This window comes from Quercus lobata, chromosome 6 (assembly GCF_001633185.2).
Source record: "Quercus lobata isolate SW786 chromosome 6, ValleyOak3.0 Primary Assembly, whole genome shotgun sequence".
Taxonomy (NCBI): domain Eukaryota; kingdom Viridiplantae; phylum Streptophyta; class Magnoliopsida; order Fagales; family Fagaceae; genus Quercus; species Quercus lobata.
In genome coordinates, this window is record NC_044909.1 from 12,169,656 (window position 1) to 12,233,039 (window position 63,384).

Genomic DNA, 63,384 nt, shown 5'->3' on the forward strand with positions numbered 1-63,384 from the left:
AGAATCAGAAATCATATTATATGGAAAAGAGTTTTCAACAGACTCAATAGCAACTGACTTTATAGGAATACTATCACAAACAGACTTAACAGGAATAGAAATACTAACAGAAATAGACTTAATGGGGACAGAAACAATGTTCTTGGCAGGGGAGACTAGTTTGACGGTCTTGATCTTCTTGGAAAGAGTGACTGATATAACGGTCTTGATCTTTTTCACAGAGTCCTCCATGGGGTGGGCGGCTCCCTTCTATGCCAAATTCTTCAACTTAGTTGTGGCTTCAATGATGGCAGGCGTCTCCCAGCAAGTTCCTTCTTTCTTCAACATCAGTACTAGGGGGTCTTCATCCATATAATCTATGGCTTCATCATCAATCTTCATATTTGTGGGCTTGTCGGTCACAAAAGTATCTAGGCGCACTATGCTATCCATCCACTCATCAAACAAATTGTGCTTCCCTTTGTTGCTCAAGTGGGTGTGTTGAGGAAGGTGTTCTGACTCACCCCCTTCCATCTTCTCATTATCACCTTCAGCATTCTCAAGTGTTAGGATTCTGAGACTGTGGACCATCAATTTTTGGTCTAGAGTGGCCAATCTAGCATTTATGTCATCCTCTTCTTCAAAATGTGGGGCTAGGGATCTAGGTTTTGAATTGTAATATGACCCCAACTTTGGAATCTCTTTTCCATGCTTGTCATATCGACGACCAGACCTCGAGCTAACATCAGTGATACAGCTCCAATCTAAGGGGTGCCCATAGTGGTAATCATCATAGTCCACATTATTGGCTTGTTCAACCTCATCTCTTGCATCTTCTAAGACATTTATCAGCCTGTATTGGTCACTATTAGTGTTACTCCACCTGTTAGATTCGGTATCATCTTCAATATCTTTATCATAGTAGTCTACATCATCATCATATTCTTCATAGTAAAGCTCTATGTCTTCATCTTTTCTATCACTAGGGGGTTCACCCCAATCATTGCCACTATATTGGCTATCATAGTCTTCACTGTTGTCACTCTCACTATCGTTGTTGCTGTCATCATCACTATGTCCACTGTCACTACTACTATCACTCTTGGCATCACTTCCTTCATCATCATCACTAGGGGATGCTCTCTTTCCTTATCTTCATCATTGGTTCTTAGTTCATACGGGCTCTTCAATGCATGCTAGCAAGCCTCCCAATATTCTTCTTCTTTTATATTGCAGATGGCATCTCCAAGGAGTGTAGTCATGGCATCAGGGTCCATGTAATCAGCCTAATCAGTAGGAACCCAAGTTGTACCTTCCTTCTTCAATTCCCAAAGCTTGTTATTGTAATCAAGTATTATTTCGAACCCAAGCACCATTGTCTTCATCATAGGATCAAATCTTGGTTTAGGGAATCCCCAATAGCATTGTCTATCTCTAGCTTTGACAAACTTTCTGTTCAATGTAAGAGTATAGGGCTTTAGGGGTTTTGGGGGACAAGGAAGTCCCTTTGCTTTAGCTTTGGCTCAGGCCATCTTTCTCACCTCCATCTCTAACAAATTATAACTAGTGGGCTTATAGCCTAGGCCAAAGTGTGGTGTGGCAGTGGGAATCATTGGGACTTGAATAGTAGGCTTTTTCACAGTTCTCCCCAAGTCCATCCCCAGAAGGTAATTCATTCTTCTCATCATCGCTACCACATTGTTGTTGCTGTAGGGAGCAAAGTCCATCGGGATCTTCTCCACTTCTTCTTCTCTCATTTCAAAGCTAGGCTTCTTAATCTCAAAGCCATTCAAGGTCAATGACTCTTTCTCAGAATCAATACCAAAAATGGGCTTAGGCACAGTCAAAGTATCACCATATATGGTCACAATAGCTCTTTCATACGGAAACCGAACCTTTTGATATAGAGATGAAGGCATGGCCTTTGTGTCATGGATCCATGATCGCCCTAGGAGCATATTGAAGCATGAGGCTATGTTAAGGACTTGAAACTCCACCTTTTTGATCATCGGCTCTATAGTAAGCTCTAATATTACGGTTCCTAAGACCTTTCTTTTACTATTGTCGTATGCCCTCACATGTTGGTCAGTTGGCATTAAGTCTTCAATGCTTAGACCCAAGCAACTTGCAATATTTAAAGGATACATGTTTAAGGAACTTCCATCAACTATTAAAACCATCGGTATCCTCTTCCCCTTGGCATCTACAGTAATGTGTAACAGGTCGTTGTGGTGCTTCCCCTTCTTTGTCAGATCCTTGTCAGTGTAGGAAATAGTAAGTTCCCTACTTATGGACCCAATTAGGGCATTCAAATCTTGGGAAGTTGTGGTTGTAGAGACTTGAATTTGGTTGAGAAGGTCTACCAGGTTTTGATGGTGTTTGTATGAGGCCATGAGTAAACCTTATAAGCATATGTTGGCTTGTGTTTCTGTAGTTGCTTGAGGACCTCATCTTTTTCAGCGGGTTTTTGTTTGGTAGATTTATTCAAGGCTTCTACCGGGTTGTCTGTCTCCAAATGTGGGGGTTTGAAGTTTCTTTACCCCCCTTGTGATGTGGGCAATTTTTGTTGGGTCATTAGGATTGGTATCTTGGGGTTTGAAGTGTCTCCCCTCATTTGTGGATGTTGAGTTACCTAATTGGGGTTCGAAATGTCTCTCCCCGTTTGTAGGTGCTTGGTAGTTTGATTGGGGTTTGAAGTGTCTCCCCCCATTTGTAGGTATTGGGTTGTTTGATTGGGGTTTGAAGTGTCTCCCCCTATTTGTGGATGTTGAGTAATTTGATTGGGGTTCAAAGTGTCTCCCCCCGTTTGTGGGTGTAGGGTTGTTTGATTGGGGTTTGAAGTGTCTCCCCCCATTTGTGGATGTTGAGTAATTTTTGGTTTCTAGTAGTTCTTCATTCCATATATCATATCTTGTGGTGGTGGTGGATGTCCTATCCGTCAATTCTTCCCATGTCATCATAAAGCATTCGGGTAGGTCATAGATCAGGTTATGTAATACCCGATTCCAAAAATAATAATAAATAAATAAATAAAAGGAGATTTATTTTAGGGGTAATTTAGTAATTTCTGATATTGAAGTTAGCAATATTTATACCCTAATTGTATCATGTAAACCCTAGCCACCCTATGGATTTTGCTTTTTACGCCTAAAGATTTTCTAAGAGGAGTTGCCATCTACCCTCCCCCACCCGCCCCCCCCCACCCTCTCTCTCATCTTTTGTCCTATCTAAGAAGCCAACCAGTATATGTCCAATTAAGCAAAATTTCACCACTAAAGCATCTTTGCCTTGCTGTCTCTGTGGTGTTGGATGGCATTGAGATTTGAGGTCCAAGGATCTAAGTGACAAACTTGTTTGGAGTAAATTCTTTATTTAGTTTGCTAAAAGGTTTACATTGGATTGGTCTTGGGAAATTGCAAGGATTTTTTAATAGGCTTTGGATTAAGGTAAATAACCTTATCCTAATTGATTTTATTTTGCATAATTTTAATTACTGAAAATTGTTTATAGTTGTTACAATTTTATTTCTATTGTATTATTGATTTCAGTAAAGAATTATCACAAATATATCTGATTATTAAATATATGATGTATTTTATTTAATTGTTTTTTTTTAGCTATACTGATTCAAAATAAAGAATATAGAATTTCCACAAATATATATATGAGCATTGAATATAAGATTCATTTTAACTAATTGTTTTTTTAGCTATATTGATTTAAAGTAAAGAATATAGAAATATCACAAATATATTTGAATATTGAATATATGATTATATATATATATATATATATATATATATATAATCTGACTATGAATTGAATAAGAAATATATTTGTGAAATATGTTTGTTAGAAACTATGATGTTATATATATATATGATTATGGACAATCTGACTATGAATTGATTTTGATACCCAGCTAATGGGGGTTGTTCATTGGTACTCTGATACCCAAACCAATGGGGATTGTTTATTGGTACTCTGATACCCAAACCAATGGGGGTTGTTCATTGGTACTCTGATACCCAATTCAATGGGGGTTATTCATTGGTATTCTGATACCCAAATCAATGAGGGTTATTCATTGGTACTTTGATACCCAGCCAATGGGGGTTATTCATTGGTACTCTGATGCCCAATCACGGGGATATAACGTGACCATAGTCATAAGATTGTTAAGAATATGAATTACGTTTGAATATTTGAACTATTTTGAGTCCTTAAAACTACATATGTGATTTTGAAAATGTTTGAGTATTTGAACTATTTTGAGTCACTTAAACTGCTTATGTATTTTTGGAACCTATTGTAAGTTATAACTTTTGATATATGGAAAAGTGACTACTTTCTATACCGTCTATGATATATTTGTAAGATTAAAGTACGTGATCTATTTGCAACTTATTATTTTAAGACTATGAAACTTCTTTAGTTATTTTTGAAAACCCATAGTATATTATAACTTTTGAAAACTCACATTACATCTTATTACTTTACAGATCTATTGCTTGATAGAACTTATTAGGATTTTGGTTACTTATTGAGTTGTCAACTCACCCCCTTTTTCCCATCCAATTTCAGATTGTGAAGAATATATAGCGAGTCTTGAGAGTTTTGATGATGTGTTGTGAGCAGGAAAAGAAGCTTAGTGATTTTGGGATTGGATGGTCTTTTAATTGTTTTATATTTATTGGCCAATTAGCATTGTGTACATGAGGTTTGGATTTTGTTCCTATTAAATTATTGGAGATCTATTTCATAAAGAAATTGTTGAGGTATTTTGGATTTATTTGATTTAATTTTTGAGGATAAATTTTTAGTTGCTAAGAAGGCCTTGCACACTTGTAGGGTGTTTACTATATAAGCGTGCGGCGGTTGTCACGTGCCTATCTTTGTAGTTGGGTTCGGGGCGTGACAGGTTAGATGGGTCTTTTTTACTTTCCTATTCGGTCATCAGGCAATTAATCCTTGGTCCTCTCCCAAAATTGTGATTGGGCAAGGGATTATTAGTGATGCTAGGCCTTGTAGGCGGTGCAATCACCTTGTTGTCTATTAGGTTTTGAATTGCATGACGAAGGCCAAAAAAATTGTCAGTATCATGGCCAGGGCCTTGGTGGTAGGCACATCTCATATTCATATCAAACCTTGAGGGTAGCAGGTTTGGAATTGGTCTTGGTTCTATGGGTTTCAATAACCCTTTTGCTTTTAGCTTGTCAAACAATTGGCTTATAGGCATATATAACTCATGAAACTCCCTCCTCGGTCTAGGCCCCTGTGATACTTGTACAGGTGCAATGGGTACAATCAGTTGATAATGATCACTTTTATGGATATTAGAAACTTTTGCAGCCTTAGAATTAGATCCTAAATTCTTTTTAAACAATGGTGGGTCATCATTCTTTATAGTGCCATTATTTATTGCATCCTTAATTTGGGTTCTAGCAGCAATCAAAGCTTTAAAATTAGGAAAGTATTGGGCAAACAAGTACTTATGGTATACAGGTAATAAATTCTTTACAACCATAGTTAACTGTTCTTCTTCACTTGGCTTATTCATCATCTGTGCCGCTTTGAACCTCCATTTGGTAATGAAGGTAGAGAGAGACTCTTTTGGCTCTTGCTTCATAGTCTCAAGATCTCTCCTTGTTATATCCACTTCTATGTTGTATTTGTATTGCTTGTGAAATTCACGACAGATGTCCTCCCAACTCCTTGTTCTAGTGTCATCTAGGTTGAGGAACTATCTAAGAACGACTCTAGTCATAGTGTTTTGGAACATTTGAGCAAGTAGTTCTTCAGTCGCACTGAGGGGTTGCATGGCCCTCATATATATCTCCAAATGGGACTTTGGGCAACCGGTCCAGTCAAACTTGTCCAAGGTCGGCATCTTGAACTTGGGAGTCAGTCTCACATTAAGGAAATGTGAGAGGGATTCGTAGTCCATGAGGTCTTCCATCTTACGAGCTCTTCTAATCATCTCTTTCATTTTGTTCATTCTTTCGATGATCTTCTTCTCACTCTCCATGGTTGGTGGATTATGGTCAGCCTTGTTCTACTCTTGGTTACACTTCAGACTCTAAAACTGTTGCACCATAAGGTTTATGTCCTCCCTCAACTAGATCTGACTAACTACCATGGTGTTGAGTAGCTCTTGAGTGTTCATGGGTTCTTTGGTGTTTGGATTTTCTCCCTCTTCTACCATAGTGTTAGGAGCTTCAGACTTCTTGTAGCTTAAACCGTCTTGTAGGTTAAATATAGGATTGTGATGTTGCAGCAGTGGAGTATCTTCATGCTTACGGGCTTCAGTACTGTAATGGGAGTGATGGGCTTGGAACTGGAGCTACTAGCTTGAGTGTCAGCCTTAGGTTCTCTTTGCAGCCTTCCTAAATATTTTGACCAAATTCTCCCCTAATGATTGGCCTGGTCGGGTTAGTCAAAGCTAGGTCCCTATCCACATCAATCAATCAACCAAATAAACACACACAACATGCAATGCAATTTTAACATGAACCAGCCTAAGGGTAGGTTCTAAGTCATTACGTTGTAGGGTGGGTTTGTTATTTCATTATTTCCCATAGCTAGGACATTACACCTTCCAACTTGTAATGTAATGAACATTGTGTTAGCCCAAATGGCATGGTCTATCCTTTACAGTCAACAAGAAATGATCCAGTGACTTTAGGCTATGAGTTGGTAAGTTCGCCATTGGGTACCCGAATCTAATGAAGATTGGTGATCTATGGTTACTACCACCACAATGTTGTTGAGAGGGGTGCATACATATTTGTTGTTTGGATGGCACACACCATGATAATTAAGGAAAGCTTTTAACAGACAATACATACAACAAAATGTCATATAATATCTCAAAAAACATAAATAAACAAACAAACAAACAACAATATCATGCAAGACCATGCAAAAACAAGGGTACACATTTGGTCACTTAAGTCTAATACGAAACTTGGCCCTCGACATCCCCAGCGAAGTCGCCACTGTGAAAGACCGCCAAAATTAGGGGTGCTCTCAAAAAAGAGATTTTTTGAGTGCTTTTAAGGGCACCTCTCTTTTTAGGTAAGTGGTGTGGAGTGACCACTTATTTTTTATACAAAAAAAGAAAAAAGAAAAAATTACATACAACTTTACATGACTGAATTGCTCCATTCTTATTGATTGAGTAAAAAAGTACAAATTTGATAAATCGAATATTACATGGCTTTGGGTCCTACTTACAATCTACCAAAGATACATGCCTTTTTGTCCTAGTTACAATCCACCCAAAAAAAAAATAAAAATAAAAAATAAAGATAAAGCCTAGGTCTACCTATCCAAAGACACTAAATTTGGTCGCTAGGTTATGGAATGGGAAGGAGTTAGGCACTCATTCTGCCCAGACAGAGTCTAGTCTTCTAGACTCTCATGACTGATGTACCCCTTTTATGAATGACATGGATGATATGTTGCATACATGACAAACTTAATTCTAAACTAAGTCACATAAATCTATTTATGAATGTGTCCTCTTTTTTTAAGAAAAATTCAGATTTGTTTTTTGTGAATAAAAAATTTGATTTGGTTTAGAAAAATCAGATCTATTTTTGTACATGTAAAAAAAAAAGGTTTTTGGCATAGAGAAGTTAGATCTGTGTTTATTAAATAAAACAAAGTCTTTTGGTTTTAAAAAAAATATCAGATCTGTTTTTGAGAACTAGAAAAATTGGTTTTTGGTTTGTATTAAAAAAAAATCAGATCTATTTTATAACAAAAAAATTTAGATTTGTAGAGAGCTAGAAAAAATTAGATTTGTGTTTTTATGTAAAATAAAATAAGAAAAAGATTTTTTAGAGGATAACTATATTCATGAAATAAACCTATGCTACATGCATCAAACAAAACTATTCATGACCTTTTTATTTTTATTTTTTTATTTTATATTTCAAAATCTGCTATGTTAACAAAAATTCAGATCTATATCTCAAGAAGATGTAGATCAGTTTTTTGGATTAAAAAAATTCAGATTTGTATCTAAGGAAGATACAAATCATTTTTTTTGATTAAATGATAACAAATAGGTTATCAAAAATAGAAAAGAAAAAGAAAAAAAGAAAAAAAATGGTAACAAATATCATCTTCCAACAATAAGGAACTAAGTTTTGTTAAGACATTGTCACAATATTTAAATTTTCGCAATGAATAATACCATATGCAATTAAGGCTTTTCATCAAATACCTACAACCATTCACAACGATGATTTTTATTCATAGTTCATTCTTTATCATATTACATTTTATGCGTCTAGCTATAATGTTTTGCTTATTTAGCTTTTAATAAACACCCTTTTAAGCAAGAGAATATATATATATATATATATTTATATATATATACCAAAGGCATTTATGTCATCCAATTATATAAAATTATTAGTTTAGAAGATTAAAACCTGCTAAATCAGTGTTCTTTAGGTAACAAATAGAATATCCTATATTACTATTCCAACTTTCCAAGCATGACTATCACGTAAATAAATAAAATAAAAAACATGAAGGAAATTTTTGGGATATTATAATTTAGTGGGGGTAGTTTAGACATTGCACAATGGGTATCATAAGCTTCCGTTAGGGTTTAATTGAGATAGTAATAATAGAGGGGTATTCACTTGTTTCCAAAATATAAAGGGATCAAGAATTTGCTTGGTTAAAATTTAGGGGAGAAATCGTGAACTAACCCAAACATAAAGGAAGAAAGTGAATTTTTTTTATTAGTAAAACTACTTGTCAGTGCGTACGTAATAAATTTTTTTAAAAAAATTAGTTTAAGAAAATTGTGCATGAAATAGTGAATTTTGGCTCACCGAAATTGACTAAACCAAAAATGTTTAGGGACATAAATGTCACAATATTTTCACAATAACTTTATTTTTAGTTGTGGAGGGTCTTGATCTGATAGTTTATTATTTTATTTTTGACCTATAAAAAACTTATACATGAAAAATATTGTGACAACAACAAAATGTCACAATATTTTCACAATACGTTTATTTTTAGTTGTGATGAGTCCTAGTCTAATAATTTTTTTATTTTATTTATTTTGACCTATAAAGAACTTACTCCCAACAATTGTGGAATTATTGTGATAGCAACAAAATGCTCCATTTTCACAATACCTTTATTTTAAGTTGTGGTGGGTCATGGTATGATATTTTATTATTTTAATTTATTTTATTTTGTTCTATAAGGTATGCACACTTAGCAATTGTGAAAATATTGTGACAACAACAAAACCAGCGTTCACTCTCTTTCTTCATCCTCGACAAAATACAAAGAAATAATAAAAACTGAAATGCACAACAACAATGTTTGTGTATACTTGCATAAGAACTATAGCTAAAATGAATTTTGCACAATAGATGCATCAGCTAATGTAGGTGACTTTTGGGATTGGTAGGGCAAAATTTGGTCTTGTTCCATTTTGTATGAGCCAATGTGAATGCTTTAAGAAACTTATACCTCATTAGTTGCGAAAATATTATGATAACATTTTAACAATACATTTATTTTAAGTTGTGGTATGTCCTTATATGATAGTATTTCCTATCTTTATTGTATTTTATCTATATGCAACTGACATCTTAGAAATTGTAAGAATACCAAAAATGTTATAACATTTTTACAAGAGCTTTATTTTAATTTTTTTTTTTTGAGAAAGAGAACTGTAATTTTATTTAACGAAAGGTCGATTTGGCTTGAATTACAGCAGAGAGGTGTGGAGGAACATCCTCCATCCACACTGATAACTCGCTAACATGTCTCACATGTCTAACAATGTTTTGATCTGCACTATTACCCTCTCTTTTTACATGACTAAACTCCACGGATTTGCTAACCTCTTTGCATCGTCAACCAAATGTCCCTAGTCTGCCAGCAATGATACCTCACACATTAGGGCATCTATAGTTTTCTTGGAATTATCCTCGAGGACAATAGGTGAGAGACCGAAATCTAGAGCCAATCTGAGTGTTCTCTTAGTTGCAATCAGTTCCATAGTAGTAACTGCGTAGGGCAAAGTAATTTTCTCGTCCATGAAAGCTATGACCTGACCCTTATCATCTCGGATTACAACTCCTACACCCACAAAATTTTGTTCTCGAGAAATAACATCATCAGAGTTCACCTTTAGGATCAGCCATGGAGGTGGTTTCCAGATGGCATGGTGTGGAGGCTGATTGGACTGATTCGGCTCATTACCCTTAATTGCTGTTGTTGAGAGTTTTTCCTTGTCTAAAATATTGACCATATTAAACACTTGCAGTTGGGATTGCTGGGAATTAGAGTTAATAGGAGCAATAATTGGTGAGCTGTCATGTGTGGGTAATGCTGCTTCAATATTACTTATTTTTGCTACCAATGTATCACTCTTTACTTCCACAACCGAAATAAGAGGTGCATTCAACGGGTTGGACTTGTTAATGATTGGCTGGGATTTTGGACTTCCCATAGTAGTTGTAGAGCTTGAAACCACTGCTAGCTTTGAACGTAATGTCAGCATTAATGAGGAATCAATCCCACAAAACTCGGTTTCCATAACTGATGTAACGTTTGCTTGCACCATCGCAACATTTTCTTGCACCATTTCATTACCGCCTCCCTTAGTTGAAGCTGCAACGCCGGATTCACTATTGTCGGCAACATCCTTTTCACTCCATGTAGGTTGAGATAAGGTCCTCTCAAACATCCCAAGCACCATAATTACACCTTTACTTGCTGAACGATGTGGAGAAGCCTGAAGTGATGGACCAACTTGTTGTTCTGAAACCCGTAGGTTGCCTTTGCTTCGAGTCCCTAGTTCGCAACTCTTGTCATCATGACTCAGCTTGCCACGCCAATAGCAAAGATTCAAGATGAACTTATGAGATTGCTGATCATTTCGAAGGGTAAAACTTGAATCCTCCCTCTCTGAGAGAGACATATTTCGCCAAGTATTTGTGAGTTCCTCCATTAAGATAGGTTGGAAGAAAGAATGAAAAGGAATTGCATACAAAAGGAGACAAAAAAACTGCTTCCCTTACTCCCTCAAGAAAAACCCCACAAGCTCTAGAGATAAACTTGTTATCCCTAGAGAGACAAAAACAAAACACTCATTTGTAAGGAAGGGACGATGAACTTCTACTGCCTAAGAGAAGAGGGAGTACCCAACTTTCTCAGCGACAGAGAGACTATTGAGAAAACACTCCTTCGTAAGGAAGGGACAAGGAACTTCTACTCCCCTAATAATACCTTGTGTTTAATTTTAGATGTATTGTTGTCAACACTTTGTTTCAATTTGGAAATATTTAAATTGTGGTTGGTTTGGTCTTATTGTTTATTATTTTATTTTGTCTTATAAGGAAGTGATACCTCATTAATTATGAAAATATTATGACAATTTGTTGCGTAGGTAATCATGTATAACAACTCTAGAACAAAAACACTATATCTTTAAAAAATAAAATCAGAAATAAGCTCAAATCATGATTTAAACATAACTACATATAGATGTTGAAAAAAAAAAAAAAAAAAAAAAAAGGCCTAGCAGCCGACAGGCCCAGCACGTGAAACGCTATACATCAAGTTTTTTTTTTTTTTTTTTGTCTTATAATCAACTAGTCGTTAACCCGTGCGATGCACGGAACAACTAATGACTTTGAAAAAAGAAGAAGAAGAAATATTTAACTTCTATACTTTTCCATAGTTTATAAGTGTTGTCTAACATTAAACGTTATTGAGTTGCAAATGCATAGTTACTGAAACTTACAAAGTAATTTACAATTCTTAAATTAATAAAGCAAAGCTCCCAATAGTTATATATACACACACTCAAAACTAATATAAACTACAAATATATAAACAAAGACCATGATATGAGGAAGACACACCAAGTTTCAAATTTGAGTAACAATATAACTTTCTCGTAGTAATAACAATATAGACAATTCAAAACATGGAACAATATCAAAATTATAATACCTAATTCTATTATCTATTATGTTGAATCCAAACAAATAATTAATTGAAATTAATCCAAACAAATAATTAATCAACCAAAAAATCATAGCTTTTAATAAGAAAAAAAAAATCACATGAACCTAAATAAAAAGCATTTTAGGTGAAGAATTAAGATCAACTTACTGAGACGCAAATACCAAAACCCTAAGACTTAAAAACTTTCCCTACGCTGGAAGACATAGGTTGCAGTTTTGATTTTTCTCCAAAAAAATAGAGATGCTTTATTTGCCATGTACAATAAAAAAAAAATAATTAGTAGAAGTTTCAACCCAAAAACCAAACCCATGAAACAATGTCAATATAAATATGGAGAATAACCCAAATACTCAAAAGAAAATCAATTCCAAACATAACAAAAGAATAAGGTAGAAAAAAAATCTCAGGCATATATAAAAGCAAATAAAAAATTCAAAATAAAAGATAAAATTCATTAATAACAATATAAACAAATATCCACATATGTTGAATTGAAATTTTATTAATAATAACAATATAAACAAAAATAATTTTGTTTAAAAATAATAATAATAATGAGTTTGAGTTTAAGTTGGACTTGTTAGAGAGATAGAGTTTCATTTCTTGTTAAATTTGGACTAAACAAAAATAATTTTATTTAAATAAAATGATAATTTATTTAAATATTTTGCTGACGTAAAAAATTGTGAGAACTTTAAAAGTTTTGGTTATATATATATATATAGATGAGTGACTTTTGCCTTTTCGCTGTTTCTCAAGAAAAAGACTTTTGCTTTTTGGCAGCAACACACACCGTTTTGGCTTACTAAAAAGTCAAAAATTAACTAAACCAAGCCAGTTGTAGAAATAGCCATAGACACTTTTTATATAGATAGTAGATAGAAGTAGACGTAGGAAAAGTAGAAAAACCAGTGAAGGGTAGGTTAGAAGTCATTTGTCATCCATAATGAGATGGGTTTGATATTAATAATATAAAAAAAAGAAAAAAAAAAAAAGATGAAAATCATAAGAGTGGTACACTTTTGCTCACTAAAATGATTATATGTACTTACCATTTTTTTTTTTGTTGATAATTTATACTTACATAAATTAGTAAGTTGTGAAATTGAATATGAAAATCAGTCCGTCCATAGGAGGATTGATTATGATAAAATAATAAAATAATAATTTTTTTTTTGTTAATGATGCTTTTAGGACATTTGTTAATAGACAATTTTAAGAAAATTTTGATAATACTTTTATGAAAAATATAAAAACAATTGTTAAAAAAAAAAAAGGATATATTTTGAGAAATGTAAAGTGTCAAGTTAATATTGGTTGTTATTTTATTCTCTTATAAACAGTTTTTAGAAATATTTCTTAAACCAATGCTATTAAATGATAAGATATCTGTTAACTTTTCTTTATAAGAAGTAGAATATGCATAAAAATGATATTATACATTTACACACACTTGGGTAAGACAGAGCAAAAAGAGATAGCATAAGATGAGCAACATGTATTCTCTCTCCGCCGATGAGCACAGCACATTAGTGCGCATCTCCTTTTATGTTGTTTTGGGGAGTAGGGGTTGCCACTTTTCTTTTTTATGCATCTTTCTTAACCACAACACCCCCCCCCCCCCCCCCCCCCCCAAAAAAAAAAAAAAAAAATCATAATATCTATGGAAAAAAACTTGTGAGGAGCGGAACGGAAACATTCTTTGTCTTTCCTAGTTGCAAAGCCGTAACTGTGGACGGCAAAGAAATTTCAGAAGTCAGATATTGAAATGTAAGAGAAGAAAGGGAAAAGATACTTCAATTTGGCTTTGTACATAATTGTATTTTATGGAGTGTTATTAAACACAAAATGACATGTGCAATGAGGGCAATCCCACGTACGGGCCCGCTCCTTTCGTGAGAGTCCCCACTCCCCAACATTGCTTTCGAACTGCTTAAATTTTTTTCCCCACTAAAATAATAGTGATATATATATTTTTTAAGAAACTAAAATAATAGTGATATAATTCTGCTATTTCGGTAATGAAATTATATATTTGATGCAATATCAAATTGAAACTATCTAATATTTGTCCCCCCCCCCCCCCTCCACCAAAAAAAAAAAATTGTATAAAGAGGGAAAAAAGGACTTTAATACATCTAATTCGATGTTTCCTCATCCTTCTAGAAAACTAGAACAAATCTTGACATGTGTGCTGATCTCATATGCTTAACAACTTTGTTTTGCATAATACTCAGCAATAATAAGAGGAAGAGAGTGCTTATTATAATATCCAAAAAGCCTATGAGTAACAGAAAATTTAGCAAGGACACAACACAATTTCTGGGGACCAACTTAAATATTTTTGTTCTATGAGGACCAAGCTTGAATATTAAAATTAAAGGTCTAAAAAAAAAAAAAAAAAAAAAAGCGTGCGCACATATATAAAATACTCACATAAAATATGTTTGTAACATAGCTAACATATGTTGTTTTCTTACATATAACAAGGTATATATATATATATATATATATATATATATAACATTAATACAAAACCTACCCATGAAATCCAAATTTATCAGTTCTTCTTAAAGGAAAAAAAATTCCATATCTCTAATTTTCTAATATATATATATATATATATATATATCTAGAAGGTTTTTATTAAAAAATTTACTTATATATATTTATGGGAATCTCCTAAATATTCTTTGGTTCAATGTACTATTATGATATAAGAGAAATTAGAAGAGAAAAATAGTGCATTTATGAAATACATTAATTACACTTTGAATTAATGATTTGTGCATGATATAAGAATAATTAATTAGAATAAACAAAAAAGATGTATTAGTTATCTATATAGATAAATGCATTAAATGTTTTTAGTAATTTTTTTTTAGGAAGTAGTAAATAATTTGGGTGACTATTATTTCCTGTTCCACTTCATGCTCTACCAATAAATATTTTCCATATGTACACCTATTTAAGTCAAATTTAATTTTCAGATTTTTATTATTTAGTTTCCTAAAATAAATCAAAAAACCCAAACCCTCCCCACAACCACCATTACTATTCCTCCTCCACCACCACCACCACCAACAAGCTTCGTTGGTGCTACCATGAGGAGACCCGACATCGTCAACGGCCAGCCAGCCACCCACCACCACCGGTTGTCAGTTACCAAAAATGAATTAAAAAAAAAAAAACCAACACATCCCCCATCAATCACCACTGGTCCACCACTCTTATTCAACGCCTCTAGGAAGAGATGGTGACGCCATCAAAGCCACCATGTCTGGGTACTAGCCATGGATTTGAAGAAGAATGGAGATCATGGATACCCACCAACAAGATGTCATAAAACTAATATTAGACATGGATTTTGAAGACAAGGAGCGGTGGTGGATAGCTACTGATGTCACCAGCAAAGTTGGTGGTGGTGGCGGAGGAATGGTGGTGGTGGTGGCTGGTGGGGATTATTTGAGTTTTTGTTTTTTACTTTTTTGGTTTTTGATTTATATTAGGAAACTGAAACAATGAAAGGCTGAAAATTAGATTTGACTTAAATAGGTGTACATATGGCAAATATTTATTGGTAGAGCATGGGGTGGAGCAGGAAATATGAGACAGAAAATTTGGACTCATTTTAGAACAGTCAAGGGGCGTCATGGCCATCCCCAACCCCCCCCCCCCCCCCCCCCCCCCCCCCCCCCCCCCTTCCTTTGCCTGTGGATACAAGAGTCTTGGCTAGTCCTATTATTGAGATTAAATAAATAATTTCATAACTTTTAATAGTAGTAGTTTGGCTAAAATGCAAACTACATCTGCAAAGTTTGGAGATGATTAGATTTTACACTCAGAAATTTTAAATTTTGAATTTTACTATCTTATATATAAAAAAATTCTTGCTACTCTCTCTCTCTCTCTCATTGGCAAATTTTTTACAATTCATTTCATGGTTTTTCTCCTTGAATTATCTCATGAAATTCTCCGAAGTATGTAAAGAAAATACCCAAACATTTCTCGCTACGTTGGTTAAGTTTTCTAGTCAGCTTTGGAAACAAAATAACAAAATAATGTTGGCTTCCTTTCTAGATGTGATGTTTTTATTTATTTATTTATTATTTTTATTAAAATAAAAATTATATGTGATGGTTAAGACTTACGGGTCAATCCACATGTATTGGCAAAGTTTGTAGCTTCTACATTAATTGCAAACTCTCAAACCTTTCATTTTCATCTGACCAGCCACCCATTTATAACCGAACCTCATAACTCACTTTAAAAAAAGAAAAAAGAAAAAAATCGTCTGATTTACATGAAGTATTTCAGTTTATACTCTCCAACTATTTTATTTTATTTTATTTTTTTGAGAAGTATACTCTCCAACCATAGTAATTTTGTAAAGATGAAAAAAGGAATGTGGCATATTAGTATTGATGAAACAGAGAAGTGCATCCAAGCTGGGACACAGTATTTTTATTACACACAATAACATATTGATAGAGTTTTTTTTTTTTTTTTTTTGAGAAGGAATATTGATAGAGTTTAGTTATATATATACTCCTCTCATTTTCTTCTCCTCACTACTAGCTATATCCACCGCGACTAGCATATGAATACATACCAACAACAAACAACGCAAGCACCACAAAGTCTCTTCCCCAACCCTCAATGGGGTCTTCAGAAGATAACATCAATGAGCCCTTGCTCCAAAGCAACACACAATCTCCCTCTTTGTCATCCTATTCATTCACCACAAAGCATCAATCAAGCCGCGAGCTTGAAAGGATTTTGTCCGACGATAGCGTGCCTTTCTTGCGGCGTCTACCAGCCGCTACATGGATTGAGTTCAAGCTCCTCTTCTACCTTGCTGCTCCGGCTGTTATTGTATACATGATCAACTATCTCATGTCCATGTCCACCCAAATCATTGCCGGCCACCTTGGTAACCTTGAGCTTGCTGCCGCCTCTCTTGGCAACAATGGCATCCAAGTCTTTGCCTATGGCCTCATGGTAATATTACTTGCTAATCTCTCTTTTTATCAACGATAAAGTCTTTTGTTCAAATAAAAAGAACTTGTGTTCGGATCTATCTAAAAAATATATAAAAAATCAATCGGTGTCTCAATCTAATAATAAAAAACAATCAGACAAAATATATTTGAATCCTATCGAATCAATAAATTAGAATATGTACCTACAAAGTTTGCAAATTACAGTTTTCCTCTCATTCTTATCATCGTGGCCAATGTTTTTCATTCTTCCACACGCAGTTAGGCATGGGGAGTGCTGTGGAGACGCTATGTGGACAAGCATATGGAGCCCAAAAGTACGAAATGCTAGGCATATATTTGCAAAGATCAACCATCCTTCTCACTTTAGCAGGTGTCCTTCTCAGTATCATCTATATCTTCTCCAAGCCCATCCTAATATTTCTTGGTGAATCACCAAGAATTGCATCTGCAGCAGCAATTTTCGTCTATGGTCTAATCCCTCAAATCTTCGCATACGCTGTAAACTTCCCTATCCAAAAATTTCTACAAGCTCAAAGCATTGTACTCCCTAGTGCAATAATGTCAACGGCCACACTAGTGGTACACATTTTGCTAAGCTGGGTTGTAGTGTACAAGATTGGGCTTGGGTTGTTAGGTGCATCATTAGTGCTGAGCTTGTCATGGTGGATTATAGTGGTGGCACAATTTGTCTACATAGTGAAAAGTGAGAGTTGCAAGTATACGTGGAGGGGGTTTAGTCTGCAAGCATTCTCAGAATTACCAGGATTCTTTAGGTTGTCAGTGGCATCAGCGGTGATGCTATGCCTAGAGACGTGGTACTTTCAAATTCTTGTTTTGCTGGCTGGATTGCTTCCGAACCCTGAGTTGGCTTTGGATGCCCTATCCATTTGGTAAGATATGTTGTTTATTTCTTAATTCTAGGAAGTAGTTTCTTTGTTTTGTTTGTTTGTTTCTAAATTCTTGAATATAGCAGTAATGAGTCAATCTGGCCACAAGACTTAGATCTTAGTTCGAATTCCCCTAATCCTCACTAGTGTGTTGGTGTTCATCTTCGTATGTGTTGCCTTGAGCGTATAGGGGTTGCCATGCTCTCTTCCTATGCATTTTTTTTTTATGTCCAGAAAGAAAGAAAAAGAGTCAAACTGGCCACTAATATATATGTATTCCTCTTAATTTCTCCACTATATTTTAATACTTACCTTGATTAATTGGATTATAATACTATAAATGTTGCATGTAGCATTTAACATTTACCATGTTTAGAAATAATAATATTCCTCATGAATGCCTATTTTCTGTCATACTTTATATATTCCATTTTATACTAGACTAATTGTGATATGCCATGTGTTTGATAAGCTGTTTCTTTCTAAAGTCTATTATATAGTAGTAATGAGTTAAGCTGGCCAGAAAATACTAAAAATACTACAAATTTTAATATACAATACTTATAAATTGATGTGACAATAAATATAATTAGTGGGGTTCAACTATTTTATATATAAATATTTGAATTGTCTCTTTGTAATTAGTGACACATTAATTTGTAAAGTTAAAGTAAAAATTGTAGTACCTATAGCACCACACGTGACAAATATGTCTTCCTTTGCATCTCTCTAGTCAGTTTACTTACCATGATTGGATTATAAAATTTGCATTTATCGTTTAACATTTACCATATTGAGAAAACCTTAGAAAGGTAAAACCCCTTCATATATGGTTTCCAATATTTCTACCATAGTTTTAACTTTTAAGTGGTCATAACACCTACCCAAAAATAAAAAAGAAGAGAAACATTAATTGGGAGGAATTCCATGTTCATGGTTATTTTAAGTGCAATATATCTACCATTTTTTCCCCTTACCTCTCCTCCATATAGTTTTTAATTTTTTTTTTAATTTTTTTATATTTAATTTTTTTAAATTAAATTTTTATGAACTCCTGTCCATATAGTTTAGAACATTTTTATAAGTGCAATCTAATGTTACACTTAATGACTTTACATTGGATTAATTAATTTTTTATTTTTTTACAAATCAACTATTTGATTATATTATTTATTTACACTCTTATACTTGCAAAATTTTAATTGATCAAAAACCAATAATGGGCTTATAAATCAAATATGCAAATTTTAAAGTTTTGTATTTAAAGTGATATAATAATAAATTTATGTATGAAGTAGCAAAAAAATATTCTATTTTTTTATATAAGATAAAAATTATACTCTATTTTAATCTATATAAGTGTATATATGTGTGAAGTCTCCTTTTGAAAACTTGAATCCTAGCCTTTGTCTCTCACACTTTACAAGCATTTATACTTGTGAAATGACCATCGCGTCAAGTTTTATTCTATTGATATGAAATTTGAGAGGAACATAAGAATGAAGTGAATGGACTTTTTAAATTTTAATAATAATAATAATAATAATATTTTCAAGGGGAGGGGGAAAATTATTATTGTTAAGTAATATAATATTTGTTAGTTTTATATTAGGTTAACATAATAATTTAAGAAATAAAATCTCAATTTACAATGTATTAAGTATTAACAATAATAAATTTCCCATATAAAAAAAAAAACAATAATAAATTTCCATTAATAGAACCATATAAACCTATAATTACCCGTACTTTAAAACCAATCTCACTAAATTTTTATCCTAGGTTGTTAAAATATCTCATCATTGACATTCTTTTCACTGACTTTTTTTTTTTGAGAAACAAACACACACACAAGGGAGAGGGAAAGGGGTTCTAACACAAAGGCACATTACAACTCCACTCAAAAGTCATTGTAACTTTTAAGGGAGGATGGGGCAAGTTATACTATACACAAAACACTCTCTTAAGTAATGTGAGACAATTACCCATTCTTTTTTTTTTGAGAAACAATCACATACACACACACAAGGGAGAGGGAAATAAGTTTTTTTCACTGACTTGTAAGCATAAAACCCGCTTTAACTTTTATTTTTTGTTGAGAAAACACATGAAATTTTATTAACGAAAACTGGTTATTTCAACTTGAAGTACATAACAAAACTGTAGTGAAATATCCTCTATCTAAATAGCACAATCTAAAACATTGAGAGAATTCTTAGCCAAGCAATGGGCAAGTTTATTGCCTTCTCTCCTTGAAGCCTGCTTTAACTTAAAGCACTTGAATGATAGCTCTGCATACATTTTTTTTGTTTTGTTAAACACAGCCCAACAACATACATTAATTGCCCACAAACTGAACTCGTTTAAATAAGCATATGGTCCCGCAAATGGATGAGTCCTATCTCTATTGATGCGGGCCCTACAGCATTTAGTATCACGATCAAAACAAAAAAACAAAAACAAAAAAATTACACTACCTTGTATTTACAGTTTCATATGTTTAATTTTTGTCAATAAGCCAAACGCCATATAGTTTATTATTATTATTATTATTTTTTGAATGGGATGCAATTTGCATTTGCAGCACAACAGTATCTGGATGGGTTTTCATGATCTCGGTTGGCTTCAATGCAGCTGCAAGGTCAGTCAGTCTTGTCACTTTCTTTAGCTAGGAATTTATTATTATTTTTTATTCTATATGAATAATAAAATTAATTTAGATACCACACATTAATTTCAATTGAGTGTCCTACTTAGACTTGTTAAGCATAAGCAAGAGAAGACACTATCGGTGTTGATTTAGCCTTCCAAGCATAGCCACAGTGCAACACAGTCGTTTAAGAGATGAAGCTAACACGTTCGTACAGTCCTATATATTACTAGTCCGTTGTTATATCGAATCACATGTGTCAATTAATATATAAGCACATGTTTTACATTGTAATTATTCATTAGTGGAAATAGATTGATTAGTCTCTCTCTCTTCCTCTGAAATTAATTATAATTGATATACATATATGTTCATGATGATGAGAAATTGCAGTGTGAGAGTGAGCAATGAGCTTGGAGCTGGAAATCCAAAGTCAGCATCATTTTCTGTGACGGTTGTGACATTGATCTCCTTCATCATCTCTGTGATCTCAGCATTGGTTGTGCTTGCTTTACGCGATGTCATAAGCTATGCATTCACTCAAGGTGAAACCGTGGCCGCTGCTGTCTCGGATCTCTGCCCACTTCTCGCCCTCACCCTCCTCCTCAATGGAATTCAACCTGTCGTGTCCGGTAAAATTAATATCCATTAATATTAATGCACAAATAATTATTGGTGTTCATTAACATTCGTTTCTTATATATATCTTAAACAAGCTAGCTATGGTCTAATGTGATAGCCCATGATATTAATTTGAAGGGGTGGCTGTTGGGTGTGGATGGCAAGCTTTCGTTGCATACGTAAATATTGCATGTTACTACGGGGTTGGAATACCATTGGGTGTGCTTCTCGGCTTTTATTTTAAACTTGGTGCCAAGGTACTTCATTTTTTGGTTTCAATATATAGTGAGATTTCAATCTAAAATATTAACGTTTTGAGAAATGGAAATGATGAAATATGTGGTAATAATTCATTGTGATGCATGTATTACATTGTTATATATATATATATATATATATATATAGGGGATATGGTTGGGAATGCTCAGTGGCACGTTGGCGCAAACTATCATTTTGATTTGGGTTACGTTTCGGACGGATTGGAATAAAGAGGTAAGTACCTTCAAATCCTAAGCTCTCATGTATAATAAGTAAACATCAGAGTCTGGTTTTTCATTCTACAACCTACCTGCAAATTTTACCTATATTAATTAATGGAAAATGTTAGAAATATTTTTATGTGAAAATGATAAAGTAATTAATGTTGTTGACAACTTTTTATATTTTTCATAAAAATTATGTTAAAATTTTCCTAATATAATTTATTAACAATTATTTTAAGAATATCTGTTAACATGCATCAATTTAGGAAAATTAATGCATGTTTTTGCAAAAAAAATAAATACTAGTATAGGTTTTGGTCTAAGTCCACTTATGATATGACCCACCAATTAGACCTGCCTTTTGTATCTAATGTTGAACCTGTAATATGAAAGTTGAATGCAATTGGGTCAGATTGGGTTAGGGTATTGCTGGCTATGCCGTACCGGAATAGCCAACCCGAAAGAAGGAGCAGGTGAACCACCATTGTCCATGAAATACATGCAACTACTTAAAAATGATTTGAAAATTAAAACCAATGCCAAATTACTAATCCTATTTGTGAGTCTGTGAGAACGAAACACTGCTATTAAAACAATATGTGCGGCACAGATTGCTATTAATTATGAGCCATTTCTAGTTTATGTCAAATCAAATTCTATGTTAAATTACAGGTGGAAGAAGCTACCAAAAGGTTGAACAAATGGGAGGATAAAATGGAATCACTTACGATGAACTGAAACTAGTTTTGAAAAATGATCTCGATTAGTGCATTTGAATTGCACTAGTGACTGTCTGACTTTGCAAATTGGGAGAGCCTGAGGTACGGCATTTGGGTAAAATTATGACAAATTAAACAAAACTTTCTGAGTTAAAATTCTTCTTTCACTGTATAACATTCCATATTATTGAAGAACAGAGAAAACGTGATAGACATTGGTATGTAATGTAATGTCAAAATTTTTTTTTTCCTTCCTTTTTCTCTCTCTGCTATTTTCCTTTTATTTTTTTCTTAGTAATTGTTGGTACTAACATAATGATAATGGAAATAGCACAAAGAAAAACTGAATAATACTTCTAAATTTTATTAATTTAAAGAAAGAAATTACACAACACTATTTAGACTGAGTTGAGACATTCGCTCTCTTTAAGGAGATTCAAGCCTTTAGTTGGCTAAACTTTGTAACCGGTACAAACCGTTTTTGACTTGTCTCCCCCAGGATACAACAGCCCAACAAGTGTTGTATGACTAGAACAACCTCTGCACAAAGTGTTTAAACCCAAAGCTCCACCAGAAAGAACACCCTTGAATGAGTCTATTTATAAGCTCAATGGGCCTCACAAAATTACTACCCAAATTAATTTGATTAATTAGGTTTATTATTATGATGTAGTGGGTGTTATAAGATTAATTGTTGGATATTAATCTGATGGGCTGAAGTTACCCAATTAATGGTGATAAAGAGTTTCTGAAGAATGAAAATGCAAGTAGGAGGATCCAAGAGGCTGATTCATTTCCATTTTCGATACCTCCACCCTTTACCTCCCCTTTGCGCACGTATCTAACCCAATATCTGAGACAATTCATGTTAGCACATTAATCACCACAATTAAAAAGAATAAAATAGTCTCTCTCATTTTCAATGTGAGATTAAACATTTTCACTAACTCATCATCTTTCATATTCACTCCCATATCTTTACATTTATGTTGTAACATTTATTTATTTTTAATTATTTAATATTAAAATGCTCTAACAATCCCCCACTTATTTTAGTATTAAATTTTTTAGTTAAAGAGAGATTTCCAGGCAAAGACGGGTCACTATGCATCATGAAGGTATGCTTTGCATAGAACCTTCACTTAGTAAAACAACGATCTCAACCCCAAAGTCGTAGTGGTCTCTGACTTGAACTAGGACTGCTTTAGGGAAACTAAGAGGCTGTTTGGATGAGTGATTTCCATAACTCATAACTCTGTTTCCATAACTCATAACTCAAAAATGGTGGGACCCATAGCTGAGAAGTCTGTTTGGCATCACATAACTCTGTTTCCAGTTTTTTGTTTCCATTACTCAATTCTCTGATTTTTGAGTTATGAGTTATGGAAACTGAAAACATATTTTAGCTGTTTTCAATTTCCATAATTCTATTTTCAATGGCATTTTTGTAGTTAAACACACATGAAGGGACCCATTGTTAGGGTCAGCCGCAACTTTTGACAATTTTTTTTCTTACTTCTTCACTGTCTCTGTTGGTTGGGTTTTTTTCTTTTTTTTTTTTTCATTGGTCTCCGTTGGTTGGGTTCTTTCTTTCTTTTTTTTTCTTTTTTTCTTCTTCTTTCACTGGTCTCCATTGGTTGGGTTCTTTTTTTTTTTTTTTTTCATTGGTCTTCGTTGGCTGGGTTCTTTCTTTCTTTCTTTTTTTTCTTCTTCTTTCATTGGTCTTCGTTGGCTGGGGATTTTTTTTTCCCTTCTTCTTTCACTGGGTTAGGGTTTTTTTTTTTTTTTTTTTTTTTTTTTTTTTTTTTTTTTTTTTTTTTTTCCACTAGGTTCGGTGAGTTTGGGTTATTTATTTATTTTTATTTACTGGGTTTGGTGAGTTTGGTACTGGAAAAAAAAAGAAAAGAAAAAGCTGAATCGAGTGACAGGTATAGGGCCCACAAATAGTGTGAAAAATATTGAGGGATGGCAAGTGAGTGATGGTGTCAAATGGGTAGGGTATTTTAAAGTGATGAGTGATGAGTGATGAGTGATGAGTGATGGAAATTGAGTGATGAAAAAAAAACATCCAAACAAGCCCTAAGCATTATTGCTTACACATAACAACCTAGGTATTGACATGAGCTTTTATAGCTAGCACTTTATGGCCGTGTGCTGATCCCAGTTTCATGAGTGTATTTGAGATTAAGTCCAAATCTCATAGGAAGTGGCCCCACTCCCATACTCACGTAGGTGAAATTTTGTCAAGGGTGCTCCTGTAATTCTAACACTCCACTCATACGAGCTACAAATTTCATTAAGAGTTTCTTACTTAACCTCTCCACATTACAGGATAAATGCACTTACATTATAGGGATGAACAATTTAAAAAATTATTTACAAAATAAATAATTAAAAAAATAGTGCATTTCGTACGACCATCATATGATTCGTTTTTCCTATTGAACCCAATTCTCAGGATCTCTAGTCCTTGGGTTGGGTATCCTCATACATGGCTCATGATTCTATGGACTTTAGTGCCATCCCCCTCGATGTATTCTAGACTCTATCTTTTGCCAAGACCTTGGTAAATGAATCTACAAGATTGTCATTAGATTTAATAGAATCCATAGTTATGATGTCACTACTCAAATAAGATCGCACGATACTGTGCTTTCTTCTTATAGGTCTGGATTTACCGTTGTAGTAACGGTTTTTAACTCCACCAATTGTGGCAGTGCTATTACAATGAATTAATATAGGTGGAATTGGGTTTTCCCAAAGTGGAATTTCATATAACAAATCTCTAAGTCAATTTGCCTCTTCACTAGCTGAAGCTAATGCTATTAATTTAGCTTCCATTGTTGAATTAGCAATTATTGTTTGCCTTTTAGATTTCCAACAAATAGCACCACTACCTAAGGTAAAAATATAACCAGTGGTACAGAGAGAAACCTGATAAAGTATTCCAATTGGCATCACTAAGAGCTTCAATCACAGCAGGGTACTTTTTATAAAATAAGCCATAGCTTTTGGTACCAATTAAATATCTCATGACTCACTCAGTAGCTATCCAATGATCTTTACTAGGCTTGCTAGTAAATCTATTTAGCACTCTTACTGCATATGCAATGTCAGGTCTAGTACAATCAGTAGCATAACGCAAACTACCAATGATACTAGCATAATCCTTTTGATTAAAAATCCCATCATCATTATTCACAGGAAATAAATGAACACTATAATCAAAAGGAGTAGCTACACTTTTGTGATCATGAAAATTATATTTTCTCAATATTTTCTCAACATAATGTAATTGATCAAGAAATATTCCATCACATGTTTTTGTAATTTTCATGCCTAAAATAAAATTAGCCTCACCAAGATCTTTTATATCAAAATGGCTTTTAAGCATATATTTTGTCTCATTTATAACATGCATATTTGAGCCAAAAATCAACATATCACTCACATAAAGGCTAATAATAACATGTAAATTAATCCATGATTTAGAATAAATATATTTATCACATTCATTTGATTTATAACCATTCTTAATCATGCAGGAATCAAACTTTTCATGCCACTATTTTGGTGCTTGTTTTAAGCCATATAGGGATTTAGTTAGCTTACATACCTTGCTTTCTTGTCCAGGCTCTACAAAGCCTTCAGGTTGATCCATATAAATCTATTCCTCTAGGTCCCCATTTTTACATCCATTTGATGAATTTTCAAATAAAAAATTGCAGCAATAGCAATTAACAATCTAATAGATGTAATTCTTGTCACCGGAGAAAATATATCAAAGAAATCAAGATTAGCTTTTTGTTTAAAGCCTTTTGCAACAAGTCTGGCTTTAAACTTATCTATTGATCCATCCGGATTCAACTTTTTTCTAAGGACCCATTTACAACCTATGGTCTTACAACCCAGTGGAAGATCTACTAATTTCCAAGTTCTATTAGAAATTAGAGATTCCATCTCATCATTTATAGCCTCTTTCCAAAATATAGCATTAGGTGATGTTAAAGCCTTTTTTAAATTTTGGGGATTTTTCTTAATGTTAAAAACATAATAATTGTTGAAGGCCAAAATTTCACAAGAATGCCCATTCCATGAAAAAGTAAAGAAGACCCAATTCAAGTAGCAAGAAGAATCAACATTAAGGCCCAATTTATATTCAGATTTCCAGCAAAAAAGGTCATCAAAAAGTCCAGCAAAATTCAGTGAAAGAACTGGGCCGGGATACCCAGAGGCTGCCAGAGGCCCGAGATCCTCAGAGGCCCGGGATCCTCAGGTAATGCAGGACAACTACTGTAGAATTGAGACAACTCAAGAAAGGTACCACGAAATACAAGAAATGAAGAACAGAGATGTCCTTCTCAAGTACCCACTGGTGCAGCAAAGAATCAGAAAGTATAAAGCAAACATTCATGAACAAATGAGCTGTATCACAAGGAACCAAGAATGAGAAAATCATACGAAGAAGCAACTGGAAGAGAACTTTCAACCCAGCAGTAAAAGATTCCAACTATTTGGGAATAACGACAAAAAGGAAATAACACCGACAACCAATTCTGAAAAATGAGAAAACTTGAAAGAAGAGAGATTGAAGGCTAATTGCTGAGGACGTCCCGGAATGGAAAGTCAGCAAATGACTTTTAGAGAAACAGCAATGAAAGATGAAAACCATGAGAAAAAAGGGAAGAGACCAGCCCATAAGAAAATGACACAGCACGAGCTCTGAGGGGCAAAAGAGAGAAATCACTAGTACCTCAGAGCCCTAGAAAGCACGCTATAAAAGGAAGAGAAAACCCATGTTGATGGGGGGAGGATTTTCAGTAGAAAGAATATAAAAACAGAGTCATTAGAACTCTGTAAAATTTAAGAAAAACAGAGGAATGTCTCCTGGTATCCCAGAAACAGCCACTATAGCACATACTTGGATTCAAAAGGATTCAAACTTTGCAAGTCTTAGAGGCTTGAATAGCCATCAAAGTCTGTAATTTTTGAGCTTATTTGAACCTTGTATCACGTCTTAGTGAGCAAATTTGTAATCCACAATCAAGAAAATAATGAAATATCTCATATTGATTTGAGAATTTCTAACAATTACTTTGCATATTTCTTTACTGCTTCTTGCTGCTCAATACATATATATTCTTGCTTGTAAAGCTGAGTCCCTGCCCAAGCAAAGCCACTCGGACTTGAGTTCCAAATCCCACAAGTCTTGTGCAAAAGCATAAGTCTGTGAGAATTGGGACCAGGATCCTCGTGGCTGAATCATTCTCATGAAATTCACTTACATATATGTATAAAGATTGTATAGTGTAGAGAACCAGAGATTCTGGGTTCTTACAGGCCTCATACGCCCCGGGATCCCACGACAGTACGTCCCGTGATCCCACGACAGTACGTCCCGTGATCCCACGACAGTACGCCTAAGGAGGAATCGCATTTTTGCCTTGAGGAGATTTATGTGACTTGCGCACAACTTGGTTCGTAATCAGCCCCCATTTAGCTGCGGTGAACCAAGCCCAGTCCACCAAAAACACAACTATTTGGCCCAGGATCCTTGGGCCTGTGTGCTAAAGAAAAAAGCACTCTCACATTTTGGCGACTTCACTGGGGACTGGGAGAAAGGAGAGGGAAAAAGTAGTCCCTTCGCAAGCATGGCTCCAAAGCTAGGAAAACACCTAGAGGAAGGAAAGTTCCTCTTAGTGCATTCAACATCAAGATCCCAAAAGTGTGGGTTCCTCCAACGAACGTTCTACCGAGAGACTCTATATGGAATTTTGGGGAATTTCCGAACACAAGATAAGTTTTATGCGTTATTATTTTCTCTGCTTTACAATTTGAACATAATAGATCATTGCCCTGCTTTTTAAAAGAAAAACAGGGGGTCATGTAGTAATATTTAAACAATTATAATATTGTCTCATTGCTTTAAAGAAAAATGGAGAAGTGAACAAATAAAATATATTGATGAAATGAAGATTGTATGAGATACATAATAGAGAAATGGCCCCACATTTGGGGGCTAATGTATTCTTTCTTTTAAAAAAAAAAAATTTATGATATTGTTTTATGCAAGTATTGAACTGAGTACACTGGTATCCTTTCCTATGTATATTTTTTTTTTTTTTTTGAGATACGGTCCCAGTTCATGAACTTTGACAGGTTACCAGGTACCTGGACCAGAATTCACAGTGAAACCTATAGAAACCATGGTCCAGGAGTCAGGAAAGAAAAGAGTCATAGGAAAGAAAAGACAATATATCAAAGAAAAAGGAAGATTCACATATTAAGAAATAAGAAGCAGTTTTGAAACAAAAAAAAAAAAGAGAAATAAGTGAATCAAAGAGATTTGATGAAATGTAAATTACATAGCAAAGCAATTTCCTCACGTTGTGGGGCTAAATAATTTTGCAGCAACTTGATAATAATATCATATGCTGCAGGTTAGCAAAATCTAAGAGATCCTTGACTCCAGGAAAGCAAAGCTTGGGAGATCCTTGATCCCAACAAAGCCTAGGAGATCCTTGATCCCAACAAAGATGAGAAGATCCTTGATCCCAACAAAGCTGAGGAGATCCTTTATTCCAGCAAGGCTGAGCACATCCTTAATTCCAGTAAAGTCCAGGAGATCCTTGACTCCAGGAAAGCAAATCCTGGGAGATCCTTGATCCCAGCAAAGCCTAAGAAATCCTTGGTTCCAACAAAGCTGAGAAGATCCTTTATTCCAGCAAGGCTGAGTACATACTTAATTCCAGCAAAGTCTAAGAGATCCTTGACTCCAGGAAAGCAAATCCTGGGAGATCCTTGATCCCAGCAAAGCCTAAGAAATCCTTGGTTCCAACAAAGTTGAGGAGATCCTTTATTCCAATAAGGCTGAGCACATTCTTAATTCCAGCAGAGTCCAGGAGATCCTTGACTCCAGGAAAGCAAAGCTTGGGAGATTCTTGATCCCAACAAAGCTAAGAAATCCTTGGTTCCAACAAAGCTGAGGAGATCCTTTATTCCAGCAAGGCTGAGCACATCCTTAATTCCAGCAAAGTCCAGGAGATCCTTGACTCCAGGAAAGCAAAGCTTGGGAGATCCTTGATCCCAACAAAGCTGAGGAGATCCTTGATCCCAACAAAGCTGAGGAGATCCTTTATTCCAGCAAGTCTGAGTACATCCTTAATTCCAGCAAAGTCCAGGAGATCCTTGACTCCAGGAAAGCAAAGCTTGGGAGATCCTTGATCCCAACAAAGCTGAGGAGATCCTTGATCCCAACAAAGCTGAGGAGATCCTTTATTCCAGCAAGTCTGAGTACATCCTTAATTCCAGCAAGGTCCAGGAGATCCTTGACTCTAGGAAAGCAAAGCCTGGGAGATCCTTGATCCCAGCAAAGTCTAAGAAATCCTTGGTTCCAACAAAGCTGAGGAGATCCTTTATTCCAGCAAGGCTGAGTACATTATTAATTCCAGCAAAGTCCAAGAGATCCTTGACTCCAGGAAAGCAAATCCTGGGAGATCCTTGATCCCAGCAAAGCCTAAGAAATCCTTGGTTCCAACAAAGCTGAGGAGATCCTTTATTCCAGCAAGGCTGAGCACATCCTTAATTCCAGCAAAGTCCAGGAGATCCTTGACTCCAGGAAAGCAAAGCTTGGGAGATCCTTGATCCCAACAAAGCTGAGGAGATCCTTGATCCCAACAAAGCTGAGGAGATCCTTTATTCCAGCAAGTCTGAGTACATCCTTAATTCCAGCAAAGTCCAGGAGATCCTTGACTCCAGGAAAGCAAAGCTTGGGAGATCCTTGATCCCAACAAAGCTGAGGAGATCCTTGATCCCAACAAAGCTGAGGAGATCCTTTATTCCAGCAAGTCTGAGTATATCCTTAATTCCAGCAAAGTCCAGGAGATCTTTGACTCCAGGAAAGCAAAGCTTGGGAGATCCTTGATCCCAACAAAGCTGAGGAGATCCTTGATCCCAACAAAACTGAGGAGATCCTTTATTCCAGTAAGGCTGAGTACATTCTTAATTTCAGCAAAGTCCAAGAGATCCTTGACTCTAGGAAAGTAAAGCCTGGGAGATCCTTGATCCCAGCAAAGCCTAAGAAATCCTTGGTTCCAACAAAGCTGAGGAGATCCTTTATTCCAGCAAGGCTGAGTACATTCTTAATTTCAGCAAAGTCCAAGAGATCCTTGACTCTAGGAAAGCAAAGCCTGGGAGATCCTTGATCCCAGCAAAGTCTAAGAAATCCTTGGTTCCAACAAAGCTGAGGAGATCCTTTATTCCAGCAAGGTTGAGTACATTATTAATTCTAGCAAAGTCCAAGAGATCCTTGACTCCAGGAAAACAAATCCTGGGAGATCCTTGATCCCAGCAAAGCCTAAGAAATCCTTAGTTCCAACAAAGCTGAGGAGATCCTTTATTCCAGCAAGGCTGAGCACATCCTTAATTCCAGCAAAGTCCAGGAGATCCTTGACTCCAGGAAAGTAAAGCTTGGGAGATCCTTGATCCCAACAAAGCTGAGGAGATCCTTGATCCCAACAAAGCTGAGGAGATCCTTTATTCCAGCAAGTCTGAGTACATCCTTAATTCCAGCAAAGTCCAAGAGATCCTTGACTCCAGGAAAGCAAATCCTGGGAGATCCTTGATCCCAGCAAAGCCTAAGAAATCCTTGGTTCCAACAAAGCTGAGGAGATCCTTTATTCCAGCAAGGCTGAGCACATCCTTAATTCCAGCAGAGTCCAGGAGATCCTTGACTCCAGGAAAGCAAAGCTTGGGAGATTCTTGATCCCAACAAAGCTAAGAAATCCTTGGTTCCAACAAAGCTGAGGAGATCCTTTATTCCAGCAAGGCTGAGCACATCCTTAATTCCAGCAAAGTCCAGGAGATCCTTGACTCCAGGAAAGCAAAGCTTGGGAGATCCTTGATCCCAACAAAGCTGAGGAGATCCTTGATCCCAACAAAGCTGAGGAGATCCTTTATTCCAGCAAGGCTGAGTACATACTTAATTCCAGCAAAGTCTAAGAGATCCTTGACTCCAGGAAAGCAAATCCTGGGAGATCCTTGATCCCAGCAAAGCCTAAGAAATCCTTGGTTCCAACAAAGTTGAGGAGATCCTTTATTCCAATAAGGCTGAGCACATTCTTAATTCCAGCAGAGTCCAGGAGATCCTTGACTCCAGGAAAGCAAAGCTTGGGAGATTCTTGATCCCAACAAAGCTAAGAAATCCTTGGTTCCAACAAAGCTGAGGAGATCCTTTATTCCAGCAAGGCTGAGCACATCCTTAATTCCAGCAAAGTCCAGGAGATCCTTGACTCCAGGAAAGCAAAGCTTGGGAGATCCTTGATCCCAACAAAGCTGAGGAGATCCTTGATCCCAACAGAGCTGAGGAGATCCTTTATTCCAGCAAATCTGAGTACATCCTTAATTCCAGCAAAGTCCAGGAGATCCTTGACTCCAGGAAAGCAAAGCTTGGGAGATCCTTAATCCCAACAAAGCTGAGGAGATCCTTGATCCCAACAAAGCTGAGGAGATCCTTTATTCCAGCAAGGCTGAGTACATCCTTAATTCCAGCAAAGTCCAAGAGATCCTTGACTCTAGGAAAGCAAAGCCTGGGAGATCCTTGATCCCAGCAAAGTCTAAGAAATCCTTGGTTCCAACAAAGCTGAGGAGATCCTTTATTCCAGCAAGGCTGAGTACATTATTAATTCCAGCAAAGTCCAAGAGATCCTTGACTCCAGGAAAGCAAATCCTGGGAGATCCTTGATCCCAGCAAAGCCTAAGAAATCCTTGGTTCCAACAAAGCTGAGGAGATCCTTTATTCCAGCAAGGCTGAGCACATCCTTAATTCCAGCAAAGTCCAGGAGATCCTTGACTCCAGGAAAGCAAAGCTTGGGAGATCCTTGATCCCAACAAAGCTGAGGAGATCCTTGATCCCAACAAAGCTGAGGAGATCCTTTATTCCAGCAAGTCTGAGTACATCCTTAATTCCAGCAAAGTCCAGGAGATCCTTGACTCCAGGAAAGCAAAGCTTGGGAGATCCTTGATCCCAACAAAGCTGAGGAGATCCTTGATCCCAACAAAGCTGAGGAGATCCTTTATTCCAGCAAGTCTGAGTATATCCTTAATTCCAGCAAAGTCCAGGAGATCTTTGACTCCAGGAAAGCAAAGCTTGGGAGATCCTTGATCCCAACAAAGCTGAGGAGATCCTTGATCCCAACAAAACTGAGGAGATCCTTTATTCCAGTAAGGCTGAGTACATTCTTAATTTCAGCAAAGTCCAAGAGATCCTTGACTCTAGGAAAGTAAAGCCTGGGAGATCCTTGATCCCAGCAAAGCCTAAGAAATCCTTGGTTCCAACAAAGCTGAGGAGATCCTTTATTCCAGCAAGGCTGAGTACATTCTTAATTTCAGCAAAGTCCAAGAGATCCTTGACTCTAGGAAAGCAAAGCCTGGGAGATCCTTGATCCCAGCAAAGTCTAAGAAATCCTTGGTTCCAACAAAGCTGAGGAGATCCTTTATTCCAGCAAGGTTGAGTACATTATTAATTCTAGCAAAGTCCAAGAGATCCTTGACTCCAGGAAAACAAATCCTGGGAGATCCTTGATCCCAGCAAAGCCTAAGAAATCCTTAGTTCCAACAAAGCTGAGGAGATCCTTTATTCCAGCAAGGCTGAGCACATCCTTAATTCCAGCAAAGTCCAGGAGATCCTTGACTCCAGGAAAGTAAAGCTTGGGAGATCCTTGATCCCAACAAAGCTGAGGAGATCCTTGATCCCAACAAAGCTGAGGAGATCCTTTATTCCAGCAAGTCTGAGTACATCCTTAATTCCAGCAAAGTCCAAGAGATCCTTGACTCCAGGAAAGCAAATCCTGGGAGATCCTTGATCCCAGCAAAGCCTAAGAAATCCTTGGTTCCAACAAAGCTGAGGAGATCCTTTATTCCAGCAAGGCTGAGTACATCCTTAATTCCAGCAAAGTCCAGGAGATCCTTGACTCCAGGAAAGCAAAGCTTGGGAGATCCTTGATCCCAACAAAGCTAAGAAATCCTTGGTTCCAACAAAGCTGAGGAGATCCTTTATTCCAGCAAGTCTGAGTACATCCTTAATTCCAGCAAAGTCTAAGAGATCCTTGACTCCAGGAAAGCAAATCCTGGGAGATCCTTGATCCCAACAAAGCCTAAGAAATCCTTGGTTCCAACAAAGCTGAGGAGATCCTTTATTCCAGCAAGGCTGAGTACATCCTTAATTCCAGCAAAGTCTAAGAGATCCTTAACTCTAGCAAAGTAAAGCCTGGGAGATCCTTGATCCCAACAAAGCTGAGGAGATCCTTAATTCCAGCAAGGCTAAGTACACCTTCAATTTCAACAAAGCCTAAAAGATCGTTAGTTCCAGCAAAGACGAAGTATTTCCACGAATCCAGCAAAGTAAAATGGTTGTAAAAAAAAATGGAGGCATCCGGAAAATGGATAGAAGTTCCATAATAGCATCAAGAGAAGGTTGATCAAGCATGATTCAACAACCGCCTCATGTCTTGGGGGCTAAAGCCTATTATGCAGTGGACCTTAAATATATTTTGAAGAAAATCAATAGAAACACTATATTGCAAGTCAGTAGCAAAATCAACATTATTGAAAGCTCAACAACTATACAATACATCTATCATTTCTTACAGCTCAATAATTGGGCTCACCTATGGAAATAACAAGATTTGGAGGAGATACAGAGACCACTGGAAGACACCTACAACTAGCTCTAACGGCCAACCATGACATCACAACTATTGCCTAATCCTCTCAACGTATCACTAGTACGTGAAAGAGGGATTGAATGGGAAGACCACAAAAGTCACTGCCAATCTCAGTCATTTCATCCAGCACAAAGTAAACTTTGTGGAAAATATACTTTATGATGAATCGGCTCCAGCTGAAGAATATCTCATTGTTAGGATCCCGGGGAGCTCCCATATTTGGGATCCCGGGGGTTCCTATCGCAGAAGAAGAAGAAACCTGGAGGGAAAGCAGAATATTGCTTATGAAGGCACGCGGAACCTGAATGTAGCCTACAAGAGGATCTCGGACCACCATCTTACATGATAGCCCAGGAAGAGATCCTGGAGGAACCTGGGGATACGATGAGTCAGAATTTCCCATCTCCAGGATCCCGAGGGGTTCCCATCCTAGAAGAAGGAAGCAATGCCCATGGTTTGAGGGATCCCTTGGACAGAAAAAGAAAGGATGAGGAAGGCTAATATACTGTTTACGAAGATCCTGGAGAAACTTACAGATATGAAAAGGAAGACATAAATCCTACCAAAGGAAAAACTAGAAGAGGTGAACTTGGGGGCTGACGCAAGGAACCCAGGGCCCATCCTAATCAGCAGTCAGTACAGAAAAAAGAGCAACTGGTGGAGCTATTGAAAAAATATGAAGATTTATTGGCGTGAACTCCTTCAAACTAAATAAGGCACATCCAAAGGATAAATTTCCTTCGCCTAACATCGATCTCCTCATAGATCCAACTAAGGCAACAACAATATCAACCATACAGAGGCATACAAAGCATTGAGGGACACTGAAATGAGGTATCCCAACATAGAAAGGGCGTGTATGGCAGTTATGCATCTCAACAACTGAATCATTACTTTTCATCCCACCAAATCCTATTGGTGACAAGCTCTCATCCAATAAAAGCCCTCCTCAATCAACTCCTGCAATCTTGAAGAGTAGCCCGGTGGTTAATATTAATTTCCCAATACAACATAGGTCTGAAGGATCCCCAGAGCTATCAAGAGCTAAGCTGTAACAAACTCACTGACCCAGTTCCCTGAAGATGAGAAATGCCTATTAAGTGAGAAGATCTCTAAAAAGTAGAAGCGGTAGAGATCCTTGTAAAGAAACAGACTATGAGGTGTGTGAAGAAAGCCTTCAACGAGCATGCCTAGAGGAAGTCATCCTCTTCCAGGATCCCCGTACGAAGATCCCCCACTTGAAGAAAACACCATGACAGAATCATCTTGGTGGAGCTCCTGGCCATCAATCTACCATTGAAAGCAACCTTAGATGACTCACAAAAGAAGATTCTTTCGATAAAGAATTTGTTCACAGCCAAGAAAGGATATTTTAGAAGATTCTCGAAGAAGAAAACAAATCCTCATCCCTTTAAAGAGAAGAAAGGAAATCAGTTCAGTAAGCCCACTTGAAAATGAAGGGCTACGAAGGAACTTTTCCTGAAGATTGAAAAATTCAATGGTCATGAACAGAAATTTTCCAAGTAGCATGGCCTAGGACTTGGGAAAGGGCAAATTTTCCATGTACCTAGCTCAGGACTTGATCAAAAAAAAAAAAGAAATTTTCCAAGTGGCATGGCCTAGGACTTGGGAAAGGGAAACTTTTCCATGTACCTAGCCCAGGACTTGATCAAAACAGATTTTTTCCAAGTGGCATGGCCTAGGACTTGGGAAAGGGAAACTTTTTCATGTACCTAGCCCAGGACTTGATCAAAACAGATTTTTTCCAAGTGGCATGGCCTAGGACTTGGGAAAAGGCAAATTCTCCATGTACCTAGCCCAGAACTTGAGCAGAATAGAATTTTTTTCCAAGTAACATGGCCTAGGACTTGGGAAAAGGCAAATTTTCCATGTACCTAGCCCAGGACTTGATCAAAGCAGAAATTTTCCAAGTAGCATGGCCTAGGACTTGGGAAAGGGCAAATTTTCCATGTACCTAGCTCAGGACTTGATAAAAAAAAAAAAGAAATTTTCCAAGTGGCATGGCCTAGGACTTGGGAAAGGGAAACTTTTCCATGTACCTAGCCCAGGACTTGACCAAAACAGATTTTTTTTCCAAGTGGCATGGCCTAGGACTTGGGAAAGGGAAAATTTTCCATGTACCTAGCCCAGGACTTAACCAAAAACAGATTTTTCCAAGTAACATGGCTAGGACTTGGTAAGAGCAAACTTTCCATGTATCTAGCCCAAAACTTGGCCTAGAACCATTTTTCTAAATACATGGCCTTGAAATTGGACAAGAGCAAAAGTTTCCAACTACAACCAAGAAAATGGTCAAAAGCAAAAGTTTATGGGTACAAGCTGTAGCATGTACCAGCAATAGGTAAAAGTGCAGATTGTAAGCATATCCCAGTCATGACTACAACTTTAGCATGTACCAGCAATGGGTACAAACTGTAACACGTACCAGTAATAGGTACAAGCCGTAGCATGTCCTAGCAAAGGATGCAAATTGTAAGCAAAGCCCAACGAGGGGTACAAAGAGAAAGAGCCTTGAGTGGGTATGAAAACCCAAAAGTGGGTGTGTAAAGTGCACAAGATTGACCTCCTTGAAAGGAATTGGTTCAAGAGAGCCTAAAGAAGCAAGGAAGGCGTAACTTAAAAAAAAAAAATTCTAAGAGTACATCACTCGAAGTCGCACAAGCATGGATACTTTTGCAAGTCTCTATACAAAGAGATTAGTCAATGACATTGCAAACCAGCTAGCGACATTTCCCTCCTCCAACAAGGCGCAAACTCACCAAAGGCTTGGAGGTATTTCAACTCAACAAAAGAAAGGTACCCTTTCGGTAAGCCCACTCATTAATACCATGTTTGAATATATCGAAACACTGCAAAATGTTGTGCAAGAGGTATCACCCATGCACTAATATTTTATTCATATGGATTAAAACGAAAAATTCTAAAAATTTTTGGTCTTCTTACTTGACCAATTATCGAAAATCAAATTCGAAATTCTTGTGTGGTTGAGATCCTCACATGGTTTCATATACATGAAGTAATTTTTATTGCCATATCTTATTTGGCAATTGGCTTTTCCAGTGCATACACTGGGGGCTAAAACAAGATTATAAATTTTCCTTAGATATATCTTTTACTTGATGAAAATTAAGAAGTCTAGTGCGAACTTTACTGTACATAAGTTCAGCCACTGTTATTTTCTTTGGCTTATGAACTATATGGAATATAGCAATTCAAACAACAATATAATTGGTGGCATGGTATGTGAATAATCTGCTGCAATCTGAAATATTATATAATCTCTCACAATTTGGAAAAAGAATGAGGCAAAGATCAAGAGCATCCACCAGAAGAGCAAGGTCTTTGGCTAAAGCAAGGCGTGGAGATGTTCCTAAGCCTTCTAAGTCATGTCCTCAGGGAAGTTTCTATCTCTTAATACATTTTGAGAAGAATAGCTAACCTCGATTAGACTCTAAATCAGTATATTTTTATGATTCAATGATTTATGATATCATGGTCCCATTGGTAAGTCACTATTCATGGACTAAAAATCCCATGGGGCAAACATCTTGGTGTTATTCACCTTAGCCATAGCAAGCATGTACTACAATGCATAGAATATCTTTGGCAAAGTTCATGGGGGCTCCCCTCATTTAATCTATTTTGTAAAACAAACAAAATCTTGTTGACAAAGCTGTGCTATCTTATATTAAGATTTAATATGCATTCAACATGATTTTTGTATGCTACTTTCAAAAAAAAAAGCATATCCTAGAATTGCTAGCAAAAAAAACGTTAGTGCTAGAAATATACTCTTAGTATCAAATGCAATACCAATATAATTTGGTTATACATATATATCTGCATATATTATTGATAGTTTGACAAAGTTGATTTATTGAATACCAATCTACAGAAGGTGAATTCTAATCTTTTGCAACGTGTTAGTACATCCCATGAAGGAAATGTAGCAATTCCTTTGGAGTTTCCCTCAAAGAATTATTTGATCTACACATTGATTCTACAAACCAGAAAAGTGTCCAAAAACAATTTATTTTCTCGCGCGTGGGCTACAGGTAACCCACGAGCTCGGGGGGCTAATGTTGAAGGCCAAAATTTCACAAGAATGCCCATTCCATGAAAAAGTAAAGAAGGCCCAATTCAAGGAGCAAGAAGAATCAATATTAAGGCCCAATTTATATTCAGATTTCCAGCAAAAAGGTCATCAAAAAGTCCAGCAAAATTCAGTGAAAGAACTGGGCCGGGATACCCAGAGGCTGCCAGAGGCCCGAGATCCTCAGAGGCCCGGGATCCTCAGGTAATGCAGGACAGCTACTGTAGAATTGAGACAACTCAAGAAAGGTACCACGAAATACAAGAAATGAAGAACAGAGATGTCCTTCTCAAGTACCCACTGGTGCAGCAAAGAATCAGAAAGTATAAAGCAAACATTCATGAACAAATGAGCTGTATCACAAGGAACCAAGAATGAGAAAATCATACGAAGAAGCAACTGGAAGAGAACTTTCAACCCAGCAGTAAAAGATTCCAACTATTTGAGAATAACGACAAAAAGGAAATAACACCGATAGCCAATTCTGAAAAATGAGAAAACTTGAAAGAAGAGAGATTGAAGGCTAATTGCTGAGGACGTCCCGGAATGGAAAGTCAGCAAATGACTTTTAGAGAAACAACAATGAAAGATGAAAACCATGAGAAAAAAGGGAAGAGACCAGCCCATAAGAAAATGACACAGCACGAGCTCTGAGGGGCAAAAGAGAGAAATCACTAGTACCTCAGAGCCCTAGAAAGCACGCTATAAAAGGAAGAGAAAACCCATGTTGAAGGCAGAGGATTTTCAGTAGAAAGAATATAAAAACAGAGTCATTAAAACTCTGTAAAATTTAAGAAAAACAGAGGAATGTCTCCCGGTATCCCAGAAACAGCCACTATAGCACATACTTGGATTCAAAAGGATTCAAACTTTGCAAGTCTTAGAGGCTTGAATAGCCATCAAAGTCTGTAATTTTTGAGCTTATTTGAACCTTGTATCACGTCTTAGTGAGCACATTTGTAATCCACAATCAAGAAAAATAATGAAATATCTCATATTGATTTGAGAATTTCTAACAATTACTTTGCATATTTCTTTACTGCTTCTTGCTGCTCAATACATATATATTCTTGCTTGTAAAGCTGAGTCCCTGCCCAAGCAAAGCCACTCGGACTTGAGTTCCAAATCCCACAAGTCTTGTGCAAAAGCGTAAGTCTGTGAGAATTGGGGCCAGGATCCTCGTGGCTGAATCATTCTCATAAAACTCACTTACATATATGTATGTGTATTAATATATATATATATATATCCTAATAGTGCAGAGAACCAGAGATTCTGGGTTCTTACAGGCCTAATACGCCTCGGGATCCCACGACAGTACGCCCCGGGATCCCATGACAGTACGCCCGGGGTAGCAAGTGAAGGAATTCTTCAAAATGTTTATACGATAAAAGATAAGCCTTAAATATTCTATTTCAATCTCTTTCTCATTATGAATATTATGAACATCTCTTTTACTTGTTTTGTAAGAGTAAAGGATCCTTTTATGATACTAAAACACTTATAATGGTATTTTATTGCTTAGGAGGAATCGCATTTTGGCCTTGAGGAGATTTATGTGACTTGCGCACAACTTGGTTCGTAATCAGCCCATATTTAGCTGCGGTGAACCAAGCCCAGTCCACCAAAATACAACTATTTGGCCCAGGATCCTTGGGCCTGTGTGCTAAAGAAAAAAGCACTCTCACAAAGAGCAAGTCAAAATAGAAAAACTTACATTGGGTTTAGGGATAATCAGGCTCAAACTGATGACTTCCACCATGTCAAGGTGACACTCTATTGCTGAGTTATATTCCTTGCCCCCCCCATCGATAAATAGAACTGACTAATCCTAAGTCAAAGGGTCGAGAAACTCAAAACTATTATTCCACTATTCATGTCACAAAATGTGATTAAGCTTCTGACTAAAACGGTCTAAAACACTATTGGATGAAAAAAACGACGTCATATCGAAAGAGAAAAGACGTCATGTAGTTGTTCTAAAACCATAATTTTTCCACTAATTAACTTACAATCGTACATCAAAACCGTAACATCAAATTAAATCTTTTGAAACTAATCCTAACAAACCACAACAACTATAATTTATAGCACTAACAAAAGTAATAAAAAATATAGGTGGATAAGTACTAAACGTGAAAGATGCATGAGGAAGAACATAAAAATTATGTGAAGAACTACATAATTGTAGCTTTGATGGAGAGAACTATCAATACGATTGTGATTTGTACATCGTTTCACACTATTTCTGAATAGTTGCAACTAAACTTGAGGTTGCAACTAAAGTTGAGATGATCTTGATTCACAACAAAGAAAACTTCAAAATAATCATTGTTTTTTTACTTTTTTGGTCGAGGATCATATCAATACCACACTAAATAGTAGTTAAAAAAATGACAAAGAAACCAAGAAACTGAGGGCTAAAACAAAATCAAAAGGCACCTAACCTATGGCATGAAGATGAAGACTATGGGTGAGTGTATATAAAGTAGCAGAAGTGCAAGAGACGAAAAAGGTGAGTGGAAACATGAAAAGTTTTGTACTTTGTGAGAGAGAGGAAAGTTTTGAAACAATGAACTCAAGAAAATAAAGAGTTCTTATCTTTTAAATTTTAATTAGTCCTTATCTATAATGTGGCACTTGAGAAATGTCTTGATACAATGAATCTAAGATTATAAAGAGTTCTTATCTTTTGAATATTTTTTTCATGGGAATTATATTTTGAATTATAATTAGTCTTTATCTATGATGTGGTACTTGAGTAAAGAATTTATTGTGAACAAATTCCTTGTTAAAGAGGGTGCCACATGGCAGAATCTCATATTTTCCCACATGAGGTCTCTGTTTATATATATATATTAATTGATTGATTGATTGTATTTAGGATAAATTGCAAATTATACTCCTAAAATTTGTGAGTGTTCAGATTTTAAACTCTAAAATTTCAGAATTTGAATTTTATCCTTATATTTACACCAACTTAGCTAAAAACTTATAATTACAACTACGGGTAAATTTCATAAATACTAGCCACCATGGTTATTTCAGAAATTACCAACCGCCAAAATCATGAAAAAATAATTGAAGTTTTAGTATTGGGTAAGTTCTGAGTTAGAAACTTATAAAGAAGACGAAGAGGCTTGTTAGACTCAAGGACAACCACCTTCCACCGCTTGCAACCTCTGGACCCCTGGTAGGATTGAAATCAAGTAATGGCTTAACCCAGCTCCCTACCATCTAAACCCCTCAAGCATTGTTTCCTTAGTCGGTAGGAAAGGAGTTACTAAGGTCAACTCAAGTAGGATCCCCTAAAACAAAATACCCTTTTTTTTCTTTCTTTTTTTCTTTTCTTTCCTTTTTTTTATTAAAAACACACACACACACAGTTACAAGGGAAGGATACTATGAACTTTGTGTAGTCAACTCTCCAGTCTCAACTTCTAACAATCAGTCCAGAATCCTTAAAAAATACTAGCTTGAGCCGTGCTCTCTCAATCTCAAGCCTTTTGTCACCAGCTGGTCTAGCTCATACATGAGATTATACTAAATTCCAACTGATTTTTGTTTCATTAGCACCACCATCATCTGCAGGAATTCAACCGACTATGCTAAGGGACTAGAGAGTGATCAGGATAACAAAAACAAAAGCTTGTCAGGGACTAGAGAGACAAATCATGAAAAGATTCAAACAAAGCATTGAACTATGTCTACATCAAAAATTCAGATTTGGCTTGCCTCCAGTGCTCTAACACATCCTAAAACGACCAGCCCACAATCCTGTCTAGAGCATAGGATCATTAGACGGAAGCCTTACCCCAAATATTACATCCATGACTAGCACCAAGTTTATCATCACCATCACTTTTTGTGATGTGGAAATGGAAAGGAAGATCAGAATCAAGCTGGAAAGTTCATAAAGAAAAGACCAGTAGCATTAGAAAAATGGTCTGCTAGAGTTGTTGGGTCAAGAGTAATTGCTTCATAAACATCAGAGAAAAGCTGACAACCCTTTTGGAAACAAAGTTTGAGCAATCCCATAATTATGCATTTTCACCAAGGTTATTGACCCGTTTAGAAAACTTTATTACATACAGGGGGAAAAAACTGAGTAACTCCCAATGTTAATTCTAATTTCTATCTCAGATCCCCCATTAAGGGCTAAAAACAAAAAGGAAAAGGAAAAAAAACCCTGACCTGAGCCCAAAAAATGGATTAGAGTTGTTTATTCCCACTGGCCAGCTTGAAATCCAATTGGCGAATCAATTTGATATCTTATTTCAGAGAAATAACTCTTGTGAGGTGTAACTGAAGCCCTGAGACCAAATCTGATATGACCACAAAAACTAAAGCCAGCTGTAACTGTAAGAACCTAACTTCCACCCCACCGCCTCTTTCGAGCTGGCCTCTGTTGCTTAGTTTCATCTGTATCAATTATCAAATCAACCTGAGGCTTGAGACACATGCCTGGTTCTTTGTTCAAAGTGATGGGCTCCTTAAAGCGCTCCCTACGTCTCTCCATCTTTGCTAATGTCTCAAGAAACCGTTGGTTGTCATAATCCCCAACAAACTTATTTCCATCAGAACCATTGTTGCAGGTCAGTGCTGCATCTTCAGTGGCATATCTCCTTCCAGTAGAGACCTCTGTATTTGGTTCTTCCGTTACTATCTGACCCTCCTCAATGTCCAAATCTTCATTGCGTTCAGTTATAGGAAACTTGTCAAGCCATTTTGGATTGTTTTGGCTGCCCTCAATTTTTGAGGTTTCCGGGTGGACTGCCTTCTCCATATGAGGGTCATTATAATCCATCAAAGTTGTCCGCTTCTCAGTCTTCTGATCTATGTTTTCAGACCTACCATTGCCCATAAAACTTCTGCCTTTGGAACGTCTTCTGGAGGACTGCAAAGTATATTGTCACATATAAATGTCACACATAATTTTATACACTTTAAAGATCATATGAGCAAAAGCATTCGGAGACATGCAGTACATTGCATCATGTAAAAAAAAAAAAAAACCCTTAAAATATAGGATGAAATACAGCAAAAGGACCCAAAAGAATGTTTAAGAACATTAAACAAGATAGTTTGTTCTTTGGCTGGCAATAGTTTCCAATGAATTTCCAATGTAATTCCTTGCTAGCCCATGCCATTTCAAGATAGGATATCTACCCTGGAAGCCCCTATATATCATTGTTAACAAGCAGTTTAGAGCTTTAACTAGCACCAACTAAATGACCATTTCTACAATTTTTTTTTTTTTTTAATATTAGTAAATGGCCATTTCTACAGTGAAGCTTATTTAAACAAGTCGTTAAATTTAAATTATCACACACATCATTTGAATATAATTGGCTGTCCAATAATCAGGGAGACCCAAATTACTTAGTCAGGCTGTTCCGTCCCCCATGACAATCTTACCCAAAACCCATAAGAAACTCTTGGCAACACATCAAGGAATCCATGGCATCATAAGGTCAAATCTGTCAATCAATTTATATCATGTCAAACTAATCAATTCTTTAAATCCTTGATGTTTACTTCAAACACAACCAGATAGACTCAAATTAGTAAAAAAAATGTAGAAGTAAAAATTCTATCTAGAATCAGTATTAATTCAATAAGGATGGTATGCAAATCACAACCAGTAAGAGTTGGAGAAAATGCAAGATATTCTCATGCTGAATATATACCTCAGAGAAGAAAGAAAGAATAATAATCAAAATAAATTCAAAACAAACAACATAAAAACCGAAATGAGATCTCACTAATTGAGCTGTGAACTATATTAAGTGTAACATCATTATAACAAAACATATAATTAACATTTCTTCCTCAGCATTGACTGCTTAATTATAGGCAAATATAGCAAAGCTGAGAAGCATGACAACCAAAAAGCTAATACAGAAAATGTAGAAAAGAATCACCCTCTACCTCATATATTGATATATCAAAGATCATATAGAGATCTCTGATATGAGAAGAAAGTTGTACACATAATGGGTGAATTGCAATCTACATTGAACTGGGTTTATCCAAAAAAGAACGGGTGTTTGTTTGTACTCAACTACCATAGATGCCCATCCCCTCCCCCATTTTTCTAACTATTGAATTATCCCAAAAAAAAAAAAAAAACCCATAGATGCCCCAGTAGAGTATAATTAATTCTGTCAGGCCAAGAGGGATCCAATACTCATGTGGCAGAGAGTAAATTACTTCCCCAAAAGGGCAGTGAATGAGTGAGAGAGAAAGAGGGAGAAAGAAGCAATGAAATCATACAAAAACTACAATAACTAACAGCAAGAATAGTATGGCAAAGAGCAAGTTTTTGTTAGTATAGCCAGTAGCAACAAAAACTAAGAACGTTGTCAACTATTCTGTGATAACTTTTTTTTTTTTTTCCCAAGATACATATGGTGGAAAAGAAAACATTAGGCCGGCCCTGACTGATCTATTGAAGATCCATACCGATCTCAAAAATTTGGGAGTAAGACTTGGCTGTTTATGTTGTTGCACTTGTTACAACAAATACAGGAGGAGAAATTCTAATCCTAGACCTCCTCATAAAGAAGACCAAACATGCCATTGAGCTACAAGGCTATTGGCCAATAACTAATGTACATGAAGCATAACGTATTAGTACAAAAAGGTATTTACAAGGAGAAATCATAAGATAAGATTCACTAAAATTAGCATTTCTACTCCGCAATCTAGTTTTGCAATGAGGCTCACAAAATATCCTATCAAAGAAGTTTCTGTTTTGAGGGCTGAAGAATTTGAATTTTTTATTATTATTTTTTATATTTCTTATGTCTAGGTGTCAATCCCCAGTCCCTACTACAGTGAGGAGAATTCCTTTGTCAAAAAACTATTTTTTAACAATTGAGATAAAATGAGATGTGCATGCAAACAAGATATTTTATGAAGAAACTTCCAAATAAAATATGTAACATAAGAACAAAAACCATATTCAAGGAAAATTCTGAAAACTAGTAACACCTTTTATTTTCCCCTTTGGCATTGCCAGACAGCATGTACGACCAACACAATTAGTTACCAGTCACATTTTTCATGAGAGACATTAATTTACGCACTGAAGCATCCATGTAGGAAGACAAGAAAGTCATTAACTAGTCATATGAATCCCATCCCCAATTCCACCAACCCTAAATGCCACACCTGGACTACAGTGCCAAAACAGTTTTGGCAACAGAAAATAAGTGATCTCTCACCTTCTACATTAGTGGAAGCAACATCAACCCAAGCCCCGCGAGAAATTCAAATTTGTTTCCAATATATGCAATAATGTGATTTTCAACAGTCCTCAAGTGGGCATAGTCAATAAATTTTAAGATGGATTGTTAAGTCTAGATTGAGGATGTGTCTGGTAGTGGATGCTTTAACAGCCTTTAAGCTCTTTTGACAGAAATTGCCAAACGTTTGGCAATTTCACTAAAGAGCTTTAAGGGGACCTTCAAGCTGATAACAATTTTTAAGGCTAAAGCTGAAATTTGGAGGTTTTAAGAAAAAGCTCTACAATTAGACAGTTCAGGCATTATAAATTCAGAAGTTCAAGGCATTGTTCACTGTAATTTGGCAAACAATAAGATCGCACAAGAGCTTTTCAGTTAAACCTCTATATTGCAAAAGCTCAACTTCCTACAGTAATGCCAAATGGGCACTGAAAATCAACCAGCTCCAGAAAACATAGGTCCCAAAAATGAATGAGAAAACAAAAGAATGTATACACATAAGACCATGCAAGATTATTAGCTGCTTTTGCAAATAGAACAGCAGATATCAGAGTAAACCTCTAAATATTGAAATTGAAATAATATAAGAGGTGTAGCATAAGCATAAAATATTATATAAACAGCAGGTATTTTTCCTCAAAGCAGGAGCATTTTTTTTATGCTATGGTCAAGAATATTTAATCCTATTGGCTAAGAACCACGGATACTGTAAATGTATTTTACATTCAGTTGATATGATGCAGGACAACTCTTATTAGGAATAGGAGAGCTCACAATCAAAACATGGGTGACTGCGAGTAGGACAAGTGTGAGTGGGTGTGTTTAAGTAGAGAATTGTTCACCGTTGAGTCTTGGGTAGTGTTCAACTTGGCCAGAATTAGAACCAATAGGTGTGAAAGTTCTGTAGAGAATAATGCTGCACCTCTTTTTTTGAAAGCGAAGTAGATGGTGAAAGAACCACCTCCACAGCCAGACAAATATCAGATTCCAGTTGCCAAAAGAAATGTCAGAGGAAAATTAATAAGTGTCTTGATTACTACATGGAAACATTTTCTCTTCTTTTCATGCCTCAGGCAGTGAACCTGAGATGCTTGTAAGCTTGGCCCAGTCAAGCCATGCTGACACTCGAGCACATGAAGACATGCAGAAATGGTTAAAAAGCTTAACAAAGGAAAATCATATGGAAAAATGAAAGTAATATATAACAAGGGGGAAACAAGGTAGAGTGAACATGCAACGAGATAGCATTAACCAGTATAAACAAGACTTGCCCAACATATGTGGATCACTCATATATTCAAGTACAGTGATACAAGGTTTTGACCTAGATTTCCCCAACTTTACCTTTCCATCCCCAACAACAAAGTTAACTGAATCCCTGCACCTCAGCACTGCCTGCTCATGCTCATCTCTATTTATAATCTCAGAACTTCTATTAATACAGTTGGTGCTACTTCCTTTTTTTATCACTTTGACTTTATCTCGCTGTATTTGCATTTCATCATTAAGCACCCCATCATGTACAGATCCATATCTTGCATGAATCTTTTCATGCCTAGTGATTTTGTCATAGGAAAGGGATGCCTCTTCTGAATACAATTTGGCATCTCGATGCCTTAAGATTAATTCATCCTTGGTCCAGTGAAGGACTCTAGATTGCCAGCTATATCGTCTCAGCCCCAGATGGCCCTGATCATCAGGATATACTATACGATCTTCTACATCATCAGCATCATTATAATTATCAAGCCAACCACTGTCCCTAACTTCCCCAGTGCATATATGTCTTCTACGTCTCCCAAATCTTTCACTTAATCTTGAGTCATATGCATTATTTCTTGGAGACATGTTATCATGCTGATATCTTCCAGCTGAATAAGTTTCTCTGTAAAACTGAGAGTCTACTGAGTCACGATCCATCAGTCTCCCATAGCCATCTTCAGTTTCCCCATACCAAGGGTTATCCAAATCTAGGGTGGGACTGTCACCATACCTACCCCTTCTGCCAGAGCTTTTCAATTCTCCCCTACCATATGGTATTTGTCTTTCATATTTTTCATCCATAGAATCCCTATTGCTGTTAGCAAATGAAGCAGATCTCTTATGTTTTTCTGGCACAAAGTTATCTTCATGTTTACGATCAAGCCAATGAGAATGGTTTATTTTCTTCCTAAGTTGGGGTTCACCATGCTTGCTTCTCCAGAAAGTATCCCTTTCTTCAACGCTGCAAGAAGAATACCTTGAATGCAACTGCGACTCCCTATAAGTGAGATGATTGAAGTAATCAGTAGAGTGTCCTTCCCCATAATAATACCAATCTCTATCCCTGTCTTCACTATATACTCTAGGACTTCTTTGTTCGTGACAGTAATCCCTTTCATCCCATTTTTTTCTAACATACGAATCAATCTCATTTCTCAATCTGTAATTACCTCTTGAATAAGGAGGTTTTCTGTAAACTCTCTCATTGTCATTGTCCATAAACGTTTCACCACTATAACGGCTGGAAAGCTCTTTTTCCCTATGATATGGAATATATTCTCGATCTTGAAATCCAAAACCTTGATTCATTTCCTTCCATCTGCTACATTTAACCAAGTCATCCCTGTCACATAGGTCCTCTGCAACCAACATGGGGGAGGCATCATTATTATCTGCAGTGTGAATTTTAGGTTTAGCAACACTATTATCTCTCCTACTGCGATGCTCCTGTTCCTCTCGAATGGAACCTTTATTTCTTGAATTGCCAACACCTGATTTTGATTTGATGTTGCTGCTTTTGAAGTTCTTGTCAGAGGATGTGACAGACTCTGGTAATTCAGCACTAGAATTCAGTGATGACTTTCTAAAAGGACTCTGAGTCTTCTCAGTATCAACATAAACACTATCTCTGGAACCTTCGGAATCACTTCCATAACAGGGCGAGTCCAGGCTAAGCTGACCACGATCGTCAAATGATAATTCTGTTTCCGTCATACAAGGATCTGCACCGCAGAAATTCCTGCCAACCCTACCCTGTGTTTTGCTAACTGTTTCCATTACTTCAGTGACTCCTGAAGGGCCAACCTTCAGCTTTCGATGGTGATGCCCATTCGCATCAGGGATCTTTTCATCTTCAAGATTATCAGAGCTCAGATTCATTGGGTTAGATGCAATCGCCCACTGGGAACACCTGATTATACAAAGCAAAAATACTCATCCAATTGGTGGCTTCTGGGGAGGAAAAAAGACTTTAAAGTATGAAATGAGGCTCAAGGCACTAAGTAAACTATTATTAACTGACAAATTTATAAGAAGCATCACCAAAGCAACAAAAATACTTCAAAGAAAAGTAGTTCTACAATGTAATTTCAAATTGACTTTGAAGATATCTAAAATTCACACGCAGTTTTTATGATTTACATATCCACGTTGCTATCTTCATAATCTGGTAGAAAGCAAGCATCCACAGCAACATGGCATATCCATTATGTTCGTAAAGCATATAATAAAAAGTACACATATTAATTCTTACACTTGTGATTCATGGGATTCAAAATTGGTAAATCTAAGCCTCCTACAAAATTATTACACCATGGTAGGTCCACAGACAACGTCTTATAATTGCACCAAAATGTCGGATATTGACAGCCTTGTCCCAGCCAAGTCAACATAGACAGATGAAATTCATATAGATGTATTTCTAGAATAGACATATATAACTAAATTCCTAATATAGACAGAGCAATCAGGATTCAGGAGACCAACATATAAATATAATCCAAACCTTTTCAGAGAAGAAGGCCTGTCTGATCTTCTGATATTGCCTTCCAGAGATTCTACAGATGGTTCATTTCCACTGGCATTACGAGAACAGCGAATATCCCTGCCATGTCCATCAGAATCTCCCTTTTCAGATGCCTCATGTACAGGGCTATCTTTATGGTATTCTTCCTCCTTGCCAGAACCAGAGGAGTCCTCAATGGGGTCCTGCACAGTAATCTGCTCCCAAACATGCTGTAAGTAATCAGACAATGGAATATAGCTGATGCATAAGTATTAGGTCAAATTCAAAATGACAGCTAACCTGTATCACAACATCAGAATCCCGAGTACGTGCACGCCTTAAATCCGTAGATGGCTGGCGTTCGCTAGTGCTGTCTTCAACCTGAATTGCTCTACCTCTTGGCTGAAAAAATCAGAAGTCAATAAGTAATCATTTCCAAAAAAGAAATTTGGGGAGGGGAGTAACTTTTTAATTTCAATATACCATTTCAAACTGTCTCACTTTGTTTGATGAAGGAGAAACTATCCTCTGCAATCCAACTTGGTAGCTTTCCTCCACCATTGGATTCTGGCGTCCTCTCTCATACTCAGTTTCAGCTTCATGAGCCTATTCTCATAAAAGAAAGAGATGACAGAAACCTCAATACTTGATATATCTTAACAACTTGTCTGATATAAAAATTCACCTAGAAAATTTAAATCCTACCTGGTTAGTTTTTGACGACTCATACATAGGGATCCCAGTCTGCAGGAATGCTTGTTGCCGAATTTGCTCCTGCAATGCATGTCAACAATTCTAATTATCAGGGTTTGTGAAGAGAATCTAATGTAACCAATTGAAAACTTATTTATCCAAAAAAAAAAAAAAAACAATTGGGAACTTGAGCATAAGCATAGTTCTGCCAACAACATATCAGACATATCATAAGAAGTTCCAGATAAAAAATCCTACCAGCCTGCAATAAATATATTATTTTATGCCAGAAGCCAGACTTAGGGAGCCTTTTTTATGATTGGTAAGTTACACATGCCCAATCTGGGGATAAATCAAATTGGCAAGGCACATATGCTACAAGGTGAATTGAGAACATCAAGCATGTAATTGAAGTTATTTACCAGAGATTTGCAGTACTGCTTCCAAGTGTCTTCATTGAAACCAAAATTGAAGAAATTTGTAATATCTACTCCAGGAAACCTCCATGGCTTATCCTCAAATGTATCAATATTTATATCAAGTATGGTCCTGGAAGGAAGAAAAAATGCAGGATTTTTTTATCAAGACACCATAGAATATTCTAAAATGCAAATTCAAAGAGATTATTAAAGGTTTGCTTCTCAATCAATTATTTAAATGGGGCTTTGAGAAAAATGGGAGGCACCACCAACATTAATGACCATGGGAACACAATACATGCTATATGGCACTAAGAATCAGGTTTCTGACGAACCAACATCATAGTGAGACTAACCTATACCAAGGAAGGGAGAAACCATATCCACTTTGACCCACAACCGCATTGGCTGTAGCACGAACTTGAGCAACCTGACTTGCAATTGAGCCTTTGTGCTGGTTGCACGTAGTATCATCCTGGTCACCTCTAGTCAACATGGAAGGATACGAAGCCATTCCCACAGATCCATTCCCTTTTATATTGCTTGCAAATACTGATCCATGAGGTCTCATGTACTACACAAGAGCACTCCAATTAAAAAATGATCATGGGTTGTTTAAGCATTAAACAGTTCTCTCAGTTACACAAATTATAATAGGCTTTCATGTGGGGAATATGAAATTATAACTTTAAGAATGATCATCAAAGATTACAATCCCATTAGTAATTGCATCATTTTAGAATAATATTACCCAAAAAAGAAACTATAAACAATTTTGATGTCTTTTTCACTGATAATGTAATAGCATTAACTCATTATTAAAGCAAAACACCCACGAGTCTAAACAGTTGGTACTACTGAAGTGAATTAGTCTATGTCTCTATCTAATTCAAAAACCATAGCACTACTCCACATTGTAACAGATAAATCAAACTTACACATTTCAAATTTTACTTCATTCAAAGAACAATTCCACAAATAGACAAAACTACCTTGTACTGCGGATACAGCGAATTACACCCACCCCTCACACCATTTCCTCTCTCCCCATTAGAGGTCGGCTCCAACCCATCGCCGGATTGATTGCCCCGCTTCTGAATCTTACTGGGCCCACTTCCCTCCTCAACAACAACAAAATCATTCTTAACATCACCATCATCCTCATCCTCATCATCACCATAACCACCACCACCACCACCACCACCTCCTACAACCCCTCCATTCCCACCACTCGTACTCGGAAAATTCTTACAATCCTCATCGTTCAAAACTATATTTAAATCATCCTCACTATCACTATCACTATCACTCCCACTATCCATATTCAACTCCGAACCCATTGTTTTCTGTGCCGAACTTTCGTGGACCTCATCAAATATCTGCGAATTGGAACCCAGACCCTGGTTAGGGTTAGGTTTATTGGTAACATTGTTATCTTCTTCTTCTTCTTCCATGGGTTCAATGTACGAGTTGGCAAGGCCTGGAATGCCATTGATGGCTGAACTTGATTGGATTTCAACATCGGTGTAAAGATCACCGAAATCGTCGCCGAACTCTTCCATTTCAGTTTAAACCCTGGGAAAAATCAAAGTGAAATTGTTTTCCCTATGGTTTTGGGTAAAGAAAGAATAGCCTCCATGTGTTTGTGTTTTTTCCCAAATGGAAAATAGGAAATCTCAGAGGCTGAGAATCATAGTTGGGGTTTATAGATAATGAGACGCCCTAAAACCCCGAAAAATAAAAATGCATTAAAACCCCAAACAGGGTTTAGGATCTTAAACCCTAGCGTAGCCAATGGTTGATTTTATTTATTTTATTTTTGAGATAGCGAGGGTTTTGACTCTTGAGAGACTAGCAGCGCTACTTTTTTTTTTTAAGTCTTATTTTTATTAATTGAAAAGTTGCCAATTTCATTGAATGGATAGAAAACATTTTAAATTCAACAACATTAGGACACAAATTCATTGATTATTGAATTTTCTTCTAAAAATGTTAGAAAGTTTATTTAAAAACTTAAAGAGGAATTGTCTAATAAAATAGCGGCAAGACAAGAGGATAAGTCCTCTAATAAAACAAGAAGTTATTTTTTTACCTATAAATTTAATTAGATTAGTCTTTTAGTATCTTGAAATTTTGAATTTTATCTGAAAAAAATCATCTTAATTGTCTAGGTAAAATAATAATAAAAACTATCTTTTAAGGTTTAGGCTAATCATAGGTGTGCGTGTCATGCTTCTCGGTTAATGGGTCAACCGTATGATTGGGCTCACAATTAATTTATTGATGTGGGGTTATGAATATCTTACAACGGGAAGTTCCTCTTAATAAAGGTTTAGGCTCAAAAGGATTACTAACCAGGCTGATCGAATACTTTTACCCCTGTTTCCTCCTTCGTTCTCTCTCTATTCTCTAGCTTTTTCCTTTCTAGTGTCTAACTCCCTCTTCTAACCTTCCCTTTATTTATAGCTTTCTTTTAGTGGGTCATGAATGATTGTTTTCTAACAATTCTCGTGTGGGTGGGACCCGTTTGGATTATTCCTGATAGAGTTGGGCTCCACTTTGGAAACAATATTGGAACTCGTGATAGACGCCGAGTGATGCTTGGCAACGATATCTCCTAAGGCACTACTGATGTATTTCGAGATGCATCCGAACAACAACGGCATCGAGGCTCGAACAGGCCTCGGCCTAACCGGCCATGCAGTCCAAACTAATTGGTCCCATCAACAATGGACCTATGACCACTCTTCGTATAGACTTGGGCCCAACAACAATGGGCCTGTGACCACATAGCGTACACTAGGTATTACCAAATTTTTTCAAAAATATAAATTGTACTTCCTTTCCTTCTACATCTTTGGTTGTTATTTATTAGCCATTGGCAACCAAGACACTTTTTCAAGCATATAAGAGCATTCATAGTAAAATTGCTAAAAATATATATATAATTTTTGGTAACTCAAAATACTAATTTATATATTTTAACATCCCACTTTATAATATACCAAACATCAAAGATTTTATTTTAACATTCAACATATTAAAATAATATAAATAACACAATAAAATAATATATCCAACACAATAAACAAAAACCACAACCATCAACACATTAAAATACTATTTCTTTTTAACACTCCACGTTATTTTTTATTTTTATTTTTTTGAATTTAAGCTACAATGAGTAGCTAGAGATAGTAGGTCACTATAGCTTAAACTCAAATTTTTTTTTTTTTTTTTTGAATTTATTTCCTTTGCTGTACAATACATTTTTAGAGTATTGGTTGCGAAATTGACTAAAAAGTCAATTTAGCAACCTTACTGGGGATGCTCTTATAATTATAGTATAGTCATTACGCAATTGTGTTCTATGTCATCAAGGCAAAGTGTTGGAAGGAAGTAGAGGACTTAGAGCTATAGGAGAAGTGGACTTTCGAAATGTGTTAAGTGTTATTTGTGTTTAGGGAAAAATTATATATTTTTATAAAGGGTCAAGTTAACGGGTGCCCTTAAGACAATGGTTAACAATTCATTTTAGGAAGGTTTTAACACAACTTTTATGAGAACTGGAAAAAGCTATCAAAACATTAATTTTTCTTTTCTTTTCCTATAAAACTTTCTGTAAATGGATAGTTAATCATTGCCCTAAGAGCATCTGTTAGCATTTCCCTAGTGTTGGTAGTACTTGGTATTAGCCCAAATCTCAAGGGCAATTTTTGCATTTTATCGTAATTGTTTTAATTTGTACTTCATATAACACATAACCCTTTGGTATAAGTATAACACATAAACCCTTAGGAATAACTAGAAGCATGACATTTAGCACCCACATGAAGTAAATAGTTGGTAGTACTTGGTATTAACCCAAATCTCGAGGGCAATTTTCGCATTTTATCGTAATTGTTTTAATTTGCACTTCATATAACACATAACCCTTTGGTATAAGTACAACACATAAACCCTTAGGAATAACTAGAAGCATGACATTTAGCACCCACATGGAGTAAATATTTGGTTCATAAGATAACAAATGTTTTGACAATAAATAATTTGTTTGTAGTGGTCGATTATTCAAAAGAAAGTGTACATTTGGCGAGCTCAGTTTTCATATCGGCTAAAATGTCGAATTTTTCCTGGTCATGTCCAATATTGGCCGGTATGTTTCAAAAGAGGCATCTTGTATTGGTTCACTAATTGGTACAAAAAATACTGACTGTACATCCCGTTACAAAATCGGCAACTTTCGTATATGCTCAAATTCCCCCAAATTTCATCTGGACAAAAATGAAAAATCATGAAGATTGGGCTCAAAAAATATTTTGTAGGTTTAGGCCGTGAAAATTGAGACAATGGTTCTAGCATGAAAATTGAGACATTGAAAGCAGTTTATGATAATATTATGGTGCAAATCGTGGAATTATGGAACCTCAAATTAATATTAACTTATGGATTCGAATCCAAATTTTCAAAAGATTCAGACAATACCACTAAGCCACAATTGACGATACAACAATCGTATTATGTCAATTGAGTTTTTTTTTTTTTTTTTTTTTTGAAGTCTTATTTTCCACTGCTTGGTATTCGATCAAAAACTGGTTTGTATACTGCAACTTTCTTTTTATTGATGAAGTAAAATAGTGTTGCCGCAACAATGAGACCGCCAAAAATCACAGCACCTGCAGGAGGATGCACATGGAGGATATTAGCAACCAGAATCAAAGCATTGGGGATGGGTTTTTCTTTTCTTTTCTTTTTTTTTCTTATTATTTTATATAGATTTTAAAGAAGCATTGCTTACCAATTGCAACAAAATTCGGTTCAAACTTGATCATAACACCACCTGAAACATTACAAACAATCGTTACATATAACATGAATCAGTCAAACGCGTTGCGCTTCCCAAACGCGTTTGCGTTTCAGGATTTTTTTTTTTTTTTTTTTTTTTCAGCGAATGAACAGTAAAATTACTGTTCATATACTGTACGAGAAACAAATTTTACTGTTTATATACTGTTTATGCACTGTTCATGAGACTTACAATCACTTTATTCAGAAAAAAAATATTAAAAATGGGTCCCACGGTACTATTTACACATTTAAAAATTATTTTGCTACAGTATTTTTCAGTTTTCAGTTTTCAGTTTTCAACTGTATCCAAACGGACCCTAAGTCGATATAAATTAAATACTGAAATAACGGAAGGGAACATAGTAAATTGAGTATAAATGTTTCTTAAAAAAAAAAAAAAAGTATAAACAATGCATCACAAATAGTTTGCATCACGAATACATGCAAGCAGTTTGCATTTATGTTCAAAAGATTGACACTTAGTGTGTGTTTGGGTTGGACTTATCCTACGTTGCGTTGCGTTTCTGTTTTTTTTTTTTTTTTTTTTTCACGCGTTTTCATTTGGAGTATTGCGGTTACTGTTCAATGAACAGTAACCGCAATTGTTGACTTTCTGCAGTGAATAGTGCACATATGCACTGTTTACGGACCCACAAATTACACTTTTTATCAACTTTTTTATTAAAAATGGGTCCCACGGTACTATTCACACATTTAAAAATTATTTTGCTACAGTGTTTTCAGTTTTCAATTTTAAGTTTTAGCAAAATAAGTTCTATCCAAACAGACCCTTAGTGCCCGTTTGGGTAGAGCTGAAACTTGCGTTTCAGCTCTACGTTTTCCTACCTTCTTTTTTTTTTTTTTTTTTTTTTTTTTTTTTTTTCTCTGCACGTGAACAGTAAAAGCACTGTGCAGGGGACAAAAAATACTATTCACGCACTGTTTACATACTGTTCATGCACTATTCATGGGTCCCACGACACTATTTACACATTTAAAAATTATTTTGCTACAGTGTTTTCAGTTTTCAGTTTTCAGTTTCAGCAACAATAAGCTCAATCCAAACGGACCCTTAATTGTTAAGTACGTTTCAAACCTTAAAAGTTTTAGTATGTTTCATTCAAACTTTTAAAATATTTCATTTACAGCTTAAACTTTTCCAAAAAAAAAAAAAACCTTTTAAACCTTCTATCATCACAAATGCTCCTAATGTGATTATGTGAATGTCATGCAACACAATCCAGTTTAAATGAAATCTATTATTTATTTCAAACTATAAGATTTAAATGAAACTATATATCATAGGTTTAAATGAAACTTATCTAATTAAAAATCATCAGACTGTTATGGACCTATGCCCTATGGTGTGATATTACTTATGGCCATTTTTTCTTTCAAGTCAGCATTAAGTTTGAATGAATTATCCTTCTTCATTTCTAAATTTTATTTTTTATTGTTTTAGTCGTTAAAAATTGACATTTTTATCAAATTGATCAATCCATCTATTATTATCTATCTATAAAACTATCATTAAGTCCATCCAATGTCTCTCTCTCAAAAAAAAAGAAAAGAAAAAAAGCCATCCAATGTCAAGACAAAAATGATAATACTTAAAAAAAAAAAAATAGTGTTTTTTTTGGGGGGGGGGGGGGGTTTCTAATTTTTTTAAGATGCAAATGAAATAGTAAGAGCAATTACCCTTGACAAGACATTTAATTGAATCTTGTCCATCATTGCAAATGCAAGAGAAATTTTGATGTTGACCACTACTAACTCCACAGAATCCACCGCTGGCTTCACATGACTCACATGCACCATCTGATTTCCATGTCAGCTTAAACCCATCTCGTAGGGCTTGGCCAATCAACCCTCTAGCCAAAACTCCATCTACCTCCTTTGCAATAACTGGGACAGTGACAATGGACTCGCAATATGCATGCCAATCAAACTCTGGTTCTGCTCCCACCATGAACACGAATGAGCGCTTAGCACCATAGTCAAGACACGTTATAGGAGGATGTGAAGGTGGGTATAACGTACAGTTATAAAAGAAACGTAACATAGTGTTGCCTAAGGTATAGTTCAACAAAGAAGAGGTGCTTAGGTTAACATCATGAGGTATTCTTGGACAATTTGTGTCTTTAACTTCGAGGTAGTTGAGGGTGAGGGTATGATCAGAGTAGTTGATTGCTTGAACACTGTAGAAGGTGTTAGAGAGATAGAGGGTTGTTGGGTTTTTATTATTGCATGAGAGGTTAAAGCCAGGGTATCCACAATGTTGAAACATTTGGTTTTGGTGCCAGAATGGGTAGCCAATGGTGACACCATTGCCACAGTCAAAAGGAGGACAAGTAGCATTGATGTAGGTGAAGAGGAGGTTGATGAAGAAAAGAGAAGGAAGATAGTGTGCCATAGAAGCCATGAATGAGCTTGGCATACTGTTTTGTTAGGGGATTGGCAGTTTAGCATTTGATCTCAGAGACAAAAGTGGACTTTAACAAATTTGATCTAGGCTGTTGTAGTCCATTAATTATTTGATATTCTTTGTTTTGTTTCTTTGATTAGATTGTAATAATATTAGAGAGAGGGTCCAAAACTGAAGTCAACGGAGTAAGTAGCTAACCAAGAAAAAGTCATTTGTTTTTAGCATTTTTCTTTTTTTAATTATTGATAAGACATCTGTTTATAGCAGTTGGTGATCAGAAGATTATAATTTATATCATGAAGCATGTGTCTTCGTCGGGGTCAATCATCAATCCTACTCGTACAATATAGCTTAGCTTAATTTTGATTTTTTTTTTTTTTTTGGGTGGTGTTCATTACACAAACTATGACTCTTAAAGTCACAATTTAAGTCATGCTTTTAGTTATTTTTTGGGATGTATAAATGGTTTATGTGTAATAAGTATTAACGAAAGTCATGAGCATTTCAGATTAAGATCAAGATTTAAGGGTGATGCATGTTACATTTTATAATACCCGAATTTTCTTGGCCTTGACGATGACAAAACCCCAATCTTTCCTTTCAAAATTATCAACACCTTATATTAAGGGTGTGTTTGGATTGAACTTATTGTTGCTGAAACTGAAAACTGAAAACTAAAAACTGAAAACACTGTTGCAAAATAATTTTTAAATGTGTAAATAGTACTGTGGGACCCATTTTTAATATTTTTTTAATGAATAAAGTGGTTGTGGGTCTCATAAACAGTATCGCTACAGTGCCGCTATAGTGCCGTTTGTCTCCCTTTTCTGCAAAACGCGTGAAATATTAAAAAAAAAAAAGTGTAAAAACGCAGAAAACGCAACGCAATGCCAACCCAAACACACACCAAGTCTAATGAGCCAAAAATTAGTGTAAGTTCCAAGTCCATTTCAATACCAAATGCAAATCCAACATTAGTGATTGATTGACATATGCCACTTAGAGGCAGCAGTCCTAAAATCACTTCATACCACATCTGACTCAATGCTAATCAACTCCCTACTTGCCAACATGACCACTCCACTAACCCTATTATTTTAATATAAAATTTAAGAAATTGTATATCACTTGTCGTGTTACCCTGAATCTTATAGCTTAATTATTATTTTTCGGTATTTTCAAAATTCAGATCCAAATCTCTCCTCCATATCAATTATATAATTCCTATCCAAAAATTAGATATCAATTATATATATATATATATATATATATTTATAAAAAGTTAAAAACTATCAATTATAAATAAAGAAAAAAAAACTGAAGAAAATTATCTGTCACTTTGCGGAAGCCAGGTCCCCAAATCAGGGACCAATTAAGCAAATCTCTGTACGATGCATGTGACCAAGGGGCGCCAGTCACATTATAGTTTTTATGGTAAATTGGAATCCCTTTTTTACCATTTGAAGCATTAGTTTCAGACCCTGTTCTTCCCAAATTGGCCAAATTAAACATATCATTTTACATTAAAGTCCAGAAAACTGTCAGATTTTTTACAAGGGCCTCGTAGTCCAACTAATATTTTAGCCAACGAACGTACGTACTTACTTCAGTTTTGTCGGAATATCGTACGTTATGCGCAACCCACCGTGGGTATGCACTATGCAGTATTGGCATGCGCATGGGGTTCCCAGTCCACGGCCACGGGGCACGGGCGCTGAAATGGCTAATCTCTGCAGTGCAGTGTCGAAGTTGTACAAACTACACACTACACGCACCTGTTATTTTACTCCCTATAGGCTATAGCTGGCTAGGTATCAGGAATCAGGATAGGTTTGGCCTCCATGCACGTGATTCATCACGTGGGACCAAAAAAAAAAAAAAAACTCTATAATAGGGTTAGTTTTAGATTTTTTTTTTTTTTTTCAATATTCTACAGTATACCATTAATAATTTTGTATTAATGAGTAAATATACTCTTCATTCTTGTAAAATTTTAAGATGTTCAAATATTAATAATTATTTCATCTATAAAATGTTTTAAAATTCATTAGTATTTTAAAATTATGTACAAAACACGATTTTATTAATTGAATATTAAATAATATCCAATTAATATAATATTTGGTGTGCATGTTAAAATAATGAAATATTGTAATCAAACTGTGAATTACACTAAGTGAAATGTGATTATATGTGTGTGTTATGCCATTAGTGTATATATGTAACATTTTTATCTAAATGCAAAATTATTTTTAGGGATAATTACAGTAAACTCACCTGGGGTATGGACCATTTTTACTTTGCCTATCCGTGATTCAAAACTTTACACTTTGTCTACCTAAACTTCAAACCGTTACCCACCTCACCCTTAGACGTTAGAAAAACATATTTTTAGGGAAAAACAAACATAACAAAAATCAAAAAGTTAGGATTTTTGATTACTTAAGAACTTCTATGAGAACATATGCCTAGAAAAATCAAACCTAACCACAGGTAAAGTGTTAAGTTTAAACAAATATTTAGTTAACGGCAAAGGGAGTGAATGATACAAGTCAAGTGTGTTAACTAATATGCCCAGAAAAATCAAACCTAACCACAGGTAAAGTGTTAACTAATATTTGCCCATGGTTCAAAACAAACATAAGCCCAGAATTTCCATATTACTCTCTCTCTCTCTCTCTCTCTCTCTCTCTCTCCAATGGTGGAGTTAAGGACATCGGCCACCACATTGATGGGTTTCATTTTCCTTCATTCTTGCTTCATGGGTTTCTTCTTTTTTTTTGGTGGTTTTGGTTGTGGGTTCATTTGATTTTTGTGGTTTTGGTTGTGGGTTCATTTGATTTTCTACGTTCTCGCATCCATCTCGATCTCAATCTCCATCTCGATCTCAGCCTCCATCTCGACGGTTTGGAGCAGATCTAGGAAGAGGGCCGACAATGGTTTAGAGAGAATGGAGCTCGATCTCGGCCTCTGTCTTGGCCAAAATGGAGCTCGATCTTGAATTGACCACTATCTTTGCTTCATGGGTTTTTTTTTTTTTTTTTTTTTTTTTTTTTTTTTTTTTTTTGCTTTTGGGTTATGGGTTTGATAATGATCTGATTATGGTGGGGTTATGGGTTGTGGCTTGTGGTGGTTGTGGATTGTGGGCAAGGTGGTGGTGGTGCTGAGTTGTGGGTTCTAATAGTGGTGGTGGAGGAGTGGGTGGCAACGCTTCATGGGTTTCAAATTTTTTTTTTTTTTTTGGTTGTGGATCTTATTTTATTTTGGCTTGCTAATGGTTTGAAAAATGAGAGGGATTTTTGGTCTGGATTCAGAGGATTTAATTGGTTTTGGATGTGTAATTGAAAATTTTGAACTATATTTACAAATGTTGTGTTCCTGTGTTCATGAGGAAAAGATTCAATGTTCGTGTTTTTGATCCGTGTTATGTCTGATTTTTAATAAAATGGTATTTTTCTAACGTATGAGGGTGAGGTGGATAACAGATGAGTAACGGATTGAAGTTTAGGTGGGTAAAGTGTAAAATTTTGAACCACGGGTAGGTAAAGTAAAAACAGGTCATACCCTAGGGAGGTTTATTATAATTATCCCTTATTTTTAACTATTTTTGCTTTTGACTGTTGCATTTTATGATTCACTAACCATAAGTCCAAAACTATCCACATGTCATTTTTTTTTTAACTTTTTTTTTATTATAAAGAAACCAATGTTTAAAATGAACAATGAAAAAGTTTAAAAAATAAGATACATGACATACTGCAATTGATGAAGTATAAAAGGGAAAAACTAAACAAAAGGTTTTTCTCCAAAGAAAAACTCTTCAAGCTCATTCTATATCTTTTTATTAAATGTGAATCTTGAAAATCTAACCATTAAATTACGTTCTTTTATTATATCATTCATACTTGCAAAATTTCAAGAAAATTAAAGATCACTAGCTATGTCATCAATCAAATGTTTAAATTTCAAGTTTGTGTGGTATAAAATTATGGATAAAAAATAGGCAAAACTACACTATTAGTCCTTGAAGTTTATCCTGTGTGCGCAATTGGACCCTCAAGTTTGAAGCGAGCGCAATTAGTCCCTTAAGTTTTAAAACTGAGTGTTGATCCTTTTACTAATTATTGTTAACAGTGTTACTTACGTGGCTAACGAAACAATGACTTGACATTTTTTTATTGATGTGGCATGTTTTTAATTAAAAAATTTTAAAGAAAAAGTTTCCACCTTAGATGAAATTGAAAAATCATATTGACGGCAACCCCCACCTCCACCCCAACCACCACGACAGCAACCCACACCTCCACCACCATGAACCCACAAAAAAATCCAATCCAAAGTCAGCATCTACCTTGCATTTGATCTAGCCAATCAGAATTCAAAGCTGAAAATCAAGCCAAAAAAAAAAAAAAAAAAAAAACCCAGATGAAATCACAAAGAGAAAACCCAAATGAAGACCCAGATGAAACCCAGCGATTGCCCCATCAGAACCCACCCTTCATTAGAGAGGGCGATTAGACAGGTCCATACCCATACCGTTTTCACTCTCTGTCTCCCTCTGTCATCTCTTTCTCCGTTTGTGGCTTGGTGCTTCTCCACCTCCCCTTATTGAAAACCCTCTCAGGTATTGTTGATTTTTGTCTTCGCCGGTGTAGTACCTGAGATGGAAGGACGAACGCAGCTCAGTGGTTGTGCGAGAGGAGGAGGGAGGCAGGTCAGTGGCTGTCGCCAGCGACTGCTAGGGTAGTGGCTGTCGTCGGTGACTGCTAGGGTAGTGGCTGTCGTCGGTGACTGCTAGGGCTTGTGCTGTCACCGGCGACAGCTACGGCTTGGGCTATTGTCGGCGGCGGCTAGGGCATGGAATTTCAGGCGGCGGCCAGGGTTTGATTTCTTCCCTCTCTCCCTTTCTCTCTCGTTGTGGGTTTTTACAACAGGTAGAAAATAAATTTTTTAATTTGGTACTAGTAATGTGTAAATTTAGTTTCTAATTTTTTTAATTAAAAACATGCCACGTCATTAAAAAAAAAGCCAAGTCATTGTTCCGTTAGCCATATAAGTAACATCGTTAACAATAGTTAGTAAAAGGACCAAATCAACTCAGTTTTAAAACTTAAGGGACTAGTTGTGCTCGCTTCAAACTTAAGGGACCAATTGCGCACTCAGGATAAACTTTAGGGACCAATAGTGTAGTTTCGCCTAAAAAATAAGTTTATTGATCGAATAGTAAATAATATCCAATTTGGATAAAGTTTGACATGCGTGTTAAGAATATAAAGAAAATGCATTTCAATAGTTAGATTTTCAAAATTCACATTCAATAAAAGATATAGGACAAATTATAACTTACCCATCTGTGGTTTGACTGAAATTTAAGTTACCTACCTATGGTTTGAAATTTGATACTTTACCCATCTGTGGTTAGTTCAATTAGATTTCTTTAACCCATCTCTATTAAAAACATGACTAAATATGTGATTTTACTTCACTTTTATGTTTCTTTCCCCCAAAAACACAAAAAACATAAAATACAAGATCAAATAAGATAAAAAAAAAAAAAATCTAGTAGAACACTTGCATCGTGAGATTTTAAACCACAAGTAAACAATTCAAATTTCAGTAAAACCTTAAGTTGGTAAAGTGTTAAATTTTAAACCACAGATATGCAATTTAAATTTCAGCCAAATCACAGGTGAATAAGTTGTAATTTGCCCAAAGATATATAAAGAGTTTGAAAATTTTATTTTCTAAACTAGTTTGGAGAAAAACCTTTTCCAAGACCATGGG

The 63,384-nt window shown here is 35.9% G+C and overlaps 3 protein-coding genes across 7 annotated transcripts; 1 reads left to right on the forward strand and 2 right to left on the reverse strand.

The window, feature by feature from the left end:
• Window positions 1-16,659: 16,659 nt before the first annotated feature.
• LOC115950669 (protein DETOXIFICATION 40-like) lies at window positions 16,660-22,566 on the forward strand. The gene is made up of 7 exons (XM_031067891.1): window positions 16,660-17,001; window positions 17,262-17,893; window positions 20,475-20,531; window positions 20,934-21,172; window positions 21,300-21,418; window positions 21,567-21,653; window positions 22,316-22,566. Exons 1-7 carry the CDS (start codon window positions 16,660-16,662, stop codon window positions 22,379-22,381), a joined length of 1,542 nt encoding a protein of 513 aa, XP_030923751.1. The 3' UTR covers window positions 22,382-22,566.
• A 19,841-nt stretch (window positions 22,567-42,407) lies between these two features.
• On the reverse strand, window positions 42,408-52,097 carry LOC115994294 (FIP1[V]-like protein). 5 transcript variants are annotated; one of them, XM_031118378.1, is made up of 9 exons: window positions 51,320-52,095; window positions 50,684-50,901; window positions 50,331-50,457; window positions 49,921-49,989; window positions 49,717-49,821; window positions 49,516-49,617; window positions 49,216-49,430; window positions 46,794-48,621; window positions 42,408-43,096 (listed from the first exon to the last, which is right to left on the reverse strand). In XM_031118378.1, the coding sequence occupies exons 1-9, from the start codon at window positions 51,887-51,889 to the stop codon at window positions 42,569-42,571; spliced, it is 3,762 nt and encodes a 1,253-aa protein (XP_030974238.1). In that variant the 5' UTR covers window positions 51,890-52,095; the 3' UTR covers window positions 42,408-42,568. The 5 variants fall into 5 exon arrangements, 2 of the variants coding, with proteins under 2 accessions (XP_030974238.1, XP_030974237.1); XM_031118377.1 differs by having other exon boundaries at window positions 49,699-49,821; XR_004093182.1 differs by having other exon boundaries at window positions 43,010-43,096; window positions 46,292-48,621; window positions 51,320-52,097.
• Window positions 52,098-54,887: 2,790 nt separating this feature from the next.
• On the reverse strand, window positions 54,888-57,720 carry LOC115949832 (LEAF RUST 10 DISEASE-RESISTANCE LOCUS RECEPTOR-LIKE PROTEIN KINASE-like 1.2). Its single transcript, XM_031067106.1, has 3 exons — window positions 56,874-57,720; window positions 55,126-55,167; window positions 54,888-55,003 (listed from the first exon to the last, which is right to left on the reverse strand). Exons 1-3 carry the CDS (start codon window positions 57,610-57,612, stop codon window positions 54,888-54,890), a joined length of 897 nt encoding a protein of 298 aa, XP_030922966.1. The 5' UTR covers window positions 57,613-57,720.
• Window positions 57,721-63,384: the final 5,664 nt, after the last annotated feature.

Excerpts from the sequence above, each read along its gene's own strand:
- LOC115949832 (XM_031067106.1), bottom strand. The coding sequence starts at position 57,612 with ATGCCAAGCTCATTCATGGCTTCTATGGCACACTATCTTCCTTCTCTT. Across the intron at positions 55,168-56,873 it reads AATTAAATGTCTTGTCAAGG|GTGGTGTTATGATCAAGTTT; the intron begins GTAATTGCTCTT and ends GTAATGTTTCAG. Across the intron at positions 55,004-55,125 it reads ACCGAATTTTGTTGCAATTG|GTGCTGTGATTTTTGGCGGT; the intron begins GTAAGCAATGCT and ends ATCCTCCTGCAG.
- LOC115994294 (XM_031118377.1), bottom strand. The coding sequence starts at position 51,889 with ATGGAAGAGTTCGGCGACGATTTCGGTGATCTTTACACCGATGTTGAA. Across the intron at positions 49,990-50,330 it reads AGCAGTACTGCAAATCTCTG|GAGCAAATTCGGCAACAAGC; the intron begins GTAAATAACTTC and ends CATGCATTGCAG. Across the intron at positions 48,622-49,215 it reads AGGCCTTCTTCTCTGAAAAG|GTGTTCCCAGTGGGCGATTG; the intron begins GTTTGGATTATA and ends TTGTATAATCAG.
- LOC115950669 (XM_031067891.1), top strand. The coding sequence starts at position 16,660 with ATGGGGTCTTCAGAAGATAACATCAATGAGCCCTTGCTCCAAAGCAAC. Across the intron at positions 21,419-21,566 it reads ATTTTAAACTTGGTGCCAAG|GGGATATGGTTGGGAATGCT; the intron begins GTACTTCATTTT and ends ATATATATATAG. Across the intron at positions 21,654-22,315 it reads GGACGGATTGGAATAAAGAG|GTGGAAGAAGCTACCAAAAG; the intron begins GTAAGTACCTTC and ends GTTAAATTACAG.